The 71425-nt window shown below is 38.5% G+C and overlaps 7 protein-coding genes and 3 non-coding genes across 10 annotated transcripts in view; 7 read left to right on the top strand and 3 right to left on the bottom strand.

Annotated features, from left to right (window-relative positions):
• The window catches only part of LOC126795222 (uncharacterized), a 4418-nt gene extending 2394 nt beyond the window's left edge, over positions 1–2024 (top strand). The window contains exons 10-11 of the mRNA XM_050522068.1: positions 257–321; positions 1747–2024. Of these exons, the coding sequence (XP_050378025.1) occupies positions 257–321; positions 1747–1780 (99 nt within the window). The 3' untranslated portion in view covers positions 1781–2024. The remainder of the gene's footprint in view (positions 1–256; positions 322–1746) is intronic.
• Positions 2025–2749: 725 nt separating this feature from the next.
• LOC126805389 (small nucleolar RNA U19) lies at positions 2750–2870 on the top strand. Its single transcript, XR_007674059.1, has one exon. It is a non-coding gene; the product is annotated as a small nucleolar RNA U19 (small nucleolar RNA).
• Positions 2871–2905: 35 nt separating this feature from the next.
• LOC126805417 (small nucleolar RNA snoR138) lies at positions 2906–3055 on the top strand. The gene has a single exon (XR_007674085.1). It is a non-coding gene; the product is annotated as a small nucleolar RNA snoR138 (small nucleolar RNA).
• Positions 3056–3371: 316 nt separating this feature from the next.
• LOC126805374 (small nucleolar RNA U54) lies at positions 3372–3453 on the top strand. The gene has a single exon (XR_007674044.1). It is a non-coding gene; the product is annotated as a small nucleolar RNA U54 (small nucleolar RNA).
• A 157-nt stretch (positions 3454–3610) lies between these two features.
• On the bottom strand, positions 3611–5076 carry LOC126795202 (uncharacterized). Its single transcript, XM_050522051.1, has 2 exons — positions 3987–5076; positions 3611–3868 (listed from the first exon to the last, which is right to left on the bottom strand). Exons 1-2 carry the CDS (start codon positions 4779–4781, stop codon positions 3749–3751), a joined length of 915 nt encoding a protein of 304 aa, XP_050378008.1. The 5' UTR covers positions 4782–5076; the 3' UTR covers positions 3611–3748.
• Positions 5077–18322: 13246 nt separating this feature from the next.
• LOC126795212 (5'-adenylylsulfate reductase-like 5) lies at positions 18323–24119 on the bottom strand. The gene is made up of 4 exons (XM_050522060.1): positions 23755–24119; positions 20181–20362; positions 19619–19743; positions 18323–19232 (listed from the first exon to the last, which is right to left on the bottom strand). Exons 1-4 carry the CDS (start codon positions 23932–23934, stop codon positions 18805–18807), a joined length of 915 nt encoding a protein of 304 aa, XP_050378017.1. The 5' UTR covers positions 23935–24119; the 3' UTR covers positions 18323–18804.
• A 1578-nt stretch (positions 24120–25697) lies between these two features.
• On the top strand, positions 25698–27583 carry LOC126795231 (eukaryotic translation initiation factor NCBP). Its single transcript, XM_050522078.1, has 6 exons — positions 25698–25880; positions 25962–26057; positions 26129–26233; positions 26317–26394; positions 27017–27136; positions 27224–27583. The coding sequence occupies exons 1-6, from the start codon at positions 25722–25724 to the stop codon at positions 27353–27355; spliced, it is 690 nt and encodes a 229-aa protein (XP_050378035.1). The 5' UTR covers positions 25698–25721; the 3' UTR covers positions 27356–27583.
• A 6194-nt stretch (positions 27584–33777) lies between these two features.
• LOC126795271 (superoxide dismutase [Cu-Zn] 2-like) lies at positions 33778–35246 on the bottom strand. The gene is given in 5 exon segments (XM_050522118.1): positions 33778–34653; positions 34748–34843; positions 34924–34946; positions 34948–34993; positions 35079–35246. Coding segments are annotated over 5 exon segments (291 nt in total). The 5' UTR covers positions 35158–35246; the 3' UTR covers positions 33778–34606.
• Positions 35247–39059: 3813 nt separating this feature from the next.
• Positions 39060–41719, top strand: LOC126804551 (uncharacterized). Its single transcript, XM_050531971.1, has 3 exons — positions 39060–39617; positions 39762–39927; positions 40044–41719. The coding sequence occupies exons 1-3, from the start codon at positions 39060–39062 to the stop codon at positions 41717–41719; spliced, it is 2400 nt and encodes a 799-aa protein (XP_050387928.1).
• Positions 41720–69877: 28158 nt separating this feature from the next.
• LOC126804535 (uncharacterized) lies at positions 69878–71348 on the top strand. Its single transcript, XM_050531970.1, has 2 exons — positions 69878–70069; positions 70341–71348. Exons 1-2 carry the CDS (start codon positions 69878–69880, stop codon positions 71346–71348), a joined length of 1200 nt encoding a protein of 399 aa, XP_050387927.1.
• Positions 71349–71425: the final 77 nt, after the last annotated feature.

The raw sequence follows: 71425 nt of genomic DNA, 5'->3' as shown, positions 1-71425 counted from the left end.
TAAGTTAATTCTCTTCCATGGCTGTTGTGGGGTTGTGTGCCTGAAATAGAAGGAAATCTTGGTCTTTTTATAAATTGAAACTAGTGTTGTATGACTCTTTTCTAACATCATTATTTCACGAAGACCTTTTTCGCCTCTTATTATTTTTTCTACTCAATGTTATGCGAATTGTTCTTTAGTTTTTACCCAATTCAAAATACTATTTGCTCCAGTTTTGACATAATATTGTTTTGTTACTATTCTGTTGCTTTCTTAGGCTGCTTATCAGGGTGATAATTTCAAGCTTCGAATACCCTTTCCAAGACGTGCCATGGACCGAAAGTGAGACATCTTATTCATGAATATTTCCTTTCTGATTTATATATATGTAGGATACACCCCATTTGGCTATATATACTGTCCTCGTTTGGCCAATGTCGGGGATTATAGTGTATTGCATTTTTCTGGCCCCTCTATTGTCAAGAAAAATTCTACTATGATTCACATTGGCATAGTGCAATATTGACATAGAAGCCGTGCAGAATGATCTGCAAATAAATATAATTAAATGATGCTATTTAGCAATTCCTACTTGAAGTTTTTCTTTTCCGTTTTAGCAAGAAAAACTTGACTTTGTCTTTGTCAAAAGGCACTGTGCATTTTCTTTTCCTCGGAGATATGCAACTTACTTCTGAACAAATATAAAAATCATTGATAAATATCTTCAAAATCCTCCAGGAATTATCCACCACAGCACATTTTTAGATCCTTTCCGTCACCATCTGCAATTTCAGCAATTTAATGAAGTTGATTTTGCTATATGCTCACGTGTAAATAATTACAAACAGATTGCAATCCTTTACTTTATGTCATATACATGAAGTGTTTCCGGGCACATGGGATGAGATAATTGTTGTTTTTATTACTGTGTGCGGAAGTTCAGAACAGGTCCCTATGGTTATTAACATGTTATAGTGATGCAGCACACTCACTTCTTAGATAGCAGGATCAACAAACTAGGCTGCACACCTAGAACAATTTCATTTAGGAATCTCCCAGTTTTCTCACCCTAATCCCATCACAGGAAAACTTAGAAATGACTCTGATAATTCTTATTCAACATAAGTACATAAAATATCTCAGCCAATTGACACCTGCACTTATATGTGCTAGAGCAGATAACGGACATTAACTAACTAACATTAAGACTAATCATAATTCTGAAATTTCTAAAACTGAAACATAAAGACCTAATAACGGGTTAAACTCCTAAACTATAATGAAATCTGAAAAACACAAACAGAAATTTGAAAGAACCCCAAAGCTTAAGAGACTTCTAAAATCAGACTCAGCTTTCCCTCCAAGCTGCTATTATCATTTCCTTCCAATTCCTTTGTTGAATAAGCTTAAGGTTTAGCCATGATGTCCTCATCATATAGTTCATGAAAATGAAATGACATAACATTTCCCGCACAAGAAAAACAGGCTCAGATAACACTAAAACCGCACACACACACACACACACACACACTTTTTTAACTTTTATTTTAACCACTTTTTTATTTTGAACCTTTACCAATAAAGGGAATCCTCAGTATATCAAATCTGTAACCATTGATAGTAATATTGAACTTGGGGTCCTACAGTTTAGCATGTTACTATGTGTCTGTTTAGAAGGTATCGTGGATGATGCATCCTACGATGATCTTCATAATCCAGAGTCATCTGCTTTATGTAATAATCTTATCCTATGTTTTCTTTTGGTAGGATGTTTCTGCATTTCACAAGTGCCTTTCTCTAGATATGGAAAAATTTGGATGGCTTATTTCTGTTAAATGCTGAGAAAGAATGTCTCCATTTTAGTCAGACGTCACTGTATCACACTTACAAGGAGGCGAACAAAATCATAAAGCGGTATACGTAGACTATCATTGTAAATCATTTCCTTTCCTATACGTAGATTAATAAAGAAATATTCTCATACAACTTGATGGAGTTTACATTATGAGAGATGTTGATAATCTATGGCTCCATGTGTGCCCGTGATATCTCATTTAGGTGGTTTGATTATTTATTTATGGAGGTGTTGATTTGATCGGCTTCCATATAGGCAGATTTAGGTTCTGTATATTGATCCAAGGTATCCAATATGTACATACAATTCCTAGGAGCAAAGGTTCTATAATGTCTCAGAGTGAACAACGTTGGTATATGCAAACAAACTGTAAATTATAAACTGTAAATTAACAAAGGTTATCGACAAATTTCTTCAAGGGCCTTTTTAGACAAGCAGTAGTAAATGAAACTCCGCATCATGGATTTACACCAGCAATCCAAATGCTCAAGTGGAACACATGCTCAAGTGAATGTACACTTTTTGTGAAAGATGGTGAGAGAGGGATGGTCAGAAATGTTTTACATGGACAACTCCACCCGTGTGAATCTCCGACCAAGTTTCGACAATGTAGCGTCCGAGATCAAATTCGAGAGTTCTCAATACGGTTTCATTATATAGAAAATAGCATCAAAAGACATCTTAATATGGTTTCATTACAGTGGTAACATCGATTTAACTTTGGGTGAGTTTTTGGCGTGGGTAAAAAAAAGAAAGGGCATTTCAGGGGTAATAAAGGAAATCGACATCACATAACCTGTCTATAAAATCGTGCTTGCCGACATTGTTTCTGATGTTTTGGGGTTTAGGGTTTCGTTTGGTTTTGTGTTCAAAATTTGCCTCTTTTGAGTTGCCTTACGAATCGAAATTGGTATTTGTGGGCGTAGTTAGGAGGCGAACAGTAATCTCAATCCAATCTCTGCGTTGGATTGAGCGAGGCGTTTTGAGGGGACTCTCTCTGTTCTACTGGGAGTCCTCCAAGCACCCTCACACATCCATCTTCCTCTTTTTTTCTTCCCCTCGTTCTTGGTCTCCGCCCACGAATAATCAAACTGTAAAATCAATGCCGTTTGGTTCAGACATGGGCGCACAGCAATTTGAAGCGAGATTGAAGTAAGGATGTTCTTCATTCTATGTGTTCATCCTTTTTCTTTCTTTTTCCAAACTCCGCTTCGGACATTTCTTGTTTGTTTTGGGATTCAAATACAGAGTTTAAGCCCCCGAATCCATTTTCTACCAAATCAAAAACTGCATTTGAATCCTTTGTGGAATTTTTCAGACCCTGAATTGAGATCCGAATCTTTTGTGGAATTTCCGTGTTTACATGTATTTAAGTCTCTGAGATGGGAAAGCTTCTTTCTTCCTCAAATCTTTTATGGGCGTGATAAGCAACTTGTTGGTCCGTGTTTCTGAATTGAACACCAACTCTGATCTCACCACTATGAAAGTTCTACCTTTTTTCTTGTCAAGCTCTGAGCTTTATTTTTACCGTGGTTGGTGCTCTGTGATTTCGCCCTCAACAGGCATATACGCTATTCTGATTCATTACATGAGTGGATAACTTTTGATAGCTGAGAGCTTCTGCTGCTAATTTCTGTTGGATTATGTTCTTGTTATTAGAGATAGAAAAGTAGGCCCATGACTTCATCATAACACATCATTCAGACCCAAACGACAAATAATTGCCGAGAATTCCACAAATAATGATTTGTGGTTTTATCCCATTATTGCAAGTAATCCAGTTGCAAAGCCTTGTATAAGAATTTACAAAAGAGAAAAATGGACTCAGAAAACTATACTACAACAAAGTAACAGGGCTAATTGTGATATACAGAACAAGATTTTGCAGACCAAGCAATGGCCAAGTTGGGGGTCTTATAGAGCACTTGTATAGTAACCTCCAGATGTTATATGAGCTCTGCTTAGAGGTACCCCTCTCACTGCTGTATATGTCTCGTTGAACTTGGTTGCTCGATGAACCACCTCCTGAATACTCTGCATCGCAAAATGGGGTTTGATCAGGTCAATCGCATCATTATTGGTACTGGAAGATTTCAAATGCTACCAACAATTTACCCAACTCATGATCAAACAAGTGGAATGAAATGCACACCTTATTGTCATCAGTGTAGATCTGGAAGTGTTTGTGGTTCTGTTTGTTGCTTTGGTGGTGGCTTCCCAAAAACAGAATACAAATGGTAGCTGCAGCAAATCCAAAAGAGCAAATAGCTCCGATTCCAGTCAAGCTCATCTTCCATATGTTGTTGTTGTTCTCCCTCTTTCCTTGATCATCATCCTCCTTCTCCTCCTCTTTGTTTTTGGTTTTCATTCTTGGAGAGCTGACTTTGGCCTCACCATTACACTCATCAAACTGAAACTTGGCTCCTCCAGCAGTGGAATCACTAGTGGTTTGATGCACGAATCCAAATCCGAATCCTGCTCTGGTAGGAGACCTTGGCGAGTCCATTTTCATGTCGACAGATTCGGGTTCCCAGCTAGTCTTCTTGAAGTAAACTTGGGAGAGTAGGGGGTCTTGATCACCTTCACCTCCTCCTCCTCTTTCTCTAGTACCTGTAACATCAGCACCTGCTGCTGAAAATGGCACAAGAGTCTCTTGCTTTCCTTCATGATATGGTGTCTGTGTGGATCTGACAAAGATTGGTGGAGGAAGCAGTTGAAGTTGAACAGGAACGGCAAGTTGTTTGGGAGGCACGGCAGGATGATCTACTTGATTAAGCTTCTTAGAAGTAGAAGAATTGGGTGATTGGACTATGTAGTAGTCGTGGTACGTATTGAACACACTTTTCGAGTCGAAGTAGCGCTTGCTAAACAAGACCTTCTTCTCATTTTCTTCATGGAAATCAAGAAAGGCATCATCAGGGAGGTACTCCCACTCATCAAGATCCATTATTATTTTTTCTCTCTGTTTTGGGTATTGAGATTTAGTAACCAAAGAAAAGGAGGTCGGTTTTAAACAGAAAAGGGTGGATTAATTTCAAACTATGGTGGCTAGAGGCAAGTTGAATTATTGGATCAAAGATGATGGCTTATGAATGATGATGGTGCTAGAGTTGGAGTTTTGTGTGAAAGATATTTCAACCTGTTTCTCTGAGTTGGAGTGAAGATTCATGATTCATGACGATTCTTCTTCATCTGGTCCGGTATTAATTGACACGCGATGCTTTGAGCTTGATTGATTGCTTATCCATGAGTCTATCTTCTTCTTCTTCTTCTTCTTCTTCTACAATGAGACAAATGGAACAATGACCCACCAGAAGAGAATCCCCTCCTTGATGGGTTTCTCTGATATTTCTTTCCAATTTGTTAATGTTAAAGTTTGATTACTATATTGTAACTTGGGAGAGGCCAAATTATTCTTCATGCAAAAACTCAAAACAGAATGAACCAGAGTTTAGTAGTATCTCTGAAGGTTCTACTTTTGGTCTCTTCTATATGAGATTTACCGGATTGATTCCTTTGTTAGTCTTTAATGGCCCCAAGAGAAAGAAACACTTGTGTGTCGGGTTGGGTTGCTTGGAGTGACAATGATGCCTAGACTTTTAGATGGTAGAAATCAAAAGGATACCGAATTGCAAGAACGCCGTACAAGTGTCCCTGAGCCAGGAGTCTTCTTCTTCGTTACTTCTTTCTTAAGAGGGACATGAGATTGGTGAAAGTACAATCTACTAGTAGAAGTGTTTGTAGACACATGAAATTTAATGAAGTAAATTATTTTCGTTAAATAATTAAATAGACCAAAAGCCCGACAAAATTGCACACGTAGCTAAAAGTAAACAAAGTTAGTGCGGATCTGAATAAAAAAAAACTCGTGTCAGCACATAAACGGATGATCGTAATCGAAGCTACGTGATTCCGACTTAAATCGAAAAAATTGAATGTCATTGACGGTTCGAAATGGTAATCGGACATTTAATTAAATTAATAAATTCCTTAACGGTTATAATTAAGTCAATTATTTTCTGTTTAATTTAGTTATGAGAATAACTAATTTTAAATTAATCAGAAAATACACATTGATTTAATTATACAATTAAAAAAATTATTAATTTAGTGTCATTAAAATATTGTACAAAATAGAAACTTTGACACTATAAATACCCCCTTCAACATGAAGATGGGGGACTTGAGAAGAAGAGAGAAAATCACTTGAGCAAGATCACTCTCGACAAATCCCGAAGTCTCTCAAGTCCACGAAGATCATCAAGTTCACGAAGATCATCAAATCCACGAAGAATCATCAAGCTGTCAAGTCGATCGTTCTTCATTAAATCCAAACTCAAGTTCACAAAGAATCATCAAGCTGCCAAGTCGATCGTTCTTCACCAAATCCAAACTCAAGCCCACGAAGAATCATCAAGCTGTCAAATCCATCGTTCTTCATCAAATCCAAATCCAAACTCAAGTCCACGAATAATCGTTAAGCTACCAAATCGCTCGTTCTTCATCAAATCCAAATCCAAACTCAAGTCCACGAAGAATCATCAAGCTACCAAATCGCTCGTTCTTCATCAAATCCAAATCCAAATCAAACTCAAATTCTCAAGATCAAGTGCACGTCACCCTTGAGCCAAGTCATATACGGAGATAGAATCAGAGGAGTTCACAAAGATTGTAACCCCGCGCTTGATATTCAATAAATCACATTTTTTATATTTGTACACGTGTCTGCATTCTCGTTTGTTTTCAGATTCCCGTTCTACAAATTGGCACACCAAGTGGGACATTTTTGGCCTCTCATCTCCTTCTCCGAATAAATCTTTCGTTTGTGCGATGGCTTCCAAGAACAACCAAGCCATTCCATCGAATAAATTCAAGTCCACAACCACGAGGTCAAACAGAGAGGCTGAGCTGGTCAAGAAATCCAAACAAGCATTCTCCAAATTAAAGAGTGAACCGATTGCCCTTGTCACCCGGAGCGTGGCTAGAGCTCAACCCACGATATTTATGGCACTTGCTAGTAAGCCTCATCAACCAGTCATCACCTTGGAGAGTTTAGGAGCAATAAAGCATGCCTCCTGGAAGACGTTTTCTCTGATGATGAATCAGGCACGGCGTCATACCATGGAAGTCCCAAAAAAGATGGCGATAACTTTCATTCTATGGCACATGAATCCTCTTCTGACAATGTGCAGGTCTTGGTGACGGGGGCATCCACAATCGAGGAGCAATTCTCCAATCTGTTGGAGATGGTTGAAAAGCTCACCCGAACAGTTGAAGAAAAGGATGTGCAAATCGCTGAGCTCTATAGCAAGTTGGAAGATCACAATGATAAGAACTCCACCAAAGGGTCACCTGACAGGAGCAAAGTAAATGAAAAGGGAGAAACGTCCAAAAACGATGGCGACTTGCTTGGTTCCTTATCACTCCAACAATTGCAGGACATCATCACCAACTCAATTCGGGCTCAATATAGAGGTCCTTCTCGTGACTCCCTCACTTACTCCAAACCTTACACTAAGAGGATCGACAGCTTAAGGATGCCGCTGGGGTATCAGCCACCAAATTTCCAACAATTTGAAGGTAAATGGAACCCAAAGCAGCACGTCGCCCACTTTGGGGAGACTTGCAGTAACGCCGGGACAAAAGGCGATCACCTTGTCAAGCAGTTTGTTTGCTCGTTGAAGAGAAATGCCTTCGAATGGTATACAGACTTAGAGCCAGAGTATGTTGACAGTTGAGACTAAATGGAGCGCGAGTTCCTTAATCGATTCTATAGTACAAGGCGGACGATGAGCTTGATGGAGCAAACGAAGACGAAGCAACGGAAGGATGAACTCGCGATCGGCTACATCAATAGATGGCACTCACTTAGCCTTGATTGCAAGGACCGACTGTCAGAGGTGTCAGCCGTTGAAATGTGCATCCAAGGGATGCACTTTGATTGACTATACATCTTGCAAGGAATCAAGCCTCGTTCTTTCGAAGAGTTGGCTACTCGAGCCCACGACATGGAACAAAGCTTGGCAAGTCATAAGGGAAAGAATGAGTCCCTGATTGATCAACAAAAAGACAAAGTCTTCGGAGGCAGATTTGACAAAGTTGTGAAGAAGTCTTCCAAAGAATCAATGGTCATTAATACTGTACCAGTTATGATCTCTACGCGGGATAAGAAAGAGTTCAATAAGGTGAAACCTCCTTGAACCTACGATATGAGTAAACGCACGTTGAAGGAGATGGAGCGAAAGACGTACATGTTCCCAGACTCTGATGTGACGGGCATGTTAGAGGATCTGCTCAAAAATAAGATAATAGATCTTCCGGAGTGCAAGGGTCCAGAAGAAATGTATTGTGTCAACGATCCGAAGTATTGCAAATATCATCGCCTCGTTAGTCACTCTATAGAAAAGTGCTTTGTTCTCAAGGATTTGATAATGAACCTCGCTAAGCAAGGGAAGATTGAGCTGGACGTCGACGATGTCGCTGAAATCAATTGCACTACTGTAAAATTCGGGTCGTTCGATCCAGTTCCACTCCATTTTCACTCGTTGAAAGCACCATTCTATTTCACAAAGGAGGCGCGCGAGCATAAAAAGTCCAAAGAAGTTAAAGAATGTCCTGCTTCCACGCCTACCCTCCAAGTTGCCTCTAATGTCGATGATGAAGGATGGATATTGGTCACCCGGAGAAGAACTCGCAAAGGTATGATGTCAAACTCACCGGTTACCGGATCAAGTCATAAAAAATCACCTCCATGACGGGAGGAGAACAGACGAGGGCGTTTTGAGACGAAAGTCGTTCCATATTTGTGGAAGCCTCTTCGCCGGAACTTGTCAATAGAGCATTTGCCTACAAAACAACCGAAGGTCACTTCAATGGCCACAAGTTGTGAAGTCAGCTCCAAAGAAGATGAAAAGCCTGAAGCTAGAGAAATAGGTGCAAGACAAGTGTTAAAGAAGAATGAGGTGTTGAAACAATTAGAGAGTATACCTTTCCAACTTAGCCTCTCTCACTTGATGCAATTGCCAAAATCAACGAGATGCGCGCTTATGGAGTTACTCATTGATGTAGGAAAACACTCCACAAGCATGAAGGAATGTGGCGCGTGTGATGTATTGTGATACCATTCACTTCACAGATGATGACCTCCAATTGGGCTCTAAGCCACATAATCAGCCTCTTTTTGTGGTAGGGTACATGCGAGAGTGGAAGTTGAATCGCATGCTTATAGACGGAGGGTCAGCAGTAAATATCATGCCAAGTCAACCATGTCTCAACTCGGCATCAACGTTGATGAGTTATCAAGGAGTCATCTCAGGATTCAAGGTGTCAACCAAGGAGGACAAAGAGTGATAGGGATGATCAGACTAGACATGGACATCAGAGAGCTAAAATCAAACACCTTATTTCATGTCATCGATGCGAAGACCTCCTATAACTTGTTGTTGGGACGACCATGGGTACATGAAAATGGCATCGTGCCATCCACTTTACACCAATGCTTCAAGTTCTACCGCGGAGGTGTGAAAACCGTGGTAGGAGATACCAAACCATTCATCGAAGCTGAATCATACTTTGTGGATTCTAAATTCTACACAGATGAGGAGTCAATAAAAGAAGTCCTTCCGGTCTGAGTACCCTCTACGAGGAAAGCGGCTAAATTTAGGGAGAATGATGCCAAATCAAAAGATGGTGAGCTTCATGGTGAAGTGTCGCAAGAAGTCTCCTCTGAAGCAGCAACATCATCTGCGGAAAGAAAAGTCAGTCATGCCTTTCCGGTCCTTCGCTATGTTCCGAAGTCTAGACGAAGAGAGGGGGAGTCTCCATTTGTGGGGACAAAGTCACAAGAGTGCCCACGAAAATTAAAAAAGGATGACGTGAAATTGTTGAGGGAGGAATCAACATTGCCATTAATAAAGGTGAGCAACCAAAATCCTGCAAAACAACCACTAAATGGGTTTGTTAAGCCAATTCATGGTAAGACGGAACATGAATCGCTGCCCAAGAAAATAACAAGTGAAGGGTTCGATCCCAACGCATGCAAGTTGTTAGAAAATCTCGGATACGACTTTCGTTCATCAAGCAAAAAAGACGACCAAGCTGCAGCAAATATGACGCATGAGCTCGATGAGCCACAAAAGAAGTTAAGAGAGCAAGGGGCAACAATTGATTCTTCTAAAGCTGGTCTCAGTTTCACTTCGACCAAGCCAATCAGAATTTCAGGAAGAAGAAGGGCGGAGTGAGCCAATTTGCAACATATCAGTGTCGAGGTAGTTGAACAGAAGAGTCAAGAGGTTCAGTCAACCCCTCGCATTTCGTCGTTCGATTGCATTCGTCCAGGTTCCCGAAGAGCAACATCTGAACGTATTGATAGATCAATCTCAAGGGCGTTGATTTTTGACCATGTGAACATGACAGCAAGTAGAGGTTCATTCTTCAATCGCATCGGTAGTACAACCACTCAGACTTCCGCATTCAAAAGGATGTCAAGTTCAGACAAAGATAAGAAAAAGTCAAACCTCATTCCGCGAAAGCCCGCATTCAAAAGGATCCAAACACCTAAGGAACGACATATATGCAAGAGGAAAACGACTTGTAGTCGAACGGAGAGCAAAACAAACTGAAGTCTTATCCCGTCATGCATAAAGAGGCATTGTGTGTTGGAAGTCGATTCCACGGATCAACTCAAAGTGAAGCAACAAACCATCATATTCACTGGCCAAAATGGAGATAGCAACCTCAATAATAGCGGTGAGGATGACATTGTCCAAACCTCTTATCATGTCACGGTGGCAGAAGCAAATGCCATAGAGGAAGACGATCATGAAGATTTTGAAATTGAAGTAGACGAATCTCCTCCAAAACTTGAAGACGGGAGGCAAGCCACTATGGATGAACTTAAGGAGATTAACTTGGGAACATAGGAAGACCCAAGACCTATTTTTGTGAGTGCGTCTTTAAGTTCCGAAGAAGAAAAAGAATATCTTGATATGTTGCTCGTGTACAAAGATATCTTTGCTTGGACGTACAAAGAAATACCTGGCCTGGATCCAAAGGTAGCAGTTCATCGACTTGTTGTCAAACCGGAGGCTCCGCCAACCAAGCAAACACAAAGACGCTTTCGAACAAAACTTATTCCTCAAATTGAAGCAGAAGTTGATAAGTTGATTGCCGCAGGCTTCATTAGAGAGGTTCAATATCCCAAGTGGATCGCAAACATTGTTCATGTCAAGAAGAAGAACGGACAAATCCGCGTTTGTGTAGATTTTCGTGACTTAAATGAGGCATGTAGCTTTGCTTGGTAGGCGGTGCCCGCCCAGTAGTGCTCTTTGAGCTTGATTGCTCCAAGCCCGGCTCGCGAGGCGTCCCTCTCGCAGTAGGGAATTGTTTTCCCCTACCCGCATATTCTTGTACAGTCGGGGGGGGGGGGGGGGTCGATTCCGTAAAAGATGGGCTTGGGACGCATTTTATTTGGCAGTTTTCAGGACCCCAAACTGCTTAGGTCTACAAACTTTGTCCCATCTAACCAAATGAGGTTTTATGTCCAAAAGCTTATTTCCCTTTGCCAATCATAGAGCTCATGGTGGATGCGACAACTGGACATGAGATTTTTTCATTCATAGACGGATCATCAGGTTACAACCAGATAAGGATGGCCTTAGAGGATGAGGAACTCACTGCATTTTGAACTCTCAAAGGAATTTATTGCTATAAAGTCATGCCATTCGGGTTTTAAAATGCCGGTACAACGTACCAACGCGCTATGCAAAACGTTTTTGATGACATGCTGTACAAGTATGTAGAATGCTATGTTGATGATTTGGTTGTCAAAACAAAGAAAAGAAGTGATCACCTGCAAGATCTACGAAGAGTGTTCGACATGTTACACAAATACCAGTTAAAAATGAATCCTTTGAAGTGTGCCTTCGGCGTTAGTTCTGTAAATTTCTTGGATTCATCGTGAAGCACCGAGGCATCGAGGTATACCAATCCAAAATTAAAGCCATCCAAGAAATGCCAGAGTCAAGAAATTTGCGCGAGTTGAAAAGCCTCCAAGGACGACTTGCCTTCATCAGACGGTTCATATCGAACCTGGCGGGCCGCTGCCAACCATTCAGTCGACTCATGAAGAAAGATGTTCCATTTGTATGGGATGAAGCTTGTCGCAATGTCTTTGAGAGCATAAAGAAATACCTGGCAAATCCTCCGGTGTTGGGTGCATCTATCGCCGGGAAACCTCTTATCATTTACATCGCGGCTCAAGAGAGATCACTTGGGGCCCTTCTTGCCCAAGAAAATGAGCCAAAAAGGAGAAAGCCTTGTACTACTTAAGTCGGACCCTCACCGGATCTGAGCTGAATTATCCGCCGATAGAGAAGATGTGTCTTGCACTCGTCTTTGCCGTTCAAAAGTTGAGGCATTACATGCAAGCTTACACAATGCACTTGGTGGCGTGAGCCGATCCAGTTAAGTTCATATTATCTAAACCAGTTCTAACCGGGCGCATGGCTAAGTGGGCATTATTATTGAACCAATACGATATCGTATATATGCCTGCTAAAGTAGTGAAAGGACATGCGTTAGCCGATTTCCTGGCAGACCACCTTATTCCAGCAGATTGGGAAATCTTAGAAGAATTCCCGGAAGAGGAAGTCTTCCTTGCAGAGGTCCTCTCTACTTGAAAGATGTTTTTCGATGGCTCATCTAGGGCAGATAAAGCAGGGGCTGGTGTTATCTTTGTCTCTCCACAAAAACAGATATTGCCATATTCTTTCACTCTTGGGGAACTGTGCTCCAACAATGTCGCAGAGTACCAGGCGTTGATCGTGTGATTGCAAACAATGTTAGAAATTGAAATCCAAAGTCTCGAAGTGTATGGGGACTCAAAGTTGGTGATTGATCAACTGCTCACTAATTACGAGGTCAAGAAGGAAGATTTGGTACCTTATTTCCAACTCGCCACACAACTCTTGAAGGGCTTTGATAATGTTATACGCATACATGTGCCACGGAAAGAAAATCAAATGGCAGACGCATTTGAAAACTTGGCGGCGACCTTGGCATTGTTTGGAAACGAAATTTTGAACATCCCAATTTGCCAAAGGTGGGTTGTGACAACAAAGCCTTCACTCCAGTGTGCCAGTTCTCATGTAGTGTCAGTTCACACCATTGATGTTGAAGATTGGATGGATCCTTTTATTGACTATCTTAAGCACAACAAGCTTCCTGAAGATTCGAAGCAAAGGTGGAGCATCAAGCGGCGAGCACCGCGCTTCCTCTACTACAAAGAAACTTTATATCAGAGGTCATTTGACGGAGTACTCCTTCGATGCTTGGGAAAAGATGAAGCGGTCAAAGTCATGGAAGAGGTTCATTCTGGAGTGTGTGGAGCACATCTGTCAGGACCAAAGTTACATTTTCAAGTAAGACGACTAGGGTATTATTGGCCCACCATGGTCAAGGATTGTATGGAGTATGCACAAAAATGTCATGCTTGTCAGTTTCATGCCAACTTCATTCATCAGCCACCTGAGCCGTTGCATCCGACAATTGCTTCGCACCCGTTCGATGTCTGGGGAATGGATGCAATCGGACCCATCACTCTGAAATCATCGGCTGGTCATATGTACATTCTGGCAGCCACAGATTCATTCTCAAAGTGGGCAGAGGCGATACCGCTCAAAGAAATAAAGAAAGAAAATGTTGTGGACTTCATTACTGAAAGTATTATACAACGCTATGGTATACCACGATGTATCATCACGGACAACGCCAAGTATTTCTCGAATATCGCAACAGAAAAATTGAGCAAGAAATTTCACTTCAGGCTTCACTTCTCTTCAACATACAACGCTCCGGCAAATGGATTGGCAGAAGCATTCAATAAAACGCTTTGTAACATTCTGAAGAAAACTGTCAGCAAGAAGCAGAGGGATTGACATGAGAAATTGGGCGAAGCTCTCTGGGCTTATAGAACGATGTATCACACAACCACAAATGCTACACCTTATTCTCTCGTCTATGGTGTCGAAGCCGTATTACCATTAGAGAAAGAAATCCCGTCATTGAGAATCACTTTACAAGAAGGTCTCACAAATGAGGAAAATGTCAAGTTGTGCCTTCAAGAGTTAGAAGCTTTGGACGAGAAGAGGCTTGATGCACAACAACACCTAGAATGCTACCAAGCTCGGATGTCACACGCCTTCAACAAAGGTGTTCGACCACGGTCATTTCCAGTTGATGATTCAGTTCTTACTGTTCAAAGACCCATCATTATGACGCACAAGACTGGCTCCAAATTCAAGTCAAAGTGGGATGGTCCTTACGTCGTCAGAGAAGTATACACCAATGGAGCTTACAAAATTGTGGCGGAATACGGTTTGAGGATCGGTCCCATTAACGACAAGTTCTTGAAGAAGTATCATGCTTGAAAAACATCAAAAATGCTCCAAGTCTGCACGAGCCTAAACTGCATAAGACAAGAAAAAAACAAAAAAAAAACAAAAAAAAATGCTCCACGCGTGCATGAGCTTAAACTGCACCAAGCACTAAAAAAACTCTTGAACTACGTGATGACTTGATTCATTCTTTAAAATGATACGTAGGCAGCTTGAGAATAACAACTTTAAGCTCAGTCACATCAAAAAAATATAAGGGTTTGATTGAAAAAAGAGAGGAGCAAATCATGATCATTCAAGTCAGTTGTCACATCTAGGTCAAACCCTTGAAGCTGCTCCGACGTTCTTCAAAGCTGGTTCTCTGTTCTGGAATCTCTCGGATTTGACACTTCTTCTTTGACTTGAAGCTGCTCCGACGTTCTTCAAAACTGGCTCGTAACTTCTTTGCCTCTTCAATCTCTGTTTCAGTCAGTTCTAGAATCTCTCAGATTTGGCACTTCTTCTTTGACTTGAAGCTGCTCCGACGTTCTTCAAAACCGGCTCGTAACTTCTTTGCCTCTTCAATCTCTATTGTAGTCAGTTCTTGAATCTCTGGATTTGGCACTTCATCTTTGACTTGAAGCTGCTCCGACGTTCTACAAATCTTCCGTTCTAGATCAACATGTCTTGCATCGTGAAGAAAACTCTTGAAAGCCGCCATGGTGAATGTGATGCGTAAAGTCTAACACGCTTTTGTTTACTGCTGTCAAGTCTATGAAATGAAAGCAGTCAAGCGATTAGGCCGTTTACGTTCTTCAAACTCTTGAAAGCCGCCATGGTGAATGTGATGCGTAAAGCCTAACACGCTTTTGTTGACTGCTGTCAAGTCTATGAAATGAAAGCAGTTAAGCGATTAGGTCGTTTACGTTCTTCAAATCCGCCCGAAATCAACGCGTGGTAGTCGAATGGTTAGATTGACCGCGACTCTCAGATTGTTGTCAAAATCCTACAAAAAAGAAGAAGTCAAAGTCGGACAAAAACAAGGTCAAAGTCATACCAGCAAAAAAGTCAAAGTCAAATCGGTAAAAAGTCAAAGTCAGACCAGTAAAAAAATCAAAGGGTCAAAGTCAGACTTAAAAAAAAGGGTTGCACTTAACCGCGACGCACACAATCAATCAATAATTCAATCATTCAATTACCACACCCGGCCATGTTCATTCATAATCATTCATTCAATCTTCCTCCTCCTCATTAGACCAACTCTTCTCCTCCTTCTGCTACTCGGTCACCGCCGGCAGTCAGTCAGCCGACGCCAGCTCCCACTACCGCCACCGAGTTCTGCCTCCTCCGCGACTACCACTCCATGTTGCTCCACCACCAGTCGATCCCTCTGTTCACACTCTGAGCTTGATCATAGATGATGGATTGAGAACCGTAGAACGAATACTCACTAAGATCAGAGAGTTTGTAATAGCTGTAAATGCATCATCAGAGATCATAGAGGAGTTTACTCAATTGACTAGAGCTTATCACGAAGGCACCTGAAAATTTCCACTTGATACCTCAACACGGTGGAGTGGCAACTACCAGATGCTAGATATCGTATGCAAGGCTTATAAGTCCATGGATGCTGTTATTAGGAAGTTTGAGACACTAGGCAATAAGATGCTGCTGACCACTGTAGAGAAGAATGCAGTCATTAATGTGCATCGATATTTAGAACCCTTCTAGTCTGTTAGCAAAAGGGCTTGGGAGAATGGCTGTCAGCATGTGTTTGTAGGTGGATTGCGGAATCTCTAGCTCCTTCCAACACTTCCAACACAAAAAGAACATATTCTAATTAAACAATGGGCATCATCATCTTTGCCTTACAAAGCTTCTTTTTTTAAAAGGGCTCGGCATGTGTGATTGTTCCAACACTTCCAACATAAAAGCTGATTCTAATTAAACAATGGGTATCATCATCTACTAGTAAGTTCTTGTCGACAAGAAGATGGTCTTTGAAGAAAAAGATGGTGAAAAGCAAAGCCATCTAATAATGGAATCAAGGAAAATGATTGCAAGCAAATGTTTGTTTTTTTATGTCAATGATAAACTTGCTAGTGAGGATCGATTACTTTGTTGAAATATTTGCTGTGAGCAAGGAAGATGATGCTCAAACAAATGGAAAAAAAATGGTGATGCGTGGTGGTGGGAAAGATTGATGGGAAAGAGATAAGAGAAGAAAAAAAAATGGTTTGATGCTTTCGGTAGTGGATGGAACGATTTCTAAAATTAAATTCATCTGACTAAAAAATATGATGGAAAGATTACCACAAGACCTACGAAGCCTCAGAAACTAGATTCACAAATTCTCCAAATCAAAGTGCATATTTCAAGCTGCGCTTTCAGCATGTGATGACGACATGCCTGCAACACGACTTGAAGTGGAGGCATTTGTAGACACATGAAATTTAATGAAATAAATTATCTTCGTTAAATAATTAAATCGACCAAAAGCCCGATAAAATTGCACACGTGACCAAAAGTCAACAAAGTTAGTGCGGATCTGAATAAAAAAAACTCGTGTAAGCACATAAACGGATGATCGTAATCGAAACTACGTGATTCCGACGTAAATCGAAAAAATTGAATGTCATTGACGATTCGAAATGGTAATCGGACATTTGATTAAATTAATAAATTCTAACAGTTATAATTAAGTCAATTATTTTCTGTTTAATTTAGTTATGAGAATAACTAATGTTAAATTAATCGGAAAATACATATTGATTTAATTATACAATTAAAGAAATTTATTAATTTAGGTACATTAAAATATTCTACAAAATAAAAACTTTGACACTATAAATACCCTTTTCAATATGAAGAGGGGGGACTTGAGAAGAAGAGAGAAAATCACTTGAGCAAGATCACTCTCGACAAATCCCGAAGTCTCTCAAGTCTACGAAGATTATCAAGTTCACGAAGATAATCAAATCCACGAAGAATCTTCAAGCTGTCAAGTCGATCGTTCTTCATCAAATCCAAACTCAAGTCCACGAAGAATCATCAAACTGTCAAGTCGATCGTTCTTCATCAAATCCAAACTCAAGTCCACGAAGAATCATCAAGCTGTCAAGTCGATCGTTCTTTACCAAATCCAAACTCAAGCCCACGAAGAATCATCAAGCTGTCAAATCCATCGTTCTTCATCAAATCGAAATCCAAACTCAAGTCCACGAAGAATCGTCAAGTTACCAAATCGCTCGTTCTTCATCAAATCCAAATCCAAACTCAAGTCCACGAAGAATCATCAAGCTGTCAAATCGCTCGTTCTTCATCAAATCTAAATCCAAATCAAACTCAAATTCTCAAGATCAAGTGCACGTCATATACAGAGATAGAATCAGAGGAGTTCACAAATATTGTAACCCCGCGCTTGATATTCAATAAATCACATTTTTTTAATTTGTACACGTGTCTACATTCTCGTTTGTTTTCAGATTCCCGTTCTACAATGTTTTAACCCCATCCTTTGCTTAGGGTAATAGACTAACAGTTGGGGCAAAAGTCTCAGTCTCCTTCTAAGTAAATTAGTTGCATGCCTCTAACTAACAAGACATAGAGGAGCATTGGTTTCACAAAGCACTAATGAGACCAAATGATTGATCCCACACAATAATCTATTTAACCAACAAAAGAATTGCTCTACCAAACCGGATACCATAAGCTATGAAATTCTGAAATGGTCAGACCATATTGAGCCACTCCTTAAAAGTGTACTGACCATCAGAATGATTGGTATATAACTATACACTGAACTTCAGTATGACATTGAACTGCCAATTTTGCTTCAAATGGAATTTTGGTCGGCCTTCGAGCGCCGCCGAGGTACTACTTCATCAACTATGTTCGTATTTCTCCAGTTAGCAGTTAGTCACTAAACACCAAAAGTGTTGAAATTGTTAATTGTCCATAAAGAGCCTTCAATGTCAGCATTGCATGTTTCAAAACACGCACCTGCATAGTCTAAAGATAAACCAAGCTTCAACGAGAATGAGATTACTGTTTGTGGAGATGGCTGGTAGGAATGTAGCACAGTTGCTCGAAAATCTGGCACACCGAGAACTAAGCTTTCAGGACAAATGTAGGTTTGGCATTCTGAACAATGTTATCAGAGCTTTCTGACTGGTAAGCAGGTCTGGCATTATAGACAAGGTATAAGAGCTGTAACTCATGGTAATCTTGCTGGTAGGTTCCACACTAACAATTACATAAGCCTTATCCTTTGTAATTCCTTAAGCTAGGATGCTTCACTTCAAGGTTTAAAGCTATTCCTCTATCCGCACACTTATGGGAGAGAAGTTGACATTTCATTCCGGTGGTAACTCATTAAGTAATTTTGTTAAGCCTTTACAAAAACCACAGTATTCTCAAATTTACATCACTTTGTTTGCTTTCCCAAAAACCCAACTCAAACAAGGACAACAGCTTCAACTATCATTACTAGTAAATATGGTGAGCAAGGGAGAGAACTACCTGCCTCCAAAAGTCTCACAGAGTGGCTCTTCTCTACCCCTTGATTTGGCTTGTACAAGATTGTGAGGTCTGCAGTTAAAATGACGATGATCTAGCAGATGAGGATTCACCCAACGAGACTGAAGTCAGGGAAGAAGCCCAAACCCTAGCATTCTTTGCACCTTCGTGGAAATTCCTGGTCTTGCATAATCTCAGCTTATTCCAAATCCTCCTAACATCAACCATGTGGAGGATACGCCCCATAATTTGACTTGTCTCTCCAAAGATTCCCACATTGAAATGAGGAATGTATAGAACCCAGAAAGCTTTCAGGTGAGTCAATGCCTTAGGCAGTATGTGTAGAAGTACCCGAAGACAGAGAAACAATGTAGCGAAAACTAAATACGGTTCCATCCTTGATATCTCTCTTAGTGAAGGCAGGTTATTCATTGATCGGATTGTCTTTTCACCATGTTCAAGACTGAGGGATTGATCATGATAATAATATTGAACCGGCTCAAGTCCTGATAGACACAATCAGACAGTAAATAGCATAACTTGATCAAGTCACTACACCGCTATTCCAATTAGTGCAGAAACAGACTAGCAAAAGAACAAAACAAGAGAAACCAATATGGTGCAGGTGACATTCAGTGTCAGGGGGCAGTGACAATTCCACTGATAATGTATTCAGGACTAACTATAGTCCGTAGTCAGGTTCTAAGTGTGACTTGAGTACAACATTAACTAAATGCCATTACTCATGTTTGGCACTACCTGATATGTTTATTATGTCTTGCCAGGTCATAGCATATACATTGACCCAAAACCAGCTAACTGCATGCTTGAGGCATGCTATCAGTCATATTAAAATTGTAAAAGGTAGATTTGGATTTTGGAAACCTCTTACTTGTGATTTTCTGGTAAAATTGTACAAGGGACATGAGATCTTTTGGACCATGATATCGCACCCTTGACGTCTGGTTGACTATTAGAATAGAAGGGAAGCTAGGGATTCCATATCTTGAGAATACACTGCAACAAATCACATCAGCGGTGGGTAAATTCAGGCCAAATACATGCTGATTCTTCTACAACTTAAAGACAGCGAAACATAAATATGTTTCACAACATTTTGATAATGTATCCCTCCTTTTGTTGGTTGTTCGAGGAACTGATGCAGTTAGTAACTTAGTATATAGTAATTGTATATACTAAATTACTAATTGCATCAGACAATTATCAATCATCAGACACAAAATCAACATTAGAAGCCGACGGTTCCAGACCAGCAATCTTTCATTTCTTTTGCCAATCAAACTTAGCTATAGTAACTTACAAAAAAGCAATCAAACTTACATGTTTCTTTCGCCTAAAAAATATAGCTATTCATGCTTCAGAATCCAACGCAAGAGAACAAAGCTCACGCAAAGTCAAAAGAAAAGCAAATGAGACAAAAAAAAAACACGCACCTTGGGAAGGCTGAAGACTGCTCAACTGCCAAATGCTCCACTTGAGGGAACATGAAGCTAAGCATTTCAAAACTAGGTATCAACCTGCGTGAAAATGGGCACCAAGATGCATAGAAAAGTATAGATGTATAACCAGAATTCCGTTTTGATGACAAAACTCTGTCAATGAAGTTTCCATCCACCTGCAGAAGACGACAATATACGATGTCATGTTTACAGCTTCCAGAAAAAAAAAAAGAGAGAATGTAGGTTTTACAGATATAAAATCTCGATTAACATTGCTTTTTAAATTTTATAGCTGAAGAAGGAAAAAAAGAAGAAGAAAGAAAAATACATATTGACGATAAAATCATCCAAAAAGTAACTACTTATGGAATAGATAAATGTTAACCATAGACTTTATTATAGTTTTAAAGGACTACATAACTGTGAGACTAACAACAGGAAATCAACCAGCCATATTGATGTTCATATAGAAACCACTGGTAAAAATGTTAGTTTCCTAAATCCCAAACTTGACCGAAGTTGAGCATAATTCTGTTCAAGGTTTTCATCATAGATAATTCCATTTTCTACTAGGGCTTTGTGCGAAACAAACATCCTTGGGATGCCTTGGATCTATTATATTATCTGATGTCATAAAAAAGTAATTTCTGTGACTTAAAAAGGCTAATTGATTTCTAATGCGTTGTAGAAGTAATCAGCTTCTACTGTGAAAAGAGTTTTTTTTTGTTAAATATTACTTTTAGAAATGCTATCAAAATATAAATACTATTTGTGTTCTTATTGAAAATGACTTCTAAATTCTGCTGCCAGTGACCCTAAATTTTAATTAAAGCTGATTTTCTGTAAATTATTAAACACAATAAAGTCCAAAATTTTGGATAAAACTGTTTTTTTTTTTGCACACCAATTCCAAAGGGGTCCTTAATCATTTTGACTGATCACACAGATGTCATAGCTATAACAGAATTATGGTGAGATTAATTTAAAAGCAGTGTCTAATGACAACTCATTCTGTTAAACAATATGAGCTTATAAATGGGAGCATCACATAGTACACTTCACATTCTCAGAGCTGACATCAAACTACAAACATTCCACTCAGAACCACAGAAGCTAGAGCAGAATGGAATCTACATCAAATACACTTAAATTTAACCATAAAAAGAAAATGTATCTGAAGGCTCAAACATCATATGAACACCAGATCGACGACTACAGATCTGAATCTAACTTGATCAGAGAGATAGCATTATTTGTCATAGATATATCTTGTGATTATGACCTAAAAAAGCTAATAATTAATATCTCAAACAACCATGTGCTGACTTCAAAAACAGTTTAGGTTTAGGTAGTGCAGAAAAGTGGCAGACTTTATATACAACGGTAATGAAAAATATAGACTAATGTCTTTTAAACCGGATTATAATCCTTTATACTTTCTGCAATAAAAGCAATTTTCAAGGACAAACAACATCCACAATATATACAACTTACATTTTCCATTTGTTGACAGTTGGACAGACTTTATAACTTATAAGAGGGTTACACTTGGCCACTCCTCGAGATGTGGTAACTTTTGCATTTACTCTTTACCAAATAACCCTACTCAACAGAGAAATCAGAGAAGAAATTCCCACTTTCTAGCTACAGCATAAACTCACCAACATAGACAAGAAAAAAGACGGGGATGATAGAACTATGAAGACAAACCCAATATGACAAGCATAGTTTGCTTCCTCTAACTACTTTAATAACTGAAAAGTCTTCCATCATTTAATGAGATGAAGCATCCTCTACTTTGTATACTGCAAATACGACTACATATAAACATACAAAATATTCGTCTGACATATCAATCAAGCTTTATTCTCTAGTCAGAGAGCTTTAAGATAATAGAAACATCATAACCATATTATAAAATGTTGACTCCTTTATAAAATCAAGTTTCCCAGTCACAAAACAATAAACCATAAGTAAATATAGTTCATTCTAAGGATCAAAGTACAGAGCCCCAAAATGGAAATGTCCACCTCTCTGACGTTAATCATTCTCTTTGGAAAAGATGGCATAGGTTTTACAGTGTCTATTACAAAATTGAACAAAAATCCCTAAAGGCGGTCCTCTTCGTCTGTTCTTACATTTCCTTCTCACATGCGGTATTTCAAGCCATTCTCAATTTCTCACTCAAATGCTTATCTCTCCCACCCTACCATTTTCAGATTTATCAAACTTCACTTTGTCAGTATGATTTTAGTTGAATCATACAAGTGTATACTAAATCAAAACTAAATGAGTTCTGTCTGTAAACATAAGAACACTTTATTTAACAAATTTTCTACGAATAGTAATAAATGAAAAGGCTGGTAAAAATATAAATTATAGGGGGGGGAGAGAGAGAGAGAGAGAGAGAGAGAGAGAGAGAGAGAGGGCCAGTTCAGTACACCATTTATAACAGGATTGGTTTGATTGCACTTGTGCTTACGGTGGAACAAATCAATATGTTTTAAATTTAGTAGGAAATCATTGTAGGTATAAGAAAACACATGCACAGTCCATTTAAGTAAGTTAAAAATCTCCAATTATAACTTTATTCCCAAATGATATACTACCATATTAATCAAAAGCCTAGAGCCTGGTATATAATTGCTACAACTGTTTTCATCCTCTCACATCAGTTCTCTCAAAATATAGAAATTATAAATAAAAAATAATTTCTTGATCACTGACCTATTACTGTATTGCTAGTACTGATAAATTAGCAATCAAGCAAGTGAATCCCTTTTAATCTCTTTTAGATATTTAATTTTTGGAATATGGGTTTTGGACTGTCATTGAATTTTACCAAAACTTTATTAGTTTATTATTATAAACAGCATGTTACAACATGTAGGTTAAAACCGCCTAACTGACGAACCAAATAATCTTTAATCCGATTTGAACGGATCAGACAAGTTATCCAAACTGCCAAAACCGCTCACTTTGGCATAAAGATAGTTAGGATTCAAAAACGGATGCAGCACAATCGGCGTGCAGCCCTAATTTGGTCGATGTGACACTCAATCAGAGAACACTAACTAACAAAACCAACTATCCAAGCTGCATGTGTGGAACCACATATGATTTATGAATTTAACCAGAGAGATTTAGAGCCTAACTCTATCGAAAGACATTCTTAACACATTCTCTATATGTTTTGTCAGATTTAAGTGACTAAATGTTTCCCACTGGAAACGAAAGCACTGTCATATACCTACCTCCTAACTTGTTCTCAAACTTGACGGCATCAAAGCAAAACCAGCTACAATAAATGCATGTGAATAACAACTCATCATTCAAAAGATCAAAAATAATCATTGAAATGGATTCTACTCCTATCAAATTTCTTAGGATGCCAAGTAGCATATGTGATTTACGCATTTATCTCCAACAAAAACATGGCTGAATGATATTAATTCAAATGAATACATATGATGCGATTGCAATAACACTAAACATCCCAATATGCATAGACCCAGATAAATTTGATTAGAGAAAATAAAGAGAGAAAGAAAGAAAAGGGTAAAGGTACCTGGAGAGGTGGGTAGGGAGAGATTGAGATGGGGCATTGAGATTGAAGAAGAGTAACACGGAACAAATCGGATTGGTGAGGGCAGACAAGGGAAGAAGAAGAAGACGACGATACAAGTTGTAGGGTTGTAATACATAACAACATCAACAAAAAGATTACATATTTACAAGAAGAACCCATAACATACGAGGATTCAAAGAAACAAAAATGGAAATCTATCAAACAGTATTGGATGGTTGTTTGAGAGTAGATAGATAGGACAAGATGATGATGATGATGATGATGATGATGATGTTCTTGTTGTTGTTGTTGTTCTTGTTCTTGATTGGGCAATTGACTATTCTCTCCTCCTCCGGCTAACAATGCACGCTCACCAATCTTGAATCTCCACCTACATTTCCTCTCCTCTTCCTTTTTATATTTTTTTCTCAACTCTATTTTTTTGTTGGATAAAAATAATTCAAAAATATTGTTAACCAAATAATAAAAAATAAAAAATATATATCCACCTATTTGATCAACAAAAAGACAAAAAACAAATATCGCATTAGCATCCAGGTGTGTTACATCGTCAAACAGTATTAAGAAATCTTTTCTTTTAGATCAACCGACAAAATCACGAACTACAAGTTCTTCAATTTGTTCAAATGAAACGTTAGTGACATAGGAAGGGGAGACAATAAAATGGTAGTAAATGAGTAGAAAAAATAACTTTATTTGTTATACAATTGGTTTTCTTGGTGGATATGTCTAAAATAGTTGAGAAAAACAAATCATATCCTGAATTAGAGACTTGATGCACTATGGAGTGTAGACAATGTTCTAAATATCTCGATATATCCTCGATATATCCCTGATATTAGGAAAACGATACGATAAGTTGCTTATCGGTCTATTATATCGGTCAACCCGAAAAATCAAGTCAAATGACGATATATCGGATCAAACTCAAGTCAAATGACGATATATCGGTGTTTTTTGTTTAATTTTTTTATAAAACCACTTCTTTTTGAAAAAATAATTTAAATAAAATGAAAGTTTTGTCGATAGCATTCGATGACGAGAGAGTTTATGATGAATGATAACCTCTATTTTTATTAATTAATACTATTTATGTATTTTAATTGTCAAAACAATCAAATATTTTTTTATGAAGTTTATTTAGTACATTTTACTTCTATAAGTTTTAATTTCTTAAGTTTATTTGGTATATTTTGATGTATATGTTTATAAATATATTAAATTTAATTAAAAATTAGTAAAAACGATAAATCCGATATATCTCGATATATCCCCATTATATTCTTATTTTACAAAACCGATACGATACCGATAACCGCTATTTAAGACATTGAGTGTAGATGTGTTGACTTAAGCTGATTGTAAGTTAAGTGAATTGCTATAGACAAATAGAACACATGCCTTCAAGTAAATCAGTGGTCTCAACTGCCGAGAGAGTAGAGTATCTCTAATACTTTTGGAGATAGCCATACTCGTGTTTCTATTATGGGTTATGACAAAAAAAACCCTACGGAAGCTCTTCCATGAAAGACCGAAGGTAGCATCGATTTTAATTTGAACAAAATCTAGTTTACGAGGTGTCATTAAATCATAGTAACCCGAGAACAAGAATCATATATAATAGCAAATTGAATATGTTATGTTTCATAAAAATGAAGATCACTTTGTGGGCCACTTTTTCTTAAAAAGTTATAGATCATTATAAGTTATGGCGGGAGTTGCACTTATTATTTGTGACGCGAAATCCTAATCTTGGCTCATACTTGACATGGAGCATGCAATGTACGAGTGTGAGAAATGGAACCCACACTAATAGGAATTATTTTCATCTCAAGGGACTAGTGAAGTACATTAGAAAAAAGAAAAAAGAAAAAAGAAAAAATCCCTTGTCTATAAATTGAAATATTGATAGGCATTTTTGAAAAGGGATTAGGGCTTTTTTGAAGATGGATTTGGTTGCAGAGAAGAAGGAGATGGACAATCACAACACCTACGCTCGAGCTCTCATCGATTCTACTGCTTCTTCTTCTTCTTCTTCTATCGATAACCCCACCAAAGACGCCGAAGACCAACGCGACCTCCGACCTGCCCTCCATCCTCTCAAGGTTGGTCTTTTCTTTTGATTTGTTCCCAATAGAATATATGCTTTCGATCCCTCACTCTGTGCTTGTTTCATTTTTTATCAGAACAAATTCGTGTTCTGGTACACTCGTCGCACACCCGGAGTTCGAAGCCAGACTTCGTATGAAGACAACATCAAGAAGATCGTCGACTTCAGCACGGTACCCACCTCTTGTTCTGACTCAATCTCATCCTTGATTTGTGTTATTGATCTTGTTGTTGTTTTGATTAGGTCGAAGGTTTCTGGGTGTGTTATTGCCACCTGGCTCGTCCTAGCTCATTGCCCAGCCCAACTGACTTGCATCTCTTCAAGGATGGAATTCGTCCTCTCTGGGAGGTGACCACCCACTACTTCTCTCTTGTTTGTGCTATTATGTTTACGGAAATGCCCATAGAGTCTTTAACTGTTGTTGTTTGTAGGACTCTGCTAATTGCAACGGTGGTAAATGGATTATACGCTTCAAGAAGGCTGTCTCCGGCCGCTTTTGGGAGGACCTTGTAAGGACTCTACAGCTCTTTACTTTCTTATTCATTGTGCACCCGTCTGTTCTCAAGCAAATGTTTTCTGTTGCCTTTTGCAAATACACGTCATAATTGTCGTAAGTTAGTCAAGATTTATCAAGTTTTACTGAAATATGTAGTTTAGTTTTCAGTGAAGTTGTAGCGAAATTTTATTCAACACCATCCTTGTAAATGTTAACTCTGGAAATAGATCATAGCTGTATTATGTCATGTAGGATACCATGTTGGTTCTTTGCATAATGTCTTGCTACACCCAGTTTCAACCGACACTTAAGTTGTTGATGGCAACTCAGTAGCATATTACTGAGATGTCAGTGATACGACGGAAGAGTAAATGCCATTTATTTTCATATAGAATTCAGAGTTCAATTTCATGAAATGCCTGCATACAAGTGTGCAAAGCAATATGCAGACATTCTTATTGTTTTCCTGTTCTTTCTTCAATATTCATTTTCTTTCTTTCATATATAAAAGTTTACAGGAAAGGCGGTTTGCACCAAAAGGTTTATCTATGTGTAGTACCATGGCTGTTTCCTAAAGTTGGAAATGGAGAACTGAGAGTTCAGTGTGGTATTCTAACTACTGTATATGAATGCAGGTTCTTGCCTTGGTTGGTGACCAACTTGACTACAGAGAGAACATATGTGGGGCGGTACTAAGCATTAGATTCAATGAGGACATAGTCAGTATCTGGAATCGTAATGCTTCTGATCATCAGGTAGGCCATTTGAATCTTGATTGCTACTTTCATGGCTAGTTTCTATCCTAGTGTAATTGCTTACATCGTTTAACATTGTTTAACCAGGCTGTAATGGCTTTAAGGGATGCTATTAAGCGGAACTTGAAGCTCCCACACAGCTATGTCATGGAGTACAAGCCTCATGATGCTTCACTCCGTGACAATTCATCATATCGAAACACTTGGTTGAGGGGTTAGAAGTTTGCAAATTTCTTTTGCTGCCTCCTGATAAGTTGCTGTTACAGATACATTTCATTAGAGCCAGCTTGTGCCCGAGTGTGCTCAAGAAGTTATGACTAAAATGTCAGATGATAAAAGAGAGATCTTGTGAGGTCAGAAGTTGAACCTGTAACAGATTTGTATTTGTACTAAAGAGTCTAAAGTTACCGATGGATTATTAAACGAATCTTATTTCATTTCTGATTATATGTTTCTCCTACTGAACATTTTCAATTTTCTGTTCAAGTGTTCTATAGTTGAAGATAGGCACTACTACAAGCCTTTGCATTTTAGATTATAACATGTGTGAGAACCCTGGTTTTTCGTTGTCTATTTTAGAAAATGAAAGCTATGTTAGAATTTATTAATTTTTCTGGCTTGTGCATGTATGTATTGGAGTGTGAAAAAAATATTATCGAAACAGTCACAGTTTGTATGCTTTGCCAAAGCTCGAGATTGTTCCCAAACTAGTTTGAAAAACTTTAGCTGCTCCTGCTAGTTGCAACTTTGACACAGATGGAGAAATGAGGTGAAGGTTTAATTTAGCTAAATTTTACTCATTTGGTACTTTAGAGTTTAGAGGCATTGATATCTTCATTAATCAAACAAGATGTGGTAAAGTGGTGAGCACAAAGATCACCTTTCATAGTGTAAATTTTTCTTGTACCAACATACAGACTATTATTACACTCCCAAGTTTATATTACACAAATGAAGAAACAACAGTGAAAAGAGACGCAATTGATGACTACGTATGTTGGGTTGTAGATGGTGGCCGCTGGTTTTCAGCGCGGGGGCAAACTGTCGGCGGTGAGGAGTTGGTCGGTACAGGGTGCGGGCTTCTCTGTGACGGCCTGCAACTTCGTGTCCATTGTTTTTGGCTGGGCTTGGGCTCTTCTTGGGCCTGGGCTTAGTCACCTACCCTTTCTTTTAGTATTTTGTTCAATAATACTCCCTTTGTGTGAGTAGTAGTGTAACGGGTCTTGCCTCTGTTCATTTGCTTTTTAGTTAGCACATGGGCTAACCCATTACACTAGTATTGATGTACACCAATTGAGGTCCTAGGCGGATATACTACGGGTTTAATATGTTTGCTTGCGATTGAGCATAGTAGTAGTCTAGTGTAGGCTTAGAATATGAGTTTAGTCTCCCGCTTGACCAGGCGCATGGTTTCTATTGGAGTTTGTTCTCCTGGATGACTACCGGTTGTATGGCTTCAGCCATTATGGGCGACTTGCCCGATGGAGTAAATCCATTCCCCTAAAAAAAAAGTGAAAAGTGTTGAGAAAAATTTGTCATATTGATTGTAATAGGTTGTGTATGAGTTGTAAAGTTTCTTTATGTGTAGTAATAGGTTGTGTATGAGTTATAAAGCTTTTTATGTGTAGTAATGGGTAGTATATGAGTTGTCTCAATATTCCCACTACTACTATAAAGCTCATAGTGATACATCAATAACAACACACTTCAGCCATTTCTTTTCTTATATTTTACATGGTATCAGAGATTCCTCTATGTTTTCTCTTGCTTTTCTTACATTCATATAAGGCAGCAGCAGCAGGCAGCTCTAGGCAGCGGCAGGTAGCTCCAGGCAGCAGCAGCAGGCAACTCCAGGCAGCAGCATAATTTCTCGTTCTACCTCGCTGCATCTTAATTTCTCGTGCAGCATCTCCTATCATTTGTCATGGCTGGTGATGATGATGTTCTTTCCCCAGGCAAATCAGTTCCCCTCAATTCCACATAATTATCAAAATCCAAATCTCCCCTCTCAGATCCATTTTATACTCATCCCTCTAATCACTCAAGCATGATCCTAATTACTAAAGTCTTGGATGTGAACAACTAGAATGGTTGAAAAATGGATATGCTCCGAGCTTTGAATTCCAAGAACAAGCTTGGTTTTATCAATGGCACAATTCAGTCTCCTTTAGAAAAGACTGATCCATATGACTATAAAAAATGGACTCGGGTCAATGACTTGGTGCAGTAGTGGATCACCAACACTGTCAGTCAAGACATTGCTGAGAGTCTCACCTATTACGCTTCCGCTCAAGAGGTATGGGAGGACTTACATGATTCAAAAGGTAATGCCTCTTGAATTTTTGAGATTCAGCGAGATATAGCTTGTCATAAGCAAAAGCAACAATCAATCTCAGCTTATTATACAAAACTGAAAGGTTTTTGGGATGAATTGACTTCCTATTCTGAGGTTCCACATAACTCCCAAGGAGATCAACACAGACTAATGCAATTTCTGATGGGTTTGAACGATACAATGCTATTCGCAGTCAGATTCTTTTGATGAACCCTTTGCCTACAGTCCGCCAAGCTTACGTTGTTGTTGCCCAATAAGAGAAGCAACGTCTACTCAGTGCTACACATCCAGCCGAGTCCAGCGGTAGTGCGGCCATGACGGTCCGAAACTCTGGCAGATTCACAAATCAAGAACAAGGTAGCATGCCCAGTTTTAATTAGGGGAGAGGGAGATCTGAGTCAAATCCCCGACCACATTTTGGCAGATTCAGTTCTCAAGAACGGCGATAAGGATCAGGAAGAGGCCGCCCTCAATGCGTCTACTGTGGAGACCCTGGACATTGGGTTCAGACTTGTTTTGAACTGATCGGCTATTCTCCTGGTCACCCAAAGGCGAAGAAAACTCAGCAGACTTCCACTCCTAAGCCGAATTCAACACTGGTTTTCAAGTTCCATTTGCCAACAACGTTTCTAGCGTTGTAAGTTCTCATGCTGGGCCTTTAGTTACTCTATCTGAAGCCCAATTTAATTGATTTCTGGCAGCCGTTAGCAGTATGTCTTCAAGCTCTAACTCTCATCCCAATGTAACTCCGAAAACTAAACCAGGTTTGTCCAAAGTTGCTTCCCGCAATTGGATCATCAATAGCGGGGCAACCGATCATATTTCATCATCAACTGAATTAATTCATGTTGATAATCGATGTTCTTTGCCTCCTGTCTTATTACCAAGTGGGGATAAAGTTGCTATTGTCGCAAAAGGATGACTGCCCTTAAGTTCCAATTTTTACCTCCATGATGTGTTAATAGTGCCAAAATTTGAAGTTGATTTGATGTCAGTTAGTCTTTTAACAAGAGGCATGAATTGTTCAGTGACTTTTTATCCTTATTGGTGCATATTGCAGGATCTGGTTACGAGGAGGATGATTGGTTTGGGTGAACAACGTGATGAATTATACTATTTGGTGGCATTACCGACGGAGAAGTCCATGAACCAACCTACCTCTACCACCAAACAGTCTACTGCAACATCTCTATATCCTCCACCGATCTCTGGCACAATAGGCTCAGACATGTGTCTTCACCATGCTTAGGTTTCATCATTAAACATTTTTTTTAATTTTCTCATTCAATCAAATAAAGCTTGCCACATATGTCATATGGTAAAGCAGAGTCGTTTACCTTTTTATAATAGCAAAATTTCTTTGAATAAACCTTTTGAAATTATTCATTGTGACATTTGGGGTCGTTATCAACATACTTCACTTTCTGGTACATTATTTTCTCACAATAGTTGATGACTATTCACGTTTTACTTGGATTTTTCTAATGCGACCTAAGAGTGAAGCACAATCTCTCATAAAACGTTTTTTAACTATGTTCTTACGCAATTCGACTCTCGTATTCAATTTTTTTGTAGTGAAAATGGTGTTGAATTTATCTCTCTGTCATTTCTTTTATGATAATGGAGTTGTTTTCCACCATTCTTGCGTTTACACACCTTAACAAAATGGGGTTGTGGAACGTAAGCATCGTCATATACTCCAAGTTGCTCGGGCATTAAAATTCCAAACTCACATTCCCTCACAATTTTGGGGTGATTGTGCACTTACAATCATTCACATCATCAATAGGTTACCCACATCTCTTCTTTCCTTCAAAACTCCTTTCGAACTACTATACTCCAAACCTCATTCCTTTTCTCATCTTCGTGTTTTTGGGTGTCTAGCTTATGCCATAAATGTTCATCCTTCCCATAAGTTTGATCAACGTGCTACTCGATCCCTCTTTATCGGGTATTCGGTTGGTCAAAAGGATTTTAAGCTATATGATTTGTCTACAAAAAAGGTTTTTCTAGTCGGGATGTTTAATTCCACGAAGATATATTCCCTTATGCAGCCTTAGACCCTTTAGGCCATCAACCCGGCCCAATTTTTGCTCCAATACACGAACCCGACCCGATCCTTCCTTCATCTGATATCAATGGCTTCACTTTTGATATGGCAATGATTGAGCCAGAACCTTCACCACCTCCCTGTCCATCTACGACAGCTCCTCCCTCTCCCTCACCTTCCTCGCCACCACCTCCGCCTCCACCATCTCTGATCCGCACATACTCCCGTCGTCCACCACCCTCTGCCCAGCCTCCACCTGATCTGCCCACATCAGTCGCCCCACCCACCACCGAACCCATCCCCCTCCGTCGCTCCAGCCACTAGTCGCACCCACCGGACCGCCTCACTTACAATGTTCGCTGCATTCACTCAAATATGTCGTCCTTCTTGGTCTGGTCCGACTAAAGGAACTCGTTACCTGGTGGCTAGCTATCTCTCTTACCATCGGTGTGTGCCCCATCATCAGGTTTTCTTGGCTCAGATCAGTCATGCCATTGAGCCACACACCTATTCTGAGGTAGTTGTTCATCTGGAATGGCAACAAGCCATGTTTTCTGAATTCCAAGCCCTCGAGGCTAATGGCACATGGACCACACTTCCGGCTGGCAAAGTTCCCATTGGTTGTCGTTGGGTATATAAGATCAAGCACAAAGCAGACGGCTCTGTTGAACGTTATAAAGCTCGGTCGGTTGCCAAGGGTTTCACTCAGTTAGAAGGTGTGATTTTCAGGAGACTTTTTCTCCTACTGCTAAAATTACTACTGTTCGTTGTCTCTTAGCTTTAGCAATTGCTCGTCGTTGGAAATTACACCAACTGGATGTGAATAATGCTTTCCTTCATGGTGAATTATCAGAGGAAATATATGTCTCCTCCGCCAGGTTTTCGGCGATAGGGGGAGGAGAATCTGGTATGTCGATTGCACAAGTCTCTGTATGGTTCGAAACAGGCTTCAAGGCAATGGTTTGAGAAGTTTTCTGATGGAGTTTAGTCAGCCTTGTATGTTCAATCTAAATCTGATTATTCATTATTCACTAAGAAGAAAGAGAGTTTATTTACTGCCCTTTTGATTTACGTTGATGATATTTTAATTACTGGGAATGACATGGAGACAATTGCTGCACTTCAGACTTTCTTGCATAGTCAATTTCATCTCAAGGATCTTGGAGACTTAAAGTATTTTCTTGGCATCGATGTTCAACTTCAAAACATGGTATCTTTATCAGTCAACGTAAATATACCTTGGAGATTATTGAAAATGTAGGATTATTGGGGGCCGCTCCGACAGATACTCACATGGAAAAAAGCTTGAAATTGTCGGAGCATAGTGATCTGCTCAAAGACCCTGAGAAATGTAGGAGGTTGATTGGCCAACTCATATATCTCACTGTATCCCGTCCTGATATTACCTATGTCGTCCATGTCCTTAGTAGGTTCATGAATCAACCTAGGAAGACACATTGGGAAGCAACATTAAGGGTGGTACGTTACTTGAAAAGTGCTCCAGGACAAGGTTTATTCTTTGATTCCATTAATGATTTAATGGTTGAGAGCCTATTGTGATTCCGATTGGGCAGGATGTCCAGTCACAAAAAGATCTACAACCAGATACTTTATCTTTCTTGGATCTTCCTTGGTCTCTTGGAAGTCTAAGCGCCAAAAGACAGTGTCTTGATCTTCAGCATAGGCTGAATATCGTGCTATGACAGGCACATGTTGTGAGTTGACTTGGTTACGTTGCTTACTCAAGGATTTGGGCATGTTGCTTCATGAGCCAGCTTTGTTATTCTGTGACAACAAGGCTGCACTCCACATTGCAGCCAATCTTGTTTTTCATGAGCGAACAAGGCACATTGAGATGGACTGCCATTATATCCGAGACAAAATCCTAGATGGTTCTGTGGTCATAAGACATGTAAGTTCTGCCTATCAACTAGCTGATATTCTCACTAAACCATTGGGGAAAGACATTTTTATTCCTATGATTCGCAAGTTAGGAGTGCAAGACATCCACTCTCCAACTTGAGAGGGAGTGTTGAGAAACAAATCTGCCATATTGATTGTAATAGGTTGTGTATGAGTTGTAAAGTTTCCTTATGTGTAGTAATATGTTGTGTATGAGTTGTAAAGCTTTCTTATGTGTAGTACTAGGGTATATGTGAGTTGTATCAATATTCTCACTGCTGCTATAAAGCTCATAATGCAACATCAATAACAACACACTTCAGCCCTTTCTTTTCTTCTTCTTTTACAAAGTCCTCTATGCAGCTGCAAGTCTGCAACTATGTCTCAACAATATAAAGTTATGAAATCTCCTTATTCAGCTATGGAAAAATTGATTCAAAGTCTATAATATGGAGTCCTGATTCTAATTTTGTAAGAGTAAACTTTGATGGATCTTTTCAACAGAGTTATCTTGCTGCAACTGATATTTAAATCTGTAATCAGGCCATCAGGGAGCACCAAGAAAAATCAACACTGGCCTTTAGATCTTGGTTATTCTGATGTTTTGTTCATTAAAGCTCTAGCTCTCATAGAGGGTTACAATAAGCAATGACTATCTCCATATGATACTCTAGCTCTTTGTTGCAGATTACTACATTAGGTCACTCCCTGTAAATCACCAGTGGGAACAAGTCTAATGCTTTATACAACTTTTTATGGACAATTCTAATGTTTTTAATGATTAACTTTAAGTGTATTCCGTAAGAGGATTTGTCAATAACATAACTTTGGCAACCACATTTTTTTATCGACATAGGATTGCCCCTCATATGAACAGATCCAACTTAAGACAAAGATATAATGACTGACAAAGTCTTGTTGACTATTATGTATGGTCCATTGCAGACATACTGGAAAAGGATTAGAGATGCAGCTAAAACAAATAAATAAGAACCAAGCACCCGAAAGTGATGAAAGTTCTAGTAATGGACTATGATGATACCTTTGCCAAGATCATCAGGATCAGCATGAACAACAACCGCCCTCCCAAGAATGGAATGAGGTCCGCTTAGTGGAATCTAAAATAAATATAAATCTCAAACAGTAAACGGGCAGCAAGCTGAATGCAACAACACGAAAAGATTTAATAGGCCGAAACTCTGATGTCTGAGACAGAAACCTCAGCAACTCCTGCAAATCGATCAGTTCAAAAGGCTTAGTCCACTCCTTCCGAGCTGTATACTAGACAATTGCAAGCATAAATCAACATAAACATTGTCCATACCGTCCTGGCCGGCAGTGACGTTACTCAAATCACCGGCGTGTCGGTCGTGGTCTGACGTAGCTCCATGTTCCTTGTTCAGTGGAGTGAAGTGAGGTCCTAACAAACAAACCAAAATTGCAGACCATATTTGAACTCAAAATTGCAAATTACGGAAATTTGAACTCAAAGAGTGTTACCAGTGGAAATGCAGCCGTTTGAGGAGGCCCGGAGATAGACCACTGATCTTGCCTCTCACATGGGTCGGCCCTGCAATTATTCTAAGTAATCTTAACAACAACTACTACTACAATTCGAAAGGGAATCAAAATTTGATGAGAGAAAGAGGGAAAACCTTGGGGGCCCTGCACGAATGGAAGAGAGCCTCTGACCGGAGACTTGTCTCCTCCGGTGATCACAGCCGCTGCTTTCATATCTTTCCTTGTTTCATTCTTTCTTTCTTTCTCCCAAATCCAAGCCACTTCCGCTTTTTTACGATTTAAAGAATCTAGTTTGACAACATATGAATGGATATTGTAACATTATTTACCACGATAAAAAAATGGCAATCTTTTCTTTCATATTGGAAAACCAAATCAATAATTGATACTAGACAGGAACACACCCACATGATGTAGCCCCATGATGTAGTTGAATAACTGCATAATGTGGTTATTTAGAGATCAATCATGTTTACACGACCAGTACCGTACTGATCGTGAAATTCATGCACAATCACTATTGAATATAAATTTAAGGGTGCGGATAATCTTTTTAAAATTGAGTTATTTTATTTTTAACTCTTGGATGTGGTTGAGCATGAATTTTATGGTCAGCTACTGATCGTGTGAACTTACAAATATAGGTGTAACGTAAGAGAAAAACTAGTCAAAGAAAGACAAGAAATATGCTTTTGAGTGTCTTTATCAAAGCCCAAGCAATCACCAAACTGGGGGAAGGAAAGTAAGAAGGACTCTTATGATAACATTTATTTAATTTAACCACTTCCTTTTCTTATGAATGTTATTAAATAACTCACACACCCTTACAAATTTCAAGGTTTTTAACATTTGAGCTAAACGTTGTTAGCTTAATATAATCACTTAAAAATGTCAAAACATATGTTAAAATCTGAGAACATACTAGATCGAAAATATGAACTTTTAAAAGAACCTTAACTCTGTTTGAGCTGATTTGAAGATATGAAATTATCGATATAATTTGCAAGTATTCACAATTCAATATATAGTTGTATATAGTGCACTACATTACATTGTAGAGAAGAATTTGTAATTGGTAGTTGTAATGTGTTTGATTTGGTTAGTCAGTTAGTTTAGTTCAGTGGTTATTGTTGAATGAGCTCATGTGTGTGTTATGATCAGGCGTACCTTTTCGAGGCCTCCAATTATGCAGACCAGGCAGGGGCAGGACGTCCATGTAGCAAAGAAGAGTGACGATGACGAAGATAACTGGGATATGCCTGAGGGTGACATACCTTTTGTTGGTAAATCTGTCGCATTGATTTACAGAGGCTTTTGGTTCATGTAAGTCGCACAAGTTTGATTCAGTTACTCTTTTGGTTGGCTCTGTGCATGCTTCATTTTATGAGTTTCTAATGTTGCATCAGTATGAGTGTATTTTGTGCGAAATGCTCGGTGTTTATAAATTGAGGAGAGAGTTAATGAGATTGAATGGCATTAAAGTAGGGGGCTGAGAATGGGTGATATTATGTTTTAGCAGTATTGGATCCTCAGTAGTCGGAAGACATTGTTCTTTGCCTTTTCGACTACTGGGCACTAGTTAGTTGGAACTCATAGGAGGTAAAGGTACTGAAGAAAAAAGGATTTGAGGAGTAAGGATTTGTCTTCAGGTTAGGTCCATGAAATAGTTAACAATTTAACATATCACAATGTAGCAAAGACTTTGAAAATACACAATTATACTAGCTAGTCCTAGTTATTTTGCCTCTTTCTTCAACTATACAGCAATGTGAATAGCTAGGTACATCAGTGAGCTTATATGAGCGGATAAAATTCACCTTTTTTTTTTGGATAAATCACAAGAAACTAAGAAAGTAGAAGGTGGATTCTAGAAGACATTGTCACTGCTTTCATTAGAGACGTATGAACTACGAAGCACTTTGGAAACTTAAAAAGTTTTCTTTACTGATTTACTGAAGATTACCAAGAAATGCCAGTATATAAGAATTCATCCCTGAAACTGGCAACTATCAGTAGTGACCTGAACTTAAGGGTGCAATGCTGGATATCAGTTTTCTCAGAAATTCTTATTCCATCTGTGAAATAAGGAAAACTCTCAACTGATGCATACCCCAAAGAAGGTAAATACTCCTGCCTGGGGCTTGAACATTCATATCAATTGTTTTGCCTACAGCTTTGGTCTTAAGACCTGACTTTCCATGACCTTCGTTTAGATTTCATTTGGAATTTCTTCGTGTTCAATTGATATGGGCATATTTTTGCAGAAAGGAATGACGGTAATACCAACTATATTTCGATGACAGGCACAGATCATGGTTTTGATTTTGACAGCAGAGCACGTCGTGCCGTGGCCAACCGACTCTCGACCCTGAAAACTGCATCGTATGATAAAATTAGACCACTGCTTCTGTGACCAACTGTTACTAAAATGGTGTTGTAACCTTTGTCCGAAACTTAAAAAAAAGTCTGTTCAGTTTGTGGTCGGCCTAGAATGCAGACCTCTGGCTAAAAACTCAACATGAACCACTTGGATTAAATGGTTCGTTCAATGTACGGATATTAAGCCTTGAGTATAAGATTTAACACATGAATGGAGCTTAAACTTGACTCAATGCTCATGGTACAGAATTCCACCAAGATTAAAATTCCAAATCAGTCCTATGGTTTTCGTCACTCTAATCCTCTGCCGTCTAAATAAAGCAAGAATTAGAACCTAACAGCAACCTGGTCGAGAACCCAAGCTTAAATTTGATTTTCCCCCACATAATCAAACTTCCTACTTATCTCCTAAACCTCTGAAACAAACATAATCAAACTCCATTTCATCTTCAAATCATTACAAAGTTCCACACAAGGTAGACAAACTGAAAATAGAGAAATAACTTCAAATAACAGTTCTTGAGCCAAATCAGTAGTCGTTGAGCCAAACCAATTTCAACAAAGCTCAACAAGCTCTCCGAGAACCCAATATTCATGATACAATTAGTCATTGTACATCATACAGATAAAGAAGATATGAAACTGTCATCTCATTGATTGTAAGAGAATAAGAGAATAAAAGGTCTCAAATACAAGAAGTAAGAAACAGACAATGTTCTTTACTTGCATAAAAGAAATCTTTTCATTTGAAATTAAGATTATTACATAACAAGTGGAAAAGAAATCAGCACAGCTCTCCTTGGTCCTCAGATATGTTTGGCATGTTTCTTCAGCAAAACCTCCACACAGTCCTATTTGTTTAAACAAAGAGATGACGGTCAAACCATCCTATTTGTTTGTGGAATTGATACTTGTTGAAGATGTTGCCATTTACATCATTCATATAACATATGGTATCAGAGCAGGCAAGGGTACCACAAACTGCATAAAAGAATTTTTTGGTTTTGTTTTCAATTCAGTAAACATTAAGATGAATACAAAATCAAATTTTCAGTTGATTAAAATTCATATTAAGTAAATCCGCATTCATTAATCTTAAGCCCACTTAAAATTCATATTAGCTTGTTTCTCAATCATTGAGGGCATCCTAGCAACATGTCACATCCCGCCAAACTTAAGCAAAATTTTCCCTTGAGCATTAGATGGATCCGGAATATGGCGGAACACTTTGGAAGATCATAGAAGATCCTAGAAGGCGTTAGAAGTCTCAAGAAGCCTTGGGATATTTCCGGACATCTCTAGAACCTTGGAGAGGCTAGGTGAACTAGACCACTCAAGAATACTCTAGAACACTCAAGGTTCATCTTAGAATTATGTAGAATTGTATAGAACTCTCTAGAGTCATCTACATTGTACATAGTCCTAGAAATATCTAGAACATGTAAAGTAGGATGAGGAGGCCTATAAATAGCAAGGCACCCCTCTCATTTGCTCCATCAAGCAATCAAGCAAGAAGCAAGCTATCAAGCATACTTGTAAGTTCTCTCTTGTTCAATATAAGTTATCTTTCGAGACATTCTTCTTTGCCTTTCAATTGTTCTAGCAGGGCGTTTGCGAGTTTAAGGCTGACTTAGTATACATGAGTTGCTAAGGCCGCACGAGTTGCATAACAAAAGAGTAAGCTCATGACAGTTGGTATCAGAGCCGAAGTTCGATCATGAGGCTAGCTCGACACAATGGCAAAGAATGGCAATCCTGTTGGTAGTGGTTCCGACGACACGCAAGAGAAGGGTCATGAAGAACTTGTCAACCCGACGGTTCCAAAGAAGGAACGAGTGAAGGACATGTTAGCTGCAATCGATTCACGACTAACTCAAGTGGAAGAGAGTGTGAGTGGCATGGGAGCCCAGGTGGAAGATTTGGAGGCGAAGGATGTCGCAATCCACACTGCGATCAAGGGCATGATGCTCAAGCTAGAGAAGTCCTTGCGGGGCGAGATAGACAAGGTTCGCGGGGAGTTCATGGGGGAACTCGCCCGGATGCGTGAAGTTCAAGAAAGGGAGCACAATAGCATGCTTGCACGCATGGAGGAGATGCATGCAGATTCTACACGCATGGAGGCAATGCAGGCAGATCTTGCCCTATGCAAGCGCGCACTAGCCGCGGGGGCTAGCACCAGCAGCAGCGTAGAGGCCAAGCGGATCGAGGTGCCAAAGCCAAAGAGCTTCGGAGGCATGCGCAACGCTCGAGAAGTAGACAACTTCTTATGGGGGCTAGATCAATACTTTGGGGCTGTAGGCATCATGGAGGAGGATGCCAAGATAAAGACCGCGACTCTTTATCTCACTGACACCGCCATGTTGTGGTGGAGGAGAAGGCGAGGAGATGTCGAAAGAGGTATGTGCACCATCTCTACCTTTGATGACTTTGTGAAAGAGCTTAAGAAGCAATTTTATCCCGAGAATGCCGAGGATGAGGCAAGAGCTCGCTTGCGAAGACTCAAGCACACCGGGCCTATTAGTGATTACATTAGAGAATTCACTAACTTGGTGCTTGAGATTCCCGACCTATCCGACAAGAATGCTCTCTTCAATTTCATGGATGGTCTCCAATCATGGGCCAAGACGGAGCTAAGGCGACGAGGAGTGCAAGACCTTGCTACCGCCACAGCCGTGGCCGAAGGCTTAGTTGATTTCTTAAGTCCAAGAGAGTCCACCAAGGTGGGGGAGACAAAATCCAACGCAAGGAGGAGCCCCGCCGTGAGAGCTACTTGGCGAGGTTCAAGGATAAAGGCAAGTCAAGGGACATGCGGAGCTTGGACAAGCCAAACGACAATAAGTGCTTCCTATGCGATGTGCCGCATTGGGCTAGGCATTGCCCACAAAAGAGAGCACTAAGCGCGCTCTTAGGAAGTCATCAAGGCGAGAGTGAAGCCGAGGGTGGCAATGGAGGTGCACACTTAGGGTCTTTGCAGGTGCTTAATGCAATCCGCTCTACACCTAAGGTCCAAGCCAAAGATTTACTCTTCACAGACATCACCATAGGTGGGAAGCCAACAACGGCAATGCTCGACACGGGGGCAACCCACAACTTCATTTCCATTGAGGAGGCACGCAGGCTAGGACTAAAGGCAAGTAATGGAGGGGGCTCCATCAAGGCGGTTAACTCACCTGCCCGCCCCATACAAGGAGTAGCTCGAGGAGTCAAGACAAGCGTGGGAGCTTGGTGTGGGAGCCTATACTTCTCGATTGTACCGATGGATGACTACAAGGTAGTCTTGGGGTTGGAGTTCCATGATCAAGTCAAGGCATTCCCGGTGCCATTCGCCAATAGCTTATGCATTATGGATGGCGAGAAGTCGTGTGTAGTGCCAACAACCCGAGAAGCAAAGCAAGACATCAAGGTCTTGTCGGCATTGCAATTCAAGAAAGGCATCAAGAGGGAAGAGGAAAGCTACTTGGCCGTCCTTAGTGAGTTTGATGATGAGGAGCGAAGGCCACAAGATGACATGCCCAAGGAGGTAGCAGCAGTTCTTGAAGAGTTCAAGGATGTATCACCCACGGAACTGCCCAAGAAACTACCCCCAAGGAGAGAGATCGACCATGAAATCGAGTTGGAACCAGGGACAAAACCACCCGCCATGGGTGCATACCGCATGGCACCTCTCGAGTTAGCGGAGCTAAGGAGGCAATTAAAGGAGCTTTTGGACGCGGGGTTCATTAGACCTTCGAAAGCCCCGTTCGGTGCCCCGGTGTTGTTCCAAAAGAAGAAGGATGGATCTCTACGCATGTGCATCGACTATAGGGCGCTCAACAAGGTCACGGTAAAGAACAAGTACCCTATTCCTCTCATTGCCGATCTTTTTGATCAATTGGGTCATGCACGCTACTTCTCAAAGTTAGACCTTCGTTCGGGGTACTACCAAGTGCGCATTGCGGAGGGAGATGAGCCGAAGACCGCATGCACCACAAGGTATGGATCTTATGAATTTTTGGTCATGCCTTTCGGCCTAACTAATGCACCGGCGACATTTTGCACCTTGATGAACAAATTATTCCACCCCTACCTTGATTGGTTTGTAGTCGTCTACTTGGACGACATAGTGGTGTATAGCAAGACCATGCAGGAGCATGTGGAGCACTTGCGGGAAGTGCTTAAGGTTTTGAGGGAAAACCAACTATACATCAAGATGGAGAAATGCTCATTCGCCAAGCCGGAGGTGTCGTTCTTGGGGCACAAGATCAAGGACGGCAAGCTTATGATGGAGGATTGCAAGGTGCATTCCATCCAAGAATGGGAACCACCCACCAAGGTACATGACTTAAGATCTTTTCTTGGGCTAGTTAACTATTATCTCCGTTTGCAAGCATTTCGCAAGTCACTAGCCCATTGCTAAGCAAGGTCAAGGAGGGACTAAGGGTAGACCCTCAAGCACAAAGCCTCATCACCTTAGTGAAGGAAGGAAAAACCCGGAGGTTTTGGCTAGACGACGAACTTCTCTACATGAGAGGCCGCCGTATCTATGTACCGAAGTGGGGAAACTTGCGAAGGGAGCTCACCAAGGAGTGTCATGACTCCAAATGGGCCGGCCACCCAGGTATGAAACACACACTTGCCTTGTTAAAGTCCATGTATTATTGGCCTAGGATGCGAGACGGGGTCGAAGAGTATGTGCAAACATGTCTAGTTTGCCAACAAGACAAAGTAGTCCAGCAGCAGCCGGGGGGGGGGGGGGGGGGGGGGGTTGCTTGACCCCTTACCCATACCGGAGAGACCATGGGAGAGTGTCTCTATGGACTTCATCACTTGCTTGCCGATGTCCGAGCAGTTTGGGAGCATCATAGTGGTAGTGGACATATTCAGCAAGTATGCAACCTTCATGGCCGCATCAGCCGACTGCACTGCGGAGGAGACAACAAGGCTATTCCTACGCAATGTAGTCAAGCTTTGGGGAGTTCCAAAGAACATTGTCAGCGACAGAGACCCGCACTTCACGGGGAGATTTTGGACGGAGCTGTTCAAGATGTTGGGGTCAGACTTGAACTTTTAACAAGCTTCCATCCACAAAGCGACGGTCAAACGGAGCGCGTCAATGCTCTCTTGGAGCTATACTTACGGCACTACGTGAGTGCCAATCAAAAGGATTGGGCCAAGCTTCTAGATGTGGCGCAGTTTTCCTACAACCTGCAGCAAAGTGAGGCCACCAATAAGAGTCCTTTTGAGATCGTTTTGGGACAGCAGCCTACCTACCCCTCTATCCCTTGGCACTCACTATGAAGGGAAGAGCCCAGCCGCGTTCAAGTTTGCCAAGTCATGGTATGAGCAAGCGGAGTTAGCTCGAGCGGCGTTGCACAAGGCTGCCAAGAGGATGAAGAAGTGGGCGGACAAGAAGAGGAGGCATGTCGAGTTCAAGGAAGGCGACCTTTTACTTGTGAAACTCTTGCCGCAGCAGTTCAAGGCCTTTAGAAAGGTGTACAAGGGCTTGATCCGCAGATATGAAGGGCCGTTTGAAGTTATCAAGCGCATAGGTAAAGTTTCATACAAGCTCAACCTCCCGCCCAAGTTAAAGATACATCCGGTCTTCCACGTGAGTATGTTGAAGCCCTACAATGAGGACGAGGAAGACCCATCGAGAGAAATATCACATCGGGCACCTACGGCGGTAATCACCAACTTTGACAAGGAAGTCGATGAAGTACTCGCAGATCGGGTCATTCGACGTCGAGGCGTACCAAGTTACAAAGAGTACCTCATCAAGTTGAGAGGTTTGTCCGATACGGAAGCAAGCTGGGAGTCCAAGGATACGCTTTGGCAGTTCAAGGAGATGATCCAGTGATACAATGAAGCGCGATGAGGGCATCGCGGGATTTGGTGGGGAAGAATGTCACATCCCGCCAAACTTAAGCAAAATTTTCCCTTGAGCATTCTAGATGGATCCGGAATATGGCGGAACACTTTGGAAGATCATAGAAGATCCTAGAAGGCGTTAGAAGTCTCAAGAAGCCTTGGGATATTTCCGGACATCTCTAGAACCTTGGAGAGACTAGGTGAACTAGACCACTCAAGAATACTCTAGAACACTCAAGGTTCATCTTAGAGTTATGTAGAATTGTATAGAACTCTCTAGAGTCATCTACATTGTACATAGTCCTAGAAATATCTAGAACATGTAAAGTAGGATGAGGAGGCCTATAAATAGCAAGACACCCCTCTCATTTGCTCTATCAAGCAATCAAGCAAGAAGCAAGCTATCAAGCATACTTGTAAGTTCTCTCTTGTTCAATATAAGTTATCTTTCGAGATATTCTTCTTTGCCTTTCAATTGTTCTAGCAGGGCGTTTGCGAGTTTAAGGCTGACTTAGCATAAAGGAGTTGCTAAGGCCGCACGAGTTGCATAGCAAAAGAGTAAGCTCGTGACAAACAGCTGCCTCTCTGGAGGCAAGCGGGATTCCATCCATGCCAATGGTTGTTCAAATCGCCAGTTCTTCCAAGACATGAAGACATTGGCCTGTGACTTTGAAACTGTGAGAATAGCACCAACCCCCCCCCCCCCCCCCCCGGCTGCGAAGATGAGAGGTGATGGCATATGCCTCTAATGTCATGGTTGGTTTTAACGAGAAAAGGGTCCTATTCATACTAGGGATGCAATGACGGAAGTACCACTCCGTCTAAAATCAAATAGTCTTTAATTTCCATCAATATCTGGGCACACGTCGAGACTTATTTTCTCGACAATTATTTTGGCTTAATAACTTATCGACATTAACTTAAACAAGTGAGTTAGACAAAATCCTAACTATACGAGCCTCCACCTCCCCAATATCTTCGTGCTAACCCTAATATGGATATCTTATGGCCACCATTTCTGTTTATTAGAAGGTTTTATCCCCTCTCTCCATCTATTTATAATCAACAGATCTTTCACATTCATGGTTGCGGGTCTACAAGTGATACTATTTTGAGAGTTGACGTTCTTCGAAACAATGTGATGATTGAGATCCTAATTTGCTCGATGGTGGTGGTGGTCGTCGGATCAGATTGAACAATACCACCACTTATCTTGACAATAATGTATGTTTGAGGCAGTATTCAGATCTTCTCAGGTAGAATGGAGATCGACTTACGCGAATAAGAGGATCCATAATTGATGCAAGGTTGCTTCATCGAGTGGCGATGTGTGATGCTTGGTTGCGGCTAGGGTTGACGGTGGACGAGCTATAATCCTTGTTTAGGGTTTCACAAGATAAGGTTTTGGACTTGGGCTTTGTAGTCTAGGTCTAAACCCAATATTCTTTTAGTTTAGATTCGTATGTTGCCTATTGTTGCGCTTGTGTTAGTCGTAAAATAGACTTCTTTTTTTTTCTTTAGATTTTGAGCTTATTACCAAAGAATAATTCTCTATCGAATGTTAGTCTTGAGTTTCGACTCATAACCTCTTGTCTAATGCTTTGACACAACAGAAGAGTATGTACTCACTATTCCGGCCTTAGAAAATATCGGTAAAACTTATTGGTTTGCTATAAAAAAAGCAACCTAAGAATTACTCTGGACACCAAACATAGTTAACTTGGATATACATGTTTTCGTTCATGCCTATAACTTTAAGACTTGATCACATTAATTCAACACATGCAGTCAAGCACACTCCTATGACTTATTTGAAACCATCATCAGCTTGATTTCTACAATATGTTACTTAATTATATGAACCTCAAGCGAATTGGTTACGCACCGAGTGATGGCACAACAGTAAACCAGAGGTTAAATGACGGATAGATATAGCTTGAGATATGAACTGAGTAGTGCCACCTTCAGTTACTAGCTAAACCTTAAGTTACAGATTCATAAACATCTGCAATTCCCAGCTTCGCATGGTAACCTACATAGAATGCTTCTAATACTTGGATAATTAACGCCGAGTAATAAGGGACTCATCCATCCAAGTCTTTTTTTCATTCTACTACTACTGATATTGGTGGCATATCATTCTTTTTACTTCCAATTCTACGTCTGCCATCGGGGTTCACTTGTCTAGCTAGAATTCATAAACTACCATCAACTCATAGATGTAGACACAACTATGTACGTACATGTCATATTGAAAATGTAGCTCTTTTTCGATGAACTTGGAAACTACGGAAAATCACTAAAGTTCATAAAATCGAGTGTATGAAAAGGTATGAAGTGCTTAAAAGGATGGACAATCATCTTATGTAATCTAACTAACCTCTTCACTACCTAGGAAGAGATAGATGAGGTAACTTATTTACTAGCAGCAACAAGTTAATATATCCTTTTTGAAGACATGAACAAAATTCAGATTACTAAACAAGACTTACGAACTCTATTTATTAAAGGTCTTGACATATGCATTCTTGGGAATTAATAAAGACCTCTGAATTTCTTTCATGTCTTCAAAAAGGATAAGAGGCCTTTATCTGCAAGCTGCAGAAAGGAAGACCAGTGAAACTAACTCTATTTCCATCATAGGCGTAGGCTTCTATTATGTAGAAGCGGAAGAGGTCATGGTTGACAATAGAGCTTGCAGCACCCTGGCTATTGGACCTAACCCTTTACCCCGAAAACTAAAGACTCTGTTTGGATCAAGGTCGGACCTCTGTGAATAAGTGTAACTAAAGTGGAACAAGTTTGAATGAACGAAACTACCGATATCAATAGATACAAACAGAAACAGTGACATTCTGCAATTTCCTGATACATACCCTCAACTTCAAAGAATCAAATTTTAATCAAGAACTTATTAATTCTAGTTCTCAGATGATCTTGATGCCCACTGAAACTTTTATCAAGACACCAACTTAAAATACCCAATCCAAATGTACAGAATGCAGACCTCAGTTTCTAGCCTCAAAATTAACTATACAGAGAATAAACCTAGCCTATAGTTTGCAAAATGAAGGATACAGATCATGGTTGCTTAAAGTTAACTAAATGATGGTACAGAATAAAAAGCCAGTTCCCAACAACGTTCTTGATCAGTTTTATGGTTATGCATTGAGGTTAGTTCATTAGGCTAATCCTTTGTTCCTAAGGATTACTCAGGACACCAAGCAGATATAAATTTTCATGTAAATGGAACTGTTCATACCTACCACTTTATGACGTGGTCACAAAGTATTCAACACATGCTCGCAGTCCTATCTCTTCACAAAATTTTATCAGCAAGCATTGAGAGATAGGTATGAAGATAAGCTTAAATTCTATAATCTGAGGTATAAAAACATTAACGTGATTATATACATCTCAACCTAATTGGTTAGACACCCGGTGGAGCCACCTCCAACTACTAGCTAACTTAAGCTGCAAATTCATAAAAACCCGCAGATACGACTTTCCCTGGTAAACCCAAAAAAAGGATGCCTACCTATACTTGGAAAATTAACACCGACTATGAGACTCATCCATCTGAATCTTGTTTCATTTTACAACTGATATTAGTATCATATCATTCTTTAAAATTCGGCAATGCGACTTACAATTCTACTTCAGCTATCATGATTTAGTTGTCTCTAACTCAAACTAGTAGCGCCCATAAATATAAATAATCTCTCATCGATAGCTCTTATTCGATGGATTTACACCATTCACTAGTTGTACACCCCCAAATTATGTATCACTATGTAACCTACATACATGACTATTACAATGCAGCAAGAATATTTATTTGTAAAATTAAGAACGCTAATCTGGGTGTTCTTGCTGTTAATAATCTAATCACCCAACGTCTGTTGGTCATTTGTTAACAAGTCTACTTATTGTGAGTTAGGTTTTCTTCAATAATTCATTAAGTTAACACTATTCAATATTCATTTATTCAGGATTTATTAATCTTCTACTAATATCATAAATGCGATGAAGCACAACATTGTGATACTAGAATGCACCCAACCTTACCAGATATATATAGCATTGTGCTCCTAACATACTTATGTTATTTTTTCCTAGATACCTAATGAAACCTTGTACTCACATGCCCTGACCCAACACTCCTGAAGATATTGGCTTTCCTAGTCAACTCAGGAATCGTGCAAAACTCGAATATTGTGAGATCCTTCTCTCTTTCATCTAAACTATGTCCTTAATTGATCAAATTCATTGAGCCTATAATTATGGGGGAGCTCGAGGTATTTTGATAGTGGAATGTTTTCAGAAAACATGCTTCCAGGTATTCTGGTTTTGCTGATACTTTTTTTCTGGAAACATGACTCCTGTTCTGCCGGCTTAAATCTTGGTAATATGTTGACTGCTTGATTTTTGTTCATGTATATATATCTGAGTTTGATAATCGGTGTGGCAGGATTCCTTAGCTAGTGAACACATCACAGAAAATTCTGAAACAAACTCATCCTGCATACTGGATTGCTTGAGTGTTTTTGTGAAGAACAATATAGCTTAGAGTGCTGAGAAGTCCAACAAAAATACCTGTGAAGAGAATCAAGACTGTGATAAAGAGTTCTTGTTCCTCGATAAAGGTTGCAACTGTGTTATAGAGTTGCTCATCAAATTCTACTGTGTTAGAGTAGACAGTTCACTCATCTTAATTGTGAAATAGAATTCAGATAGTGTGAACTACAACAGTGTTTCATTGTTGATTGGTGTGTTCATCCGATTGTGTAATAGAACATGATACTTGTTGTCCTTTGTACCTTCAAGTTAATTCAATTACAGATCACAGTGTGTTTTCCCTCATTGAGGTTTTAACACTGTGAATTAATCTTCTGGTTCTGCAACTGTGTTTACTGTTTAAAGCTCCTAGGTACTTTCATTTGGCATCAGAGCTGGTCCACTAGATATACTTAGTGAGATCCGGGGAACAATGGAGCGAACATCAATAAACATGCCTTCACTACTAAAGGGAGATAATTTTGATGATTGGAAAGGTATGATGCAAGCTTTCATTTCTGCGCAAGACTCTAAAGCTTGGCAATGCATCCTGCATGGATGGTCTCCTCCTACAGATGATAAAGCTCCAGAAGGATCATAAGAGGCTAAACTAAAATTTTTTGACAAGTGGACTCCTTCGGAACTCTCCTACAGTGAAGCAGAAAACAAAGCCAAAAATGCTCTATTCATTGCTTTGACTGAAGATGATAGGGCATTAATCAAGCATTGTTCAAATTCAAAGGAGATCTGGGAGACTCTCGAACTCACATATGAAGGTAATAAAAAGGTTAAACTCCACAAATTACAGTTATTGCTGCATGAATTTGAAAACCTGTAGATGAAGGAAGAAGAAACCATTGATCAGTTTTACAAGAGGGTCTTCTCAATCACCAGTGCAATCAGGAGTATCAATGCAAAGAAAACGATCTCTCAAGATGATATTGTCATGAAAATCTTGAGGTCACTTCCCAAGAAATTTGCAATGAAGAAGGCTGCCATTTCTGAAGCGAAAGATCTTGAAACATACTCCTTGGCTGAACTCATTGGAAGCTTGAAGACATATGAGGCTGAACTGAATGAGGAGGACAAACCAGAGGAAAGGAAGTCTAAGAATCTTGCTTTAAAGGTAACAAAAAAAATCAGTGATGAACTTTCTGAGTTGGGTTTACTTACTAAAGAATTCAAAAAAAAATCTTAAATACAGGAACAATAATTCCAGTTCTGGTTCCTCAAAAGGAAACTTTGAAAATAGAAGGTTAAAATATACTGAAAATAAAAATGAGTCAAAAGAAAGTAGGTCTAGCTTTAGGAGAAATCCAAATTTTAAACCTAAATGCTATGAATGTGGTGGTCTTCGTCATATCTCAGTTGATTGTGGTAACAGGAAAAATAGTACATGAGATCGAAAAGCTTTAAAGGCATCTTGGAGTGATGATGAAAGTGACTATGAAGACTATTCATCTAGATCCTCAAAGAAGAACCTGGCATTAATTGCTTCATTAAATTTTAATTTGGCAGAGTCTGACTGTGACTCAGAAATTGATGAACTGTGCGAGGTAGAAAGTGATTGTGAAAGTTCTAACATAGATGAAAAATATGCAAAATTGTGTGACATTGCAGAATCAGTTCACAACAGGAATGTTCAGTTGGAGACTCAAGTTTCAACACTAAAAAGATCCTTGGAAAAGAAAGAACAGTCAATTTGTGACAAACAAGCCTTTTGGGATGATCAAAAATTAACTTTTGAGAAAAGAATAGAGGAACTGTCATATGTTGACACAGAAGAAAAAGGATAACTGCCAGGAAGACATTTTTGATTAAATTGGAAAAGTTATCAGAACAGGTAAAAACTCAACACAATATCATTTCAAATCTGACCCATGAAAATGATTTTTTGCAGGAACAAATCACTCGTACAAATGACAAGTTCGAGCAATTTCATCATAGCTCACAAGTAGCGGTCAAGATGCTTGGGATAGGTCGAAACTTCAAAAACAACTTTGGACTTGGCTACTCTGGTGAAAATCCTAAAGGTACAACAATTGATTCTAGATACAAAGGAATTAAATTTATTAAGTCAAAGAGAGACAATGAGTATGATATCTTAGGAAGTAAAGTGGGGTCAATAAATCTTCTCCCCTCTCTGCAAAATGAACATGCTTATCATGAAAGATTAAAAAATGTAGAAACCAAATTGACTGGCCTCAAAACTGAACTCTCTAATATTTTTGAAGTAACCAGTGGAAAATTTAGGAAATTCTCTGATATACATGCTGAACATGATAAGCAGACTCAAAAAGAAAAAATTATGCTTGCAAAAATCCACACAAGACTGGAAATTCTTGAAACTAAGTGCACTAATATTCCTGACACTAATAATTTTGTTGAGAAATATGCTAGAATTAAGAGGCAGATTGCTGGTGATCATAGAATCTGGAAAAAGAAGGAAAACTTCAATGAACAGTGCATGTCTGTTAGCATGTCCTATGATGAGAACCAGATCGAAGCTACCTATCTTGTGGCTCTTACTGCTGTAAATACCAGAAGAAAGGATGTTTGGTATATTGACAGTGGCTGCTCAAGGCACATGTGTGGAAACATAGAGCATTTCACTGCTCTAAATGAAAATATAGTTTCAGGAACTGTAACTTTTAGAGATGCAAGAAAAGCCACTATTCTTGAAAAAGGTACAGTAGAATCGCAAAATCTTGGAAGACTTGAGAATGTATTGTTTGTGGAGGGGTTGGCAACAAATCTGGTAAGTGTAAGTCAATTGACTGACGAATTTGAAGATGTTTGGTTTAACAGGAAAAGATGTATTGTTCTTGATGATCAAGGTAATGTTGTTTTAGGTGGTAAAAGATCTATTGATAATTGTTATCATGCTTCAACAGATTCATGTGTATTATTTACTAACAAATGTCTTAAGACCATTACCACTGATGAAACATTTGAACTTTGGCACAGAAGATTAGGTCATGTAAACTATCAGGATCTTCAAAAATTGTCAAATCAGCAGTGTCTGAGAGGGATGCCCAAACTAAGTGGAAGAACAGACAAGATGTGTGGTGATTGCAAATCTGGTAAACAAACCAAGTCATCACATAAAATGGTTAACTAAACCGCTACCACTCACTATTTGGAACTGTTGCTTATGGACCTAATGGGACCAACTCAAACTCAAAGCATGTCAGGTAAGTCTTATATTCTGGTAATAGTTGATGATTTCTCTAGGTTTACTTGGGTAGATTTTCTTATCACAAAAGATGAAGCCTTTGAGTCCTTTCTTGGATTGAGTAAACTACTGACCAGGCAAAAGCAACATTCAAATCTTAAACTGGCAAGGATAAGATCAGATAATGGTACTGAATTTAAAAATGCTTCTTTTGCTAACTTCTGTTATGAGAATGGCATTTTTCATGAGTTTTCAGCTCCAAGAACCTCTCAACAAAATGGCATAGTTGAAAGGAAGAACAGATATTTACTTGGCATGGGAAAAGTGATGCTTCACTCAACTGGACTCAGTGAAAAATTCTGGGCAGAAGCTATGAACACTACATGCTATGTGTCAAATAGAGTTTTTCGCAGGAGTGGCAGTGATCAAACTGCATATGAAATCTGGAAAGAGAAAAAGCCAAATGTTGGTCATTTTCATGTGTTTGGAAATCCTTGTCACATTCTCAGGGAAGGTGAGAGTCTAAATAAGTTTGTCTCCAGAACTGATCCAGGTATTTTTATTAGTTATGATATGAACAGTTCAGCTTATAGGGTATACAAAAAAATAACTAAAAAGGTTGTTGTTACTATTAATGTGTCGGTGGATGATATTCCTAGTAGTCAGGTTGATGAAAGCACATCTTGCTCAATGGAGAAAAAGGACGATGACAGAAATAGATCAACTGATGATGAAGACAAGAATCTCAGAATGTATCACAAAAAAGGACTGGATTTAAGCAAGTTCAGAAAGACCATGATACAAGTAATGTGATCGGAAAGATGGATGATGGAATTCAAACCAGAAACAAGACTTCTCAAGGTGATCAACTAGAAAAAGCATTGACCTGCTTTGTTGAAACTCATGACAAAGAAATAAATATCATAGGTTGCTGTGGATTTGTTTCCCTGTTGGAACCCAAAATCGTGAAAGATGCCTTGACAGACAGGGACTAGACTTAAGCCATGCAAGAGGAGCTAAATCAATTCACAAAAAATAAAGTGTGGGAGCTTGTTCCAAGGCCTGAAGACTCAAATGTTGTTGGAACTAAATGGATATTTAGAAACAAGTCAGATGAACATGGCACTGTTATAAGAAACAAAGCCAGACTGGTGGCACAGGGTTACTCTCAGAAGGAAGGATTGGATTATGAAGAAACATACGCACCTGTTGCCCGAATGGAATCCGTGAGATTGTTAATAGCTATTGCTTGTCACCTGAAGTTCAAACTCTATCAAATGGATGTCAAAACAGCATTTCTGAATGGCATAATAGATAAGGAGGTTTTTGTAGAACAACTAAAAGGCTTTATTGATCCTCATCATCCTGAGTATGTCTACAAGTTGCAAAAAGCCCTTTATGGTCTCAAACAGGCCCCAAGAGCATTGTATGACCGTCTCTCTAGTCATTTAATTAATCAAGGTTATGTTAGAGGATCTATTGACAGAACCTTGTTTGTTAAAAATTTTAAAAATGATTTTATTGTGGCACAGGTTTATGTAGATGATATTGTTTTTGGCTCTACCTCAAATAAACTAGTTACAGACTTTGCATCTGTCATGACTAGTGAATTTGAGATGAGCAATCTAGGTGAATTGACATTTTTTCTTGGTTTGCAAGTCAAACAGATGAATTCTGGCATATTCATTTCACAAACAAACTATGCAGAAAATTTGGTGAAGAAGTTTGGTTTGTCAAGCAAGAAAGTGGTGACCAATCCAATGAGTACAACTACGAAACTACATGAGGACAAAGAAGGAAAATCGGTGGATCCGACTCTCTATCGAAGTATGATAGGAAGCTTACTCTATCTCACTATCAGCAGACCAGACATCTCCTTCAGTGTTGGAGTATGCGCAAGGTTTCAAACCAATCCTAAAGAGTCACACATAGAAGCTGTAAAAAGAATTATCAGATACGTGTCCGGGACAACACATTGTGGTATATTTTACACTAATGAATCTAATGCAGAAATTGTAGGCTACTCAGATGCAGATTGGGGAGGAAGTATGAAAGATGGAAACAAACTTAGTGGCTTGGCATAGTAAAAAACAAAATTGTATTTCACTCTCTACAGCCGAGTCTGAGTATGTTGCCGCTGGAAGCTGCTGTACACAAATGGTATGGATGAAACAAATGCTCAAAGACTATGGCCTGCTACAAGGAAAGCTTACAATTTTCTGTGATAACACCAGTGCTATAAGCATTGCCAAAAATCATGTCCAACACTCTCAGACCAAGCACATTGATCTCAGGTATAATTACATTCGAGACTTAGTTGAAAAAGACATCCTTGAGTTGTGTTTTATTGAGACAGAAAAATAACTTGCTGATATTTTAACTAAACCTCTTGATACAGCTCGTTTTGAATATTTGCGGAATGCTCTTGGAATTTGCACCGAGCCTTGAACCAGTCATTGCATCACTTATTCAATAAGACTTAAACTAATAATCATATGTGACATAGACTTACTGTAGCTTAGCTTGACATGTTGTTGGATTGTGCTCTTTTCACTCTACCATTTTTCCTCTAAGAGTTTGCTTGTTTTTCTGTTTCTGGATTGTGCAACTGCTTAACACTCATGTATCTTATGTATCAGTTGGTTGTACAAATAAATGACCTTTGTGGTGGAAATCTAATGAATCAAAAAAAAATTCAAACTCCAGGGGATACAAGGAAAGTTCAAAAAAATAATATATATATATACTTTGTAGTCTGGCCAGGCTATTCTTAAAGTAACCACTGCTTTGGTTAAGACCTAATCGGGGTGGTGGGATAGAAACAAGAATGGTTTGGTCCATTGGAGGTTGACAGGTACAAATTTCCAACTTGAGTCTCGGGGTTCATGATGTCCTTGATACATCTAGCACCCTAAAGTCATCTGACTTGGGAGTGTTCCCTGCCGCTTGCTACATAAGTTGTGAAATCAGACCATAAAAGAGTGTTATAGAATGATATAAGGAGGAGTGTTGTTGCTCAAACTGCCAATATTACTCAGCTGTGATTCACTCTCCATATTGGAAAATTTATGTTCTTTCGTCTGATGCAGTTGAAATCTTTGTGTTAATCTATTGTTTCAGTTGATAGATTCCTTATCACAAGCTTAGTTGAACGGTTATGGTACAGTGAATAATTGCTCTTCCTTTCTCCTGTTGATATGCTCTGCCAGTAACCTATAAAGAATTAAATTCATGGTTATACATATTGTTGCACAATGGCTGTTGTTCAAGGCTTAGTGGTTATTCCAACAGTACTCTCAATGTCAAAATGTTATTCTCAGGTTTAGTTTTGATTAGTCATTTGTTCTCCTAACTCAAACAGGGATTTTTCTTCAAACTAGTCTTGTTACACCTGTCAATTAGGTCTGTGCCTGGTCAAAAGATGACGATTCAACGGATCAATCCTGACGGTTCCGCTTCTTGGACCATAGGATACCTTGCCGCTTCAGTTGCTCCAACGCTCAGTTTAAAAAGGACTCCACCTCTTCCATTCTTACTCATTAACCCTAACTTCATCCTAGGTCTTGGTTCTGTTTGTGCAGGTCTCAAGAGAATGAGAAAAATGGAACATACTCACCTGTCCTTCAGTGAATCATCTAACCGCTCTAAGCGTCGTCGGTCCTCCTCTCCTTCCTCTTCTCAGCATGGAACATATTCTCTTCCTATCTTTCCTCCTGGCATTCGGATTCCCCCCGTGGAACCTCGTGTTCCTCCTCCACCAAACATGGAAGGATACACAGGTATGATTCCTCCTTGCCGATTTGAGGGAGAACCCTGGCGTCCTCAAGTACCTCCTGAGCAAAACACATGGAAGAATTTGGCACGTATCTCATGATTCTGGAGGAAAATATGCGCACCTCTGTCACATCTATCTTGGATCGTCTTGACACCTTCACTCAAGTTCAGGTGCAATTGCAGGAGCAAATGATCACTATTCAAGCTCTTCTTCGCCTGGTGCTTCCCAATGGGACAGTGGACTCTACTCCTCCTACAGTTCATACAACCACCGCTGCTCCGGCTACTGATCCATGAGAAGCTGCTACTCAATCTCCTCATCAGTCGGCTAGCACATAATAGGCAGTCATATTCAATGGGGGAGAATTTGAAGCTTTTTGTGTCTGTTTTATGATTTCTTTTGTTTAATTCGAAACCTTTTATTAAGTAATGTTCTGTTGTTTTGTAAGTGCATAAGCACAAAATACCTTCGTATGATCATTTAAAAATTTTGTCTTGTTGTTTAGAGAAGGGAAAGGATGGAAACTGATCTTTTTATTTTCCAACTCCATCAGTTCATGGTTATATGCATATATGTTGAGTTTTGCAGGTTATGCTTCAATAAGTTGAATATGAATGCCAATGGGGGAGAATGATGATATTGGCTTTCCTAGTCAACTCAGGAATCGTGCAAAAATCGAATATTGTGAGATCCTTCTATCTTTCATCTAAACTATGTCCTTAATTGATCAAATTCATCGAGCCTATAATTATGGGGGAGCTCGAGGTATTTTGATAATGGAATGTTTTCAGAAAACATGCTTCCAGGTATTCTGGTTTTGCTGATACTTTTTTCTGGAAACATGACTCCTGTTCTGCCGGCTTAAATCTTGGTAATATGTTGACTGCTTGATTTTTGTTCATGTATATATATCTGAGTTTGATAATCGGTGTGGCAGGATTCCTTAGCTAGTGAACACATCACATAAAATTCTGAAACAAACTCATCCTGCATACTGGATTGCTTGAGTGTTTTTGTGAAGAACAATATAGCTTAGAGTGCTGAGAAGTCCAACAAAAATACTTATGAAGAGAATCAAGACTGTGATAAAGAGTTCTTGTTCCTTGGTAAAGGTTGCAACTGTGTTATAGAGTTGCTCATCAAATTCTACTGTGTTAGAGTAGACAGTTCACTCATCTTAATTGTGAAATAGAATTCAGATAGTGTGAACTACAGCAGTGTTTCATTGTTGATTGGTGTGTTCATCCGATTGTGTAATAGAACATGATACTTGTTGTCCTTTGTACCTTCAAGTTAATTCAATTACAGATCACAGTGTTTTTCCTCATTGAGGTTTTAACACTGTGAATTAATCTTCTGGTTCTGCAACTGTGTTTACTGTTTAAAGCTCCTAGGTACTTTCAACTCCATTGTTGCAAACACACTAATGGGACTGATCTATTGGCTTTGCTCAAGTTCCATACTTACCAATCAACATGGGGTCAAGAACTCAGGAGTGAATTCTGCAACCGATAATGAAATTGGAGATGTGACACCAACCTGTAGAAAGTGAGATACCTTTCCAAAATCAAAGCCAAGGCTAAGACTTCTAAAAAAAATCTAGGAATAAGTAATACTGGGAAACACAAGCATAGCTATTAGTTAGCTGCAGAACCCACATTCTTCTCACTACTAAAGATCAATTCATTCGAGCTTAAGCAATCAACCAGGGAGAACATAAGTAGAAGATAAAAGAGCAACACCAATCGCAAAACTATGCATAGTTCCCCTGACAGTAATGGTTTTGGTTTAACAGGAAACTAAAGCAAATTTTATGTTTCAAAGAAACCATTGCACATCACCTAGTCTTTTTTCCATATATAAAAGTAGAAGATAACAACTGACACTATGGTGCTTCCACCATTTAATTCTTGGGACACAGACAATTCCAACCAGCATTATGGTGTAACCACCATATAATTATTGGGACATGGAAAAATTCAATCAACACTTTCGTTTCACCATTCAATCCTTTGGACAGGGACAACATAGCCAAGAATACACAACCAGCTCTAAGATTATTCCACCACTTAATCTCAAGGCAAGGACAACATACGAAGAGATACACAACCAGCTCTAAGGTGCTTCCACCATTTAATTCTCGGACAGAAACTACATCACAAAAAAATACATAAAGTTACACCATATAATACTTTGGGACAGGGTTAAATGTCAAAACCAAGGACAAAATACCTCTGAAATGCCTAATTTCAATCCCAAATAAAATGAGAAATTGGTTCTTTCAGGTGAAATATCTTTTGTATATCGCTCATATTACCAAAATTTTCATAATTGGGATTCTAATTTATCACATATTGAAAGCAAATCATAAAAAAAGAGGGACTGAAGCCTGACAAATGAGAATCATGTGATAATGAAACAAGTGAGGCACTTCTTACTTTCCCAATTGGGGGCTTTTGGTGCTTTCATCATTTGAAGCTCTAATGATTTTCCATGTGCGAATTCCATCTGAAATTGAATCAAGAACAAGATCAAAACCCAAATCAATTCATATAAACTGCGAGTCTACCAAGAACATATAGTGCATATGTAATATTTGTTCAGTTTCCTTTTCTCACAACCAGCCAATATCAAGCTTATGAGCCAAGTAATGTCTTCTCTTATAGCAGATTCAACATTCTTTTTAACAGAAGCCCTCACATTCCAATGATTGCATACAATAGCATTCATCACTACATATATTTAACAATTTCATGAGTCTGGAATGGTAATAATTTCTTGAATATATGGAATCATTTAATGCCAACACCAGTTTCATACTTGCAGAACATGAACTTGAAGGGCAACAATATCATTATATGGACTGGCGACAGTCTGATTAGTATAGACTGGTTTAATATTGACTACAATTTCATACTTGCAGAACATGAACTTAGAGGACAACAATCTCAGTAGTATGCATCTTATGAATGATTTAACACTAATTGTAAACTCATACTTGCATAACATGAAATTAAAAGGAAAAATCTCATCAATATCATCAATCATGTCAACTCATTTCGTGTCTCACTGTTGTTAGAAACTTTCTATCATAGTTTCAAAAAATTAGCGGGTCATATACCCTAACATTTAAGGAATCAAGTAGCCTTGAGAGTTGAGACCCTCGTTACTTTTGGACAGCCAACCCTGTGGTGTTTCCACCATTTAATTCTTGGGACAGTAACAACATAACTGAATCAGCTCTATGGTGTTTCCACCTTTAGATTCTTGGGACAGGGACAATTTCAACCAGCTTTATGGTGTTTTCACCATATAAATTTCAGGACAGGGACAATTTCAATCAGCTCTATGGTGTTTTCACCATATAATTTTCAGGACAGGGACAATTCCAACCAGCTTTATGGTGTTTCCACCTTTGGATTCTTGGGACAAGGACAATTCCAACCAGCTCTATGGTGTTTTTTACCATATAATTTTCAGGACAGGGACAATTCCAACCAGCTTTATGGTGTTTCCACCTTTGAATTCTTGGGACAAGGACAATTCCAACCAGCTCTATGGTGTTTTTTACCATATAATTTTCAGGACAGGGACAATTCCAACCAGCTTTATGGTGTTTCCACCTTTGAATTCTTGGGACAAGGACAATTCCAACCAGCTCTATGGTGTTTTAACCATATAATTTTCAGGACAGGGACAATTCCAACCAGTTCTATGGTTTTTTCCATATATTTTCGGGACATAGATAATTCCAACCAGCTCTATGATGTTTTCACCATATATTTAAGGGACATGGACAATTCCAACCAGCTTTACGGTGTTTCCACCTTTAGTTCTCAAGACATGGACAATTGCAACCAACTTTATAGTGTTTTCACCATATAATTTTCGGGAGAGGGACAATTCCAACCAGTTTTATGCTTTATGGTGTTTCCACCATATAAATTCTTGGGACATGGACAATTGCGTTATGGTGTATTCACCATTTAAATTCTAAGGACATGGGCAATTCCAACCAGCCCTATAGTGTTTTCACTATTTAGTTTTTCTGGACATGGACAGTTCCAATAGTTGTTTCCTCCATATATTCTCGAGACAGGGACAACATAATTGGAAACTCAAAAAGTCAAAATCATCTTTATGGTAATTTCACACCATTTGATTCTCAATACAGGGCAACAAAATTGGAAACATACAATCAGTTAGACGTCCAGCTCTATAATATTTTTATCCATTTGATTCTCGGGACAAGGGCAACAAAACCAGAAACATACAATCAGTCAAACAACCAACTTTATAATATAAAACCAGAAACATACAATCAATTAGACAACCAACTCTATAATATAAAACCAGAAACATACAATCAGTTAGACAACCAGCTCTATAATATTTTCACACCATTTGATTTTCGGAACAGGAGCAACAAAACCGGATGCATACAATCAGTTAGACAACCAACTCTATAATATTTTCACACCATTTGATTCTCGGGACAGGAGCAACAAAATCGGAAGCATACTATCAGTTAGACAATCAGCTCTATAATATTTTCACACCATTTGATTATCGGGACAGAGAAGATATTATAAGGTATACATAACCATCTCTAGTAATTCAACCATTTAATTCTCGGGATATAAACAATATAAATGGAAAACACGATGTGTTTAAACAACAAATGTCTGCAATTGAGCTTAGATATATCTAAACTGGTTCCAGAGAAACCTATCTATGACAAGCATTTAATTAATTTCCTTTGATTTTCTTCTCAACTGGCTCCATATTCATAACATACACCATATAATACTCAGGACATGGTCACAAGCAAGAACAACAAATCCCTCCGAAATGCCCTATTTCTCACCCCAAATCTTTCAATCGCAATTTCATGCATATCTCTTCTACCACTAATATTTTCATCATTGGGATTCAATTATAGTCACATATTGAGTCTGTGATCTACAAACAACATAGCAAAGCCTATCAAAGGGTAAACCACTGATTTGATTGATAATGAAATAAGCTTACAAACAACATAGCCCCATGTTTGATATGTTATGTTATTTAAATAATATTTATCATTTTCAAATTGAAATTAAATTAGATTATCAGACCGTTATCTTTTTATTACATTTTGAATTTATTTACTGGTCGATAATTCGAGGCTAATGAGGTGCTAACATGTATTTTATGTTTTCTATATATATTCTACTGGCATGGTTGCACTGACCCAGACTATATTTTGCTACTTTGAATGGAATTAGTAGAGTGATGTAGCAAGTTTACTTTAATCATCAAATTAATGTCGAAAAGTTGTTCACGAATTACATTATGTGCAGCTTAGCAGAATGATGTTTTTCACTTGCGAAAATAATTTGCATCCATGCATGCTTTCTTGCTTTGGTAGTTTTGTTAAACAACAAAGGTACACAGCAACAAATCATACATGGTACGTTGGACTCTTCATTTTATAGATGACCCAGACTAGAATCATTGAAAAACAATATTTGTATTAGACAACTACTAAAAATGTGGCATTACCGCTAGCTACAAAAATTGATAAATGCACATACATAATTAAACAATTCAATTAAATAGTAGAACACAAAAGTCACATAACAATTCGGGAATCTATAATTATATTCGATCAATTCATATATCAACAAATATGTAACTAAGTTAATTAAGTGAATAAAGCTTGAACCGATGGAGTGGATATATGGACAAAAAAAACATGTGTCTTCTATGCTATCTCCCTTGACTCTTCCAAAAAGTAGCAAACATAACTCAACTCAACCTAAACTCAATCAGAAGAGCCAAAACAATTAAACAAATTAAAACTAAACCAAATTCCAATTACATCACCTCAATCCAATGACTAAAATATCGGAGAAATTTGAAATATCGACATTTTGAAAAATGGATATTTCGAAAGAAATATAGGAAAATATCAATTTTTGTAAAAATATCGATCAAAATAATTAAAATATTTTAAAATTATTAGAAATCACTTATATATAATTATGTACAAATATAACACAAAACCCATCCCAGTGGGGATGGTTGGGATGATTTGATACATCCTGGGAGTGCAAGGTTCGATTCACCCCACCAATTCCATTATTTTATCTCAATTTTCAACATTTGAGATGAGTTTAAAGCAATTTATAGGCAAAATATTGAGAATATAGTGGGAATTTCGATAAATTTGCGATATTTGACGAAAATTTTTAAATAACTTGCGATATTTACTTGGTATGTGAGGAAAGTTTCCATAGTTCAAAAAAAAAAACGAAAATATCGCGATAATATCGTCAAAATTATCGATATTTTAGTCCTTGCCTCAATCACTTGGGATTTCCAAAACATAAACGAGACCCCAAAATTCCCAATTTGATCTATGGAGCAGGCCGAGCAGTGCCACGCAGCCACACTTGAGTCATCAACGGACGATAGTGGTGTTGTGGTGGAGCTAAGGTCCAAGACCCCAAGTGGAATCAGTCAATATAATATAGGGATTTGGTTTAAGAATTAGGGCTTTAGACTTTACGGTCGGGGAAGAAGACGAAGAGAAAGTAGAAAGTAGAAATTAGTTAATTGCTATTATGTGCGTGTGAAAGGGTAGGGTATAGGTGAGGGAATTGGGTGTGGGTGACTGTAGAAGATACTTCCACTTAAGAAAAAAAAAATATTTATATATTATTAGTATTTATTTATTTTATGATTGGTTGGGGATGCTTGAGAATCCTCTTGTTATATAGAGGATCCACCACTGGATCTCGCAAGATTAACAACCTAGAATTGGCGAAAATGGTAAAGAATTTATAAAGTCAAAAGCTTTAAGCCTCAATCGGAACAAAAACCAACAATCTCTACTGCAATCAGCACCCAGATTAATAACAAAAAAGAAGTAAAATCATAAATTTATTTATAGCCACATGCTTAGCGTCATCCCTGAACTTAGCCTTCCCAACAGCCATTCCAACCAAACTAATACACTCCATTGATTTCGCACGTAGCATACGATTAGTTTTGGCATTACAACATCATAATACTTATGGAATTGCTCTTGTTAACAAAATACACGAATGAAACATCAAATCCCAATCAACACAGTCTAAAAATAAACCCTAAAACAACACTTTGAGGTAAAAGAAGTAGAGCCCTTGTTCTAACAATCCTAACCCGAGTAACATTTAACCCCTAAAACAAACTATGTTATGAACATTAACTGTAACATAAATACTTGTGACAAATCAACAAGTGATTTTAAAGCTGTCACAGCTTCCTCCTAGACCAAGTACGATACCAAAATTTTTGGGGTGCAGTTTTCATTAAAATTGAGTACTACTAAAGCAGCATGAGCTTGATGAACCATCACAATAAGTTAATTGGAAATTGAAATTTACACTCCTTATTTTACAAACCACACTCCTCCTTTATTTTTATAGTCGGCGGCAACTGCTTGGGATGTCGTCTCACTCCCCTAAGGCGCAGCCTGGACCTTCTCATAGTCTTTAGGTCTGCCCTTTGTCCTTCCATGGGGGAGAAATCAGCAAGTGCTTGTTTTATCTGAGTTTTTTTTAAGTACTTTCGTTTCGGGTTGTAATAAGTGCATTAGCACAACCATTTTAAGAATAGTATGTTGAACTTTTATCTCAGTTTTACTGGCCTTTGACTTTGTTTTCAAGGATGGAAAAGGATGATCATTGATTCCAAAATTCCTTGAGAATGCTCTTTGATTGTTCAAAGACTGCAAGGAGGCTGGATTGAACTCTGCTATTATTTTGCTTTCTTGTGGTTTAGTCTTTTTTTGCAGGTACTTGACGAAAGGTGTGGAATGACAAAGGGAGAGATTCAAAGTATTTGTCATTCCCCACCTTTTCCTAGCTGCACTAGGAAAGCATCAGTTTTGGTAATAATTCGCTTTCCCAATTTTTCTTACATTCAAATTTGACTCTTATAAAAGGTTTGACTTTTTATTTTGGCATACTTATCAGACATAATTGTTTTTCCTATTTGGTTAGTTGTCTAAATTATAGTATGTTTGTCTCAATCCTATGTCTAAGGTGTGGATTGAGATCTGGATTGATAAGTCGTCTTTGACCTCTATATATATACCTAGGTATTATTCTCTTGGTGTAACCTAGTAAATGCATTGTTATACAGATTGTGATATTGCATATAAGGTTATGCTAGTGTCAACTGTATCATGCTTTTAAGTTCGTTAGAACTCAAGTAACAAGCTTATGATATTATCTTAAGTTTGCTTATACTCATAATTGAGATTGTTCTTTCTTGTTGGTTCAGGAATTTGGAGTGAAGATTCAAGCCACTGTGTTCAAGTGAATGAGTTTTAGAATATAGCTTCATAAGAACAAATTAGCAATGCTTGCTAGTAAAGAGATATAAGTGTTATCTCTACTTGATTGAGGTGTATTATAAACATCATTCATAGGGGAAGTTTTTGTGTGGACTACGATAAAAGTCTCACAGTGGTTTTCACCAATAATTTTGGTTTCCACTGTAGTAAACAATAGTTTGTTGTTTGTGCTTTTTCATTGACTAATTATTGGTTTGTTCATTATATCAAATATTCACATACATTTTTCTCTCTTGTATCTTTAGGAAATGATTATGGGGTTTGTCCAACATTTACTAAGATTGGATTAGTATTAGTATAACTATTCAATGTCCATATATTTAAACAATTTTAGATTAAGAATTGCAAAAGTTTCATTACATAAAACCTGTTGAAATCTGTATTATTTTCTTATTCAAGCTCGGTAAAAGTTAAATCTGAACAATATATGTACTCGATATCTTTCCCATTCCAAATCTTATATACAAGGGCAGTGGCAAGATATTATTTTTATTAGCGTTAAAAATTCATATTTCAATCATGGCATATATGGAAGGGGATGCTAAATTTGATAGATTCACAAGTTAAATATCCAAAGCCAGAAAACTAAATCAGTTACAAAACGCAAACCCTAAGACCTAGCAGCAGAGAGATGGAACGATGCTCAGTAGCCTCAAGCTCAGCAATCGATAAGATGTTGTGTGGCACTGCTGCTCTGATCGGGCTCCAATAAAGCCGATGCCGATATGAAGATGCCTCGTAGTGAGGGACTGCGATGTAGTCGTTTAAGCACACCTGCTAGTTCAGACCAAGATGAGGAGGATGAAGGTGGCTGGGAAGAGAACAACAAGGAAGACAAAGATGAGGCCAAAGGTTCCCGGGAAGAGAACAACAAGGAAAATGAGCAACAAGAACAAATTTGAGATCTCTCTAACACTCATCTCTCTCTCAAATTTGTTCTTTTGTTCTGGTGATAGAAATGGTTCATTCCAATTCGTTGATATTCTTGTAGTAGTGCAGCTTCAAGGATTTACAAGTCGTTGTATCATGAGAGACTAGCGTCATTGAGTCATTGCACCGGTAGAGGCGGGGTAATTGTCTTAAGGACAATGTGGTATCATATACGACTCGACTTTTCCTTTTATTCATTCGGTATTGGTTGAGTTATCATTTCCAGTTTTCTTAATCCTGAATTCTTGCTTCCGCATAGTTATTTTTTTATTTATCTTTATTTCATAATTAAATTTATTATTTATATACTTGCAATATAGCCCCATTTTTATTTAAAATCCTATTACACAATGAATTCAACGTTATAGAATTCAATCTCATTAAATCTGTCATTACAGAATTTAATCGTATTGAATCTAACGTTACAAAATCAAAGTGTTAGATCATAATTCTCAAATATTTTAATGCCCTAAAACATTGAATTTACTTATTATATGTGCCTAATTTAATTTAGACTAATTTATTTCAGTGTTTTGTAGAATATCTTGACAAGAAGAGAAAAATGTAAAATTCCGGCAATTTTCCAAGCACCACCACTTTTAGCGGTACTATTATAGCAGACCACTACCACTTTTGGTGGTGTCATGTATTTTCAGGCTAATTTTATAGAGGAGAAGGGAGGAGCAACACATTGTTCTATCACAATTAGATCCAATCTTTTTAGTTGAGATTTAACTACACCATTTTTCTCTCTTTCTCAAAAAATCATGGCTCCCCATTGTCCAAACATCCACACCTATATTATGTAAAAAATCTGATTTGATTTTGGGTGTAATCATCACCTCTAGGTCTATCATTTCCTAGCCATCACCCACTCCTTCTATGATTACTCACTTCCTCTATGATGACCTACTTCCTCTATGATCACCCACTTCCTTCCATGATTACCCACTTCCTCCTTTATCACCCACTTCTTTCCATGATTACTCACTTCCTCCATAACCAACCACCTCACTCACTACATCATTATCTCTAACTTTTCTCTACTTTTTTTTACCACCATTCTCCTCTATAAAAACCTACATCTCCATACAGACCATCTCCACCACCAACAAAGAGGAAGAAAGGAAGAGAATATTTCCATATACCCATCTCATTCTAAAAACACCAAGTTTCATCACTTCGTCATCCATTATTTTTCATACACCATCATCAACAAAGGAGGAAGAAGATGAGTCTAGCATCATTTGAGGATCTCCATCACCACCATGTCAAGATCTCCATGAGTTTATCCACATCATCCTCAACTTGAGATTCACTACTCTAATCTCTCTTTACTTTGATGTTCATAAACGTTGAAGCTTGTGTATTTAGTTATGAGTGAGTAGTTAATTTGTTGGGACAAGGGTGAAAGCCCTAGCCAATCTTGTATGATATTGATATAAATATTTTGTTTGATGCACTTTTCATTAGCACTCTAATATGCTAGTTCAAAAGTTGAACATTCATGCTTAAACTTAATCAATTTGGGTATGATTGTTTGCCATGACATGATGAATGATTAAGCCTTGATTAATCTTAGTTGTTTGAAGCATGATAGCATATCATATGTGCATGTTAAAGTTGTGAACTACAATCACTTAGAGATAAACATGGTTGGTTTACATGATTTCTTCATCTCCAAACTTTATGCACTTAGGGTAATGCATTTGATACTTAAACGGATTCATATGCATGACTTGACTAGTTAAGTACTACACCCGAGAGGGGCTGCTTGATACCAACAAAGGAAATTGTCTCTTGTCATACCCGAGAGGGATATAAGGAGAGAAATTGGCTAGTTAGAGTGTCGTCATTCAATTTAGTAACATCATTATTCACAAGAGAAGCTAGAGGTGGAAACCATAAGTCCTAACTCTCATCCATTTCATCACATCTAGTTTAGCATAGCCTAATTTACATTTTTAGTGGTCATTTATTTTTTAGAAATAACTCCACATCCGAAACAAATTTAATCACTACACCATCTTGCATATATCCACCATGAATTTGGGTTCATTTGTGAGCCTTGATTTGTGACTTGTACATTTGCATATTCTTCTAGCATCTCTTAGGTTCTCCTAGCTAGAGAGGGTTTTTCCAATCTCTTGGGTACGACATCCCCTACTCACAATCTCACTATACTATAACTTGACCCTTATACTTGAGGGTGACCTTTAAGTCGACACATATATCCCTCTAACGATGGGAAGTATGTCTCATCAAAGTGACCATCTACGGATATCGCAGAATAGAGATCCACAATTGTAGATTGGAAATAGCAGACAAGTGTTGGTGATTCATAAATCCTAACCAACCAAAATACTTAAGCGTTTCAAGTAGACCTATGGAGATTATTACAATAGAGGTACATAAACAACTTAACCAAATAGGCGTTAGTGAAAACAATGTTGGGATTGTATCCAGTAACCATATGGTACGTACTAAACACTTGTGAGTTGTGGGTCTGAAACGAATAAGCGTCGTTGCATGCAACATCATTACATATCCCCCTGCAAAGAGATAAAGAAAAATACATGGAGCCAAGTCATGCAACAATTAAATAAAAGATGATCATTAAAGGCATAAAACATGACATGATTTAGAGAATAAAACATGGCATGATATAAGGAGATAAAGCATGACATTATTATAGAAAGAAATATGCAAGTTCAAACCCTCCCTCTTTCCTCTATATATACATGGCTTCACCTCTAAAAAAAACATCACTTCTCATTTGCATTCAAGAGCCAAAACTCTACCAAAATACTACCTCAAACATCCTTCACCAAAACAGCAAACCGTTCTTCCTCATATACCAATTCTATCTCCACCGAAATCACCATTGAAGACACACCTCCAAGGTTCCTACAACGTGTGATTCTCGCAACTCATCTCCATGGGTTTGTTCATTTTTTATTTTCTACAATACTTTGGCTATGAAGATTGTAGTATTATGTTTGTGTGGGATTATTGTTTTGTATTAAGAATCAAAATTTTCAAATTATTTTATTCGATTTTTGGATCTTTGCCGAATTGATGGTTTCCTATAATTAATGAGTTTGTATTTCTATTGCTGTGTTCTAACCATGTTTCTCATACTTTTAGATAATTTTCATATATGTGCATATGAACTTAGTTCTTGGATGCAATCCCTAAGATTGTGTTTATGTGCTAGATTCATCAATCATATTGACACAAATCGAATAATGCCTTAAGTAGGTTCGGTTTGTGTTAATTAAAAGTGGTAAAAATTCTGGAAATTTACATATGAAACCATGGTGGGTGACGCCATACATGAGACATGTCTCCAACAAAGATTTGGTGCTTAAATGTAATCTTGTTTGATTTCTACTCTAAGTGTTATTGAATTCGATTGCATGCAAGTATAGATTAGGTCATAAGTCAATCTAAATGTTAATTGAAATCTGGCATGATTAGATGATCTCCTAAGGCTCTAATTGTATTGGTGTCTAAAAAGTATATAATTGGTCGAATTAGAATGCATGATAGGTTCGAACTTGTAATTATTTGGTGTAGTGGTGAATTTAGTTTAAGTTTGTTAAAGAGAAATCGATCATGTAAATAATAATTTAGGTTTTATTTTAGTAGTTAATAATCAATCTCAAACCTCTCATTAAAAGTTTAGAGTTCCCTTCAATTCTCCAGACTGAATGATACATGCTTATTATATACTAACGATGACATTTTATATGGATAATTATAGACGTTTTAATTAACGCTCTATCATCTTGGCGCTGTTGCCGGGGAATTGAGAAAATCTCAATTCTTTGAAGTGTTAATTTTGTACTATATTGTATATTTGTAAACATAAATTCATGTGAACAGTACGGTGAAAACAGTAACATTCAGTAAAAAATAATTATAAGTATTTTTTACATCTTAAAAAAAAGTAAATTTTAACTTTACAAAAAAATGTAAAAATACTTGTAAATTGTAAAAAATAAATAAATAAAAAACTTTATTTTTGTAAAAAATAAAATTTTATGTACAGTAAACAGTAAATCGAAAAAAATTAATAAAATAAAAATAAATGTATGTGAACAGTAATTAGTAACAGTAAATAAAAACGTGAACAGTAACTTGTAAAAAAATTTAAATTTTTTTTCGTTTTATTATATATTTTTGTGATAAATGTTTTAATTTTGTTGTAATATGCATATAGGATACTTGTTACTAGGGGTGGGCACGGGATGGGACGGGACGGGGCTCATCCCACATCCCGTCTCACTCATTTGAATCGGGACGGGACGAGGGTTTTTAAGAATGTATCTCACTCGGGATTAATCCCGGTTGGGACGGGACGAGATCGGAACGGGACAAATCCCACTTTCCTATAAAGTTAAATAAAAACCTATATTTTTATTTTTTCATTAACAAAGTAACATTCAATAATTAAATTTTAACAAAAAAATGCATATTATGTTCAAAATATTATAATTTGCCATTATTATTTGAGTTGATATAATTTTGGCGTTATTAAGAACATAAATTAGTTTCATTTTGATACAAATATATAAGAATTTTTAAGTTTTCATTAAAGGTGGGACGGGACGGGACGAAGCGGGATAGAAATTATTCGTCCCACGTCCCATCCCACTATTATGAAACGGGACGGGATCGGGACGGGACGAACATTTTTAGACCTCCGTCCCGTCCCGTCCCTATGAATTTCGGGACGGGATCGGGACGGGATCGGGATTTCCGTTTTTTATGCCCACCCCTACTTGTTACACTTAGATAAATTATTAAGGAAGCTAAATGTTTATTTATGCTTAGTTTATTGTAAGTTATAAATGAACGGAATAGGTAAAGTCAATTTTGTTAATATTAGCTTTAACCCTCCATTTATACCTTGCTAAGGTCACATGGGGTTGATGACAGCTTTTATTAACACTTTGGGGTCAGTCTAACACAAAGTTATTCTGACCTGAGTAAGAGGCATGCTATTTTCATTACCCTGATTCAAAGTTTCCAAAATTGGATCTCAGATGCCCATAGACTGACATACATCTCAGTGATGGAGTCGATTGGGAAATCATCCTTTCGAGGATGTAGCCCCGTGGTGTCCAACAAATGAGTACTGCCTTGTGACTATCTCTTATTCTAGCTATCCAGCCTTCTAAAACAACGGAATGAGTTTGTACTAGACAACGTACTTAGACCGCACGTCCACCTCGCTTTATAACTTAGAAAATAACTTTGTATAAATAGATGTATCTTTCAAAAGAAAATGATATTCTAACTTTTAAGTTATATCGAATAAAGTAAGACCCTTACCTGGGGCTATTTCAGTCCATTGCACAGTTAGCTCATCTGCTCCACGTACCTTAAATGTTAGGATTGTTTATGAATAAAATCAATTAGACTTAGTAATACTTTACACTTGTAGATTTCGTAACAAAAAAAATAAAAATAAATAAATAAACGAGAAAAGTGAAGAAAGAAAAGTTTGTATTTACTTATATTTGTATTTCATACTTTGTAAAGTTACTAATAATTGTTCTTTTCAGGCTCATGAATGTCCAAGATTAGTGGTTGGTCCGAAGAGTTTAGTGCACGCCTGAAAAGAATTCAGCCTTAAGCTCAGTTTGATAACGTTTCCATTAAGTCAGAGTCATTTCACGAAGAGAGAGACTTTGGGTTCATTTCGCCATTTCCAGGTTCATCAAGTGGCAGCGGGCTCAATCCATTGTTCTTTGAGGATCTAGAGTTAGAATTGTTGACAAGTTCATGTCCTTTGGGCCAATTGAATTTCGATTTACCTGATCTAGTGCCCACATTTCAGAGCCGAACAGAGGAAAACCTAGTTCCAAAACCAGAAATGTCATCAATCAGAGAGCAGAATGGCCAAGTAGAAGGAGCAGTTGGGGGGACATCATCCTCTAACATAGCGTACCTTGCTCCAGTGGAGGCCAAGACGAGTGATTTTGAGTTGAAGAGTGGGTTCCTACATCATTTCCCTAAGTTCCATGGACTCTCAGGAGATGACCCCAATCAACATCTCTCTGTTCCAGTTCAACTGTGAGACCATGTTCCCCATAGGAGTTGATATTCAGATAGTGAAGATGAGGGCGTTTCCATATTCATTAGAGGATTGAGCTCAAAAGTGGTTGTTTGAGGTACCTGCTGGTCATATTACTTCATGGACAACAATGGTGAATGAGTTTTTGTCGAAGTATTTTCCCTCATCAAGGGTGACACACATAGGAAGCAGATAACATGAATCAAGCAAGGACCAGATGAGTCATTCTACAATTACTATGAGAGGTTCAAATCTCTTGTAGCATCATGCCCACCCCATTGGGATTAGAGAAGGTATGTTGCTTCAGTATTTCTATGAAGGATTGCTACAAATGGAAAGAGAGCTCTTTAATTCAGCTGCTGGTGGATCATTTTTGGACAAGAGCAATGTAGTAGCAAAAGATCTTTTCGAGAAGAGAGCTATGACCAACCAACAATTTGGAACATCTGCTAGTTCCACACGGCATGTACATGAGACCAACTCGAGTTCAAGCTCTGCTCTAGAGGAGAAGGTTGATAAGTTTTCCAAGATGATGAGTCATTTCATGAAGACTAGTAGAGCTCAAGTTTGTGGAATCTGTACGGAGGGGTACCATACTGATCAGTGTCGTCAAGTTTCTTCTAGTGGAGGGTATGAAGAAGTCAATGTCCTTGGTTATCAAGGAGGTCAGAGGTACAATCTATTTTCGAATACTTACAACCCTAGCCTATGTGATCATCCAAACTTTCGGTGGTCCAATAATGAGAATGTACTAAGGCTACATCAGAATGCTATGCAATTTAGGCCTCGTCCGGCTGGTTTGTTTAGACCGCAAGCTCCACTACTCAATGTTCCACCTCCCAATGTGGCTAGTACTCCTAATTATGATGAGATGTTGAAATCTTTAGTTGCTGGGCAAAGTCAATTGAATACTGTGACTCAAACTTTAGTGGTGAGTCAACAAGCAAATACTAAGGACATTGCGGAGCTAAAAACGCATATGGGCCAGGTAGTAGACTTCATGAGCCGTTTTTCTAAGCAAGGGAAGTTGCCAAGTGGTGTCATACCTAACCCAAAGAATGAGCAAGCCAAAGCTATCATGACAAGGAGTGGGCTCGAGCTAAAGGAGCGACCTAGTGTTGCTAGGAAGGCCCAAACGGCCCATGTTCTTGAGGAGGGTGACGAGATGACTATGATGAATGACTTGAGAAAGATCCAACTACCTCCAAGAAGGAGAGTGTGCCGATCCATGACGCACACAAAGGTACAAATGCTAACTCAAATGAATTAGTTAAAACTAATCATATTTCGTGTGTACCTTTCCCTTCTAGGTTTGTAAAGAGCAAGAAGGATAAATCTGATGAGGAG

The sequence above is a fragment of the Argentina anserina genome, chromosome 1 (assembly GCF_933775445.1).
Source record: "Argentina anserina chromosome 1, drPotAnse1.1, whole genome shotgun sequence".
In the NCBI taxonomy this organism is placed as follows: Eukaryota; Viridiplantae; Streptophyta; class Magnoliopsida; order Rosales; family Rosaceae; genus Argentina; species Argentina anserina.
This window is presented reverse-complemented; position numbering and strand designations above follow the sequence as displayed.

Coding starts and splice junctions, on each gene's coding strand:
- LOC126795202 (XM_050522051.1), bottom strand. CDS start 4,781: ATGGATCTTGATGAGTGGGAGTACCTCCCTGATGATGCCTTTCTTGAT. Junction 3,869..3,986: donor TCTACACTGATGACAATAAG/GTGTGCATTTCA, acceptor TTTGCGATGCAG/AGTATTCAGGAGGTGGTTCA.
- LOC126804551 (XM_050531971.1), top strand. CDS start 39,060: ATGGCAAAGAATGGCAATCCTGTTGGTAGTGGTTCCGACGACACGCAA. Junction 39,618..39,761: donor TAGATCAATACTTTGGGGCT/GTAGGCATCATG, acceptor TTTGTGAAAGAG/CTTAAGAAGCAATTTTATCC. Junction 39,928..40,043: donor TCTCTTCAATTTCATGGATG/GTCTCCAATCAT, acceptor GAGTCCACCAAG/GTGGGGGAGACAAAATCCAA.
- LOC126795231 (XM_050522078.1), top strand. CDS start 25,722: ATGGATTTGGTTGCAGAGAAGAAGGAGATGGACAATCACAACACCTAC. Junction 25,881..25,961: donor CTGCCCTCCATCCTCTCAAG/GTTGGTCTTTTC, acceptor ATTTTTTATCAG/AACAAATTCGTGTTCTGGTA. Junction 26,234..26,316: donor GAATTCGTCCTCTCTGGGAG/GTGACCACCCAC, acceptor TGTTGTTTGTAG/GACTCTGCTAATTGCAACGG.
- LOC126795212 (XM_050522060.1), bottom strand. CDS start 23,934: ATGGGTTCTTCTTGTAAATATGTAATCTTTTTGTTGATGTTGTTATGT. Junction 19,744..20,180: donor CAGTCTTCAGCCTTCCCAAG/GTGCGTGTTTTT, acceptor GATTTGTTGCAG/TGTATTCTCAAGATATGGAA. Junction 19,233..19,618: donor ATTTTACCAGAAAATCACAA/GTAAGAGGTTTC, acceptor TGTGTCTATCAG/GACTTGAGCCGGTTCAATAT.
- LOC126804535 (XM_050531970.1), top strand. CDS start 69,878: ATGTCATCAATCAGAGAGCAGAATGGCCAAGTAGAAGGAGCAGTTGGG. Junction 70,070..70,340: donor ATCAACATCTCTCTGTTCCA/GTTCAACTGTGA, acceptor AATCTCTTGTAG/CATCATGCCCACCCCATTGG.